At 66.4% G+C, this 53,731-nt stretch overlaps 3 protein-coding genes across 4 annotated transcripts in view; 1 reads left to right on the top strand and 2 right to left on the bottom strand.

Moving 5' to 3' along the window:
- CFAP410 (cilia and flagella associated protein 410) overlaps positions 1–4,693 on the top strand; it is an 8,123-nt gene extending 3,430 nt beyond the window's left edge. Inside the window, exons 4-7 of one of the 2 annotated variants that reach the window (XM_046003928.1) lie at positions 1,485–1,714; positions 1,867–2,038; positions 2,869–2,959; positions 4,250–4,693. In XM_046003928.1, coding sequence (XP_045859884.1) covers positions 1,485–1,714; positions 1,867–2,038; positions 2,869–2,959; positions 4,250–4,345 — 589 coding nt within the window. In that variant the 3' untranslated portion in view covers positions 4,346–4,693. Of the gene's footprint in view, positions 1–1,484; positions 1,715–1,866; positions 2,039–2,868; positions 2,960–4,213 lie in introns of both variants that reach the window. The other variant, XM_046003926.1, reaches the window with a different exon arrangement.
- A 4,855-nt stretch (positions 4,694–9,548) lies between these two features.
- Positions 9,549–32,065, bottom strand: PFKL (phosphofructokinase, liver type). Its single transcript, XM_046002435.1, has 22 exons — positions 31,910–32,065; positions 28,344–28,417; positions 25,685–25,762; positions 23,230–23,419; positions 22,476–22,641; positions 21,926–21,970; positions 21,583–21,691; positions 19,584–19,679; positions 18,656–18,748; positions 17,397–17,522; positions 16,730–16,794; positions 16,191–16,254; positions 14,938–15,084; positions 14,549–14,619; positions 13,952–14,039; positions 13,064–13,216; positions 11,590–11,754; positions 11,282–11,343; positions 10,943–11,054; positions 10,374–10,473; positions 10,175–10,280; positions 9,549–9,961 (listed from the first exon to the last, which is right to left on the bottom strand). Exons 1-22 carry the CDS (start codon positions 31,992–31,994, stop codon positions 9,814–9,816), a joined length of 2,343 nt encoding a protein of 780 aa, XP_045858391.1. The 5' UTR covers positions 31,995–32,065; the 3' UTR covers positions 9,549–9,813.
- A 4,734-nt stretch (positions 32,066–36,799) lies between these two features.
- Positions 36,800–53,513, bottom strand: AIRE (autoimmune regulator). The gene is made up of 16 exons (XM_046003720.1): positions 53,365–53,513; positions 52,820–52,921; positions 50,977–51,265; positions 50,385–50,559; positions 49,989–50,144; positions 49,591–49,665; positions 48,882–48,999; positions 47,920–48,058; positions 47,745–47,825; positions 46,948–47,063; positions 45,889–45,988; positions 45,200–45,382; positions 44,513–44,631; positions 44,324–44,426; positions 42,566–42,634; positions 36,800–41,785 (listed from the first exon to the last, which is right to left on the bottom strand). Exons 1-16 carry the CDS (start codon positions 53,511–53,513, stop codon positions 41,705–41,707), a joined length of 2,055 nt encoding a protein of 684 aa, XP_045859676.1. The 3' UTR covers positions 36,800–41,704.
- Between the last annotated feature and the right edge of the window lie 218 nt (positions 53,514–53,731).

The following is a 53,731-nucleotide window of genomic DNA, read 5'->3' as shown; positions in this document are numbered from 1 at the left end:
CTGTCGTGCTCACGGCCCAGAGAAAGGACGGGAGGCCCAGGGTCGTGGACTGAGCTCAGGTGCCCAGGGCCTGCGTGGCCAGCTGCGTTGGAACCGGAGCGTGAATCGCAGTGTGAACACAGGGCGCCAAGTCCTTTCCTGGGGTGCGGTCACTTCCCTTTGGTCTCAGAGCCTCGCGCAGGCGGGCCGTCTGTCCGGGCTGCTGTAAGAGTCCCGTAGACCAGGCGGCTTGCGGACGGTAGACAGCGTGTCTCGTGCCTCTGGAGCTGCGAGTCCAAGGTGAAGGTGTTGGCGTTTCAGTGTCTGGGGAGGCCCCTTCTCCCTGGGTCCCCGTGTTGGGGAGGGGCGAGGGAGCTCAGGGGAGCTCTTTCCTGAGGGTGCCCTGACCCCGTCCCCCCGAACCCTGTCACCCTGGGGCTTAGGTTTCAGCATAGGAGTTTGGGGGGACACAACACCGTGCAGCCACAGCCAGCCCGGTGCTCTGCAGGAGGACGGCGGGCAGGTGTGGCTCGGATCTCAGACTGGGAGATGGCGGAGCCTCGCCCTGCTCTGGGCGCAGTGGCGTCTGCTGCCTATGGGCTGTCGCGTGCCGCTCGCCTGTGCTAAGCACAGGCCTCCACACCAACAGCCCCAGCAGTAACCGGCCCCCGCTGTGGTGCTGTCCCTGCCCTTGCAGCCTCCGGCAGAGAATGTTCTAGATCATCTGGCCCTTCCGGCGGGGTCGCTCCGAGTGGCCCCACCCATGCCCCCCCAGCTGTGCAGGGAGCGGCAGCGTCCCCAGGACTGCGGTGGGGGGTGACTGTCCTGGCCCGCACAGTGCTCTCACTGGGCATCCGTCCGGCCGCCTGCCCGCCCGCTGAGCACGCCTTTGCAGTCCGTCTGGCTTTGCGGAGGTGGGAAGCTTTCTGCTTGCGTCCCCGTGAGCCTGTAGGCTCTCTGCCTAGAGGTCTGACGATTCTCTGTCTGGTGCGTTCACAAGTCTGAGGGACAGAACGTAAGCCTACTCTGTTTCTTCCCGCAGCAGGGATTTGGGAGGTCGGTGCTCCGTCCTGCGGAAGGCTGAGCTCGCTTGCGCTTGCTGTGTTGCTGCGGGGTTTTCCGGCCGCTGCCCTCTTAGGGGCACAGGGGCGTTCTTTGGTGGCCTGTTCCCTGTCCTGTGAGGGAAAGTGAGACCTCCGACCTCCCAGCTGCGCCCCCTCCCAGAGGCCTGACCAAGCCAGAGGCCAGGGCATGGCTCCCTGCTCCTCCGGGTTCCAGCCTGAGGGACTTTCCGTCCTTACACCTGCGGTCTTTGTTGAACTTGACTCACAGGTCCAGTGTCCACGTCCTTCCACGGAGAGGGCAGATGGGCCTGACCCCGCGGGGGTCTTTTCTGGTGTTTGCAGCGGACCCGAGAGGGGTGCTGTGGAGGGGGGCTGCCCTCCGCAAGCGGGCGGGGTGCTCACCGTCCTGATCCCCTGCTGTCCCCGTGCTGTCCCCTGCAGCGTCAACAGCGTCTCCACCCTGGAGCCTGTGAGCCGGTGCCCGCAGCTGAGAGAGCTCTACCTGCGGAAGAACCGCATCCCCAGCCTGGCCGAGCTCTTCCACCTGAAGGGCCTGCCGCGCCTGCGCGTGCTCTGGCTGGCGGAGAACCCGTGCTGCGGCCCCGACCCGCACCTCTACCGCATGACCGTCCTGCGCAACCTGCCGCACCTGCAGAAGCTGGACAACCAGCGTACGTGCCTGCCCCGGCGGCGCCCCGCACAGCCCTGACCCCTCCAGATGGGCAGCTGCCCCTCCCGGGGCTCTCCTGGCGGGGGTCGGGGGGGTGGCTCCTGTGGGGGCCAGTCCGCTCTGATGCCGTTGCTCCCCGCCCCCGCTCTGAAGCCGTGACCGAGGAGGAGCTGTCCCGTGCGCTGGTGGAGGGAGAGGAGGTCACGGCCCCGGGCATTGAGGGCACAGGGAACGGCGGGTCTGAGCTGTCCTACGCCCTGAGCGCCATGGACACCAGCGCAGAGACCCGGCAGGACGCACTGAGTTGTGGCGAGGAGGAGACGAGGTGAGCCTGGCGGGGGCCGCGGGCCTGCCTCTAGGGTCCTCCTGGGGACTCAGTGGGCCCTTCTGGGAAGGAGGGGAGCAGCTGCCCGGCGCGGTTCCTGCCATCTGCCGCTCAGCGACCCCCAGCCTGCTTCCGGCTGTGTGTCCGGAAGGCTCTGGGTCCAGGCGTGTGTGGGTGTGGAACCACGCCGGCAGCAGGAGTGGCCTGGAGTTGGGGCAGGTGACATGGGCCGGCGGGGCCTGGGTGGCGGGGCCTGAGGGCACCCCTGGGCCCAGCCCTGCAGCCTCCCGAGGACAGGCCATGAGGCTGTGACCGTGGCCAGCTGAGCTGCTGGTGGTGGGGGGGATATGCGGCCCCAAGGAGGGGGGACCTCTGACCACAGTGCTGCCGATGTGGCTGAAGCAGTCTCTGGGGACAGGCTGCAGACTGTCACGGGCATTTATGAGCAGCCACAGAGCACGGGAAACGTGGTAGCAACAGCCGAGCCCAGTAAGGTGGTCGGGCTGCGGCCACTCGGCAGCCAAGCCGGCCGTTCTGTTGGCCGCCGGTGCGGGAAGACGTCTGGGTGCCGCCCCCGCCCACGGCTCTGCATTCCCATTTGTGTTCCGTGTCCCCCACGCTGGTGCGAGGGGGCCCCCCAGGGGGCCAGAGAGATACGTGCTTGCCCGTCAATCCTTTGTGCCCCTGCCCGTGCCGGGCTCCGTCCCTCCAGAAGCAGTGTCACCAAGCGGCGAGTCGCCTTCCTCACTGTGATCGGCGGCTCCGGGGTTGGAAATGGGGCCCCAAGCAGGTCAGGCCTCACGCACCCCGTGCTCCCCTCCTCCCTGCAGCGTCCGGAGCCAGCTGGGCCTGAAGTCACCTTCCCGGAAGCGGTTTCCTTCCTTCTTGCAGAGGGACACCACGAGTGGTCACAAGAACAGGGTGAGTGTGACCTGGGGACGGCCTGGGCTGGAGGCGGCCACCACTCCTGCTGCCCGGCATGTGGAGGGCGGGGCTGGACAGGCTGCAGACACCCAGGGACCCAGGGCTGGAAGCTGGCTCTGAGCTGGACCAGAGCGGGTGTCCAGGCCAGTAGAGAAGGAGCAGCCCCGGAGCGAGAGGGGATCCCCGAAGCAGCGTGCGGGCCACTCGGTGCCACACACGAGCCCCGGGTCCGCCCTGCGTCTGGGGCTCAAGGCGGCTCGAGCAGCGCTGACGCTGCAGGGGGGCTGCTTATGGGGTGGCCTCCGTGTCCCTGCAGGGCGGCTTCTATGGCATCGTGGCTCCTGGTGGTCTGTAAGGAGTAACAGGTTCAAGGAGTGGGTTATGTGGGCAGCTCCGTCCAACATGCCGGACCTTTCCAAGCATCTGCCTCCTCGTTATTCTGGCGGGTCCTGGGGCGTGTTCCCCTCCTGGTCACCGGGCTGGCCGTCTGATCCCAGTGCACACCCAAGAGGAGAGGGGCCCTGTCTTCCCACGCGTGTCCTGATGGGACGGAAAGGGCAGCTTCCCTGTGGGCCCGCAGCCAGCAGGACCGGCGTCATCGGCCGGAATGGCTCACGTCCTGAGTGTGGCCAGCAGAATGGGGTCACCACCATCAGCTTGGCCCAGTGGGGACGTTGCCTCTGTCACGTGGGAGGAGGGCTGCCTGAGCAGAGCCGGGGCCTGAGGGAGGCCCGTGACCCTCAGGGTCTGCTCCTGGCTCCCGGCGGCAGGGTCTGCCCAGAGCTGTGGGACCATAGCACACACGGGAAGGGCTCCACGGTCGGGGCTGGGGGCTGCCAGCACCCCCTCGAGGAACTTAAAAAGCTTGTGGGTGGTGCAGAGGGTGATGGGCAGAGGCCCTGTCCTTGGGAGGGGCCAGGCCACCCTCGGGGAAAAGCGTCCCCCAGAGCCACTGACAAAATTGACTGTGGGCTGCAGGCCAGTATAGGCGGCTGTCCCTGGGCCTGAGGCCCAAGGACAGGTCACTGTCCTTGACCCTGCACAGGTCACCGTCCTCCACAAGGTCCTGTTCCCCCTGCACTGATCCCTACTGTGTGGCCGAGGGCCAGTGGCTTAACCTCTCTGGGCAGTCCCCCCAGGCTCCATCCGCCTGAGTCTCTGTCCGTGTCTGTCCCGGGTTGCCTGGAAGGCCAGTTGCCCGCGGTGTCCGTGTCAGGGTCGGGCCCTCAACCGGTGACCCTGTGCCCCCAGGACAATGTGCTGAGCGCCATCCTGCTGCTGCTGCGGGAGCTGGACGCCGAGGGGCTGGAGGCCGTGCGGCAGACCGTGGTCGGCCGGCTCCAGGCCCTGCACAAGCTGGAGCTGCAGGAGGACGTGGAGTGACGGTCAGCCGGGAGCCCGAGCTGCCAAGCCTTTCCTCCCACGACCCTGTGCCCAAGCGCCTGGGAGATGTGGGGTCCCTGCCACAGCCACGGCCTCCACGGGACCCCGGCTGAGTCCCAGCACGCGGGCCGTGTCCCAGGAAGCTCTGGCCCGCCTGCGGGAGCCAGGCCCTTGGTGCAGACGGTGCCCCAGTGAGAGCAGGCAGGGCGTCGGGCACTGTGCTGGGTGCCCTCCCTGCGCAGGGCCCAGTGCACACCGGCCTGCACGGGGTCCGGGTCCCCCTGGACTTCTCTCTTCCTGAGGCGGGCAGGGCCCCCCGTCCCTAATAAATATCTTACCAAAGTCCGATCTGGAAGCAGGCGTTTCCTAGGGGACAGACATGACCTTGACATTGTTTTGAAGGTGAGGGCCATCGCTCACACACGTTTCCCTGTTGGTTCTCTGACCCAGTTGTGGGATGGACTCTGTCCACTGCGGCCAGCTTCCAGAATGCTACCGTCCTCACGCCAGCAGACCCACACCACCACCGGCCGCAACCGGGGCATTGCGTGTGACCGGCAGGGCTGGGAGAGGGCTGGAGAACCCACCTTCCCCTTTTCTATGCCTTCTTAAGAGCCCGCAGGGTGCAGAGGTTTGTGCGGGACAGGCAGGACCCGGGTGCTGCATGGGAGAGGCCGCTGGTGGGGAGGACACCATGGGGAGAGCCGTGGGCCTTGCTCTGAGGCGCAGGCGCTACGTGGTCATGCTGCAGGCCGGGGGCCGGTCCCTTCCTAGTCCCCCCGACCCCCAGCAGCTGAGGATGCCTCCCCGGGCTGGGCAGCGACATGCTTTCTGAGCTGGTAGCCAGCCTACGGGTGCTGCTGCGGCCGGGACGGGAGCAGGGGTGCCCTCCGCCCCCACTCCGGCTGGGGGACCCAGATCTCTGTAATGTGTCCGTCGCCGTGCGAGCAGAGGGTGACCTGTGCACCATGTGCGAGAATCCCGATGGGGCGACGGTGCCCGGGAGACGCCGCTCCCTTAAAGGGGAGGCTGCTCTCAGGCCAGTGGGTTTCAAAGTGCCGGGGGCCCAGGGCTGCCGCTGGGCACTGGGTGCCGGGCGGGGGGTTTCTCTCCAGGGCGTCTGTGGTCCTCCAGGAGCTGAGCCGCAGAAGCACGGCATCGCTGCGGGGGGGTCTGGGGAGGCGGCTGCAGGGACACGCGTGTGCCCTCTGCTGGACGGTGGGCGGACTCTCAATAAAGCGTCGTCTCGGAGCAAGTCGGGGTGTTTGTGTTAAATTGAGGACGGCCTCCCTTCCCCACCCACCTGGCCGGGCTCACACCAACCTCTCGCCCACGCCATCTGGTGCGCCCCGTGTGGGGACCTAGGATTGGCCGCCGGGCTGGTCCTCTGCTCCCCGAGGGCGGCCGGGGAGGTCTGAGTTTGGGGGAAGACGCCCTGCGAGGTGCTGTTTGATCTTGGCTAGGGGTGCTGTGCGGGAGGACCAGGCGGGGGAAGGGGTCCCCTAGATGGCGGGGCACTTGCTCACCTTGTTCCCGAGCGCGGGGCTGCCCATGTGGAGGCAGGACACACCTCCAGGGATGGTGCTCAGGTGGTTGTGCTCCCGGGAGGCCTCCATTCCCCCGGCAGGGCACTGAGAAATGCTCACGGTCCCCGTGTTGGTTCTGGAGTCAGATCAGTTGCGGAAATTCGAGAAGAACCCGGGGGTCTTTGCTGCCCATGTTCTCCGCGAGGACACATGGGCTCCAGGGCTTCCCTGGGGGCCTGGAGCTCTGGGGGGACCCGCCGGGGCCTGGGGGCCACCCGGGCTCGCCTAGGGGGCTGCCAGCACACATTCGGGGAGTTCTGTCCAGCCAAGGGAGCGCTGGCCCCGCTGGGAGTGGACGCCCACGGTGGGCTCGCGGAGTGCGGGCGGAGCTGGGCATCCATGTCCTGCGATGGAGCCGGTTTGCTGGCCCGCGACGCCGCACCCCTGCATTCCTAGTGTGCATTCAGGCTATGACCAGCGTGGACCCATGGGACCCCACGCTTGCTGGGTGCTGTGCCCCCACATCCCGTAGCAAGATCGTAGACGTCTCCTGGGAATTGAGCTGTTCGAGTCCCGCAGCCCCGTCTGGTCTCATGTGAGGAGGAAATGCTGCTCGTGCGTCAAGGGCCGAGCTGCCCATCACGGTGCCACGCTCCGGAGGCTGGTGGCCGCGGCCTTCACCCAGGGAGCCCCACCTGCACCCTCCCCTCCGCAGGGGCTGGCGGGAGGTGTGGGGGTGGGGCAGTGGTGGGAGAAACCTGGGAACGCGTCCACCTCACCCCTGCCTTCAAGATGTCAGGTAAAACCAGGACACCTGCCCCCGTGCCCAGCAGCTGGGGTCCCTGTGGTGAGCGTCCTCACTGCTCCTGCAGACCAAGCGTGCCGGGCGGGGGGCCTTGTTAGGGGGCTGGGACAGCGCCCCAATGCCTGTTGCTGCGCGCCCCCACCCCACGCGCAGGCCCTGGGGAGATGTTTCCTTGCGGTCGCGCCGTGAGCGTGAGCACACCTGTGTGCACGAGCCTCTGGGCGATTTCCCAGCAATGCCCCCGGCGCTCCCCCGAGCCTTGCCCACAGCAGAATTGTCAAAACACGTGCAAGCCGCCGGACACGAGGCCTTCTGCTTCAGAAGATGCTTCTCAGGGTCTGGGAACCCCGGTAAGATTTACTCGTGGGCTTCGTTCCCTGCAAAGCTCGCAGAAGCACCCGTGTCCCCGGGGCCTGAGACAGTCTTTGCAGAGCGGCAGGACAAGCAGGGATGAAGGGCCACCTGTGTCCCAGAGCCTCTGGCAGCCAGCTTGCCCCAGGGACACAGCCTCCTCCACACAAGGGACAGTGGCTTCGGGGTAGCTGCCCTCCAGGACCACCCTGCGCTGTGGGGACAGCCCTCTGGGCGGAGAGCAGGCCAGCCTCAGCCCTGGGGGCTGAACGGGGGCTGGGGGGCCTGGGGGCGGGGCTGCCTCACGAGGCAGGTGGACTGCGAGCTCCGGGCTCCGGGCTGTGTAGACACCTCCCCCGTGCCCCACCCTGCAGCAGACCCCCCCAGCCTCTCCCAGGACCCTGCCCCAGTCTCGGGCCACAGGCGGGCGATGCCTGCTACCTAGTTCACCACATTCCCGGGGCCTCCAGCACCCGTTCCCCAGCCACGCTCCCGAGGCCTGACTCTGGCCTCCTACCCCAGCTCAGCACATGCTTTCCTGCACATGAGGGCGGGGCTTGCTGTCTGTGGGCTGCTCAGGTGGCCCCAAGGTCCCCGACCCCCTGTGACCTCCACCCCCAAGGAGGGGGGTGCTGTGAACATGCTGGATAGTCTGCACATGCGGCCGAAGCGAAGGAGCTTCACGGACGTTCACAGGTGTCACTCAGAGTCCCTAACCAGCCGCCTCAGTGAGTCAGAAGGGAGATTCGCCTGGGTGGGCCTGGTCTAATCAGGGAGCACCTGCAGCCGCAGCCCCCTCCTGGCCCAGCTGGCCCACCCCCGCCCCCGCCCCCAGGCATCTCCACACAGCAGGGACCCACCGTGGGCGCCCTCCCTTCCACATTGTGTGTGTTTGAGTTCACAGGCGGACTCGTCAAGGCCTTGGCCATGTCTTTGGGCCACTGGCCCCAGAGCAGACTCCGCACGGCGTCCATACGGTGGAACAGAGAAGCCTCCGGAGTCTGCCCAGAGCCTCCCCGGGTCCTGTCCAGAGGCCCACGTGCACACACTCTGGGAACATGGAAGCCACTTCCTGGGATCTCGCATCCGCCAGAGCGGCCCTGCCCTGGGCTGAGGCCTCCCACGTGGCAAGCCCCGACCCTTGGGCGCAGTGCACAGGGCACACTTGTCGGCGCTCTGTGGCCAGGCGACTGGTGCCACCCCACCCTTCTGGCATCTTCGGGGGCCCCATACAGTGTCCTCGAAGACCAGCTGGAAGGCAGAGCCCACTGAGCCTGGGGTCCAGGGCCTGCTCCACAATCCGGGATTGCCCCAGGACAGCCAGGCCTTTGGGGCCTCCTCCAGGACGGGGAGCCCCTCCTTTGCTTAGGGAGCAGGGCCTGGCTGCAGGGAGGGGTGTCGGGACAGTGGGGGCCCAGCCCAGGTGCACAGCTCAGAGCTACAGCCTCCCCACGCACACGCACAGGCACGCACGTGTCCACACACACACGGGCAGGCAGGCACGTGCACACCCGCGGGCCTACGTCTGCACGCAGACGCACACACACTCACAGGCACACGCGTGCAGCCAGAGATGCACACACTCATGCAGAAGCACACTCCAGTTTCTGGGACCCGGGAACTGGTCCCTGGTCTCTCGAGGGTCAGACACTTGGGACCCTTCCTTGGGGAACTGTCCCCTCCTCGGCCTGCCCCAGGAGTGCGCCCACTCATCAGAGGCAGAGCAGACCTGAAGGCTTTCAGGCTCCGGGACCCCCACAGTGAGGAGGGCGTGGTCCCCTGGCCTGGCCCCCACCAAGCCTGCTGCTCCCGGAGTGACCAAGACACCCTGCCAAGGTCTTGGGAACGTGAAGACAGCTGGAGGGCCAGAGGGCCCCAGTCTGGTCTCTAGGCCCAACCATGAGAAACCCCCCCGCCAGGAGTCCCCAATATGGCCTGTGAGCCCCTAAGGCCAAGGGCTCCCCAACAAAACCTCGTGGGTACCAGCCCCCCTCCCCGAGCCTCTGCAGGTACTGAGGCAGGAGCGCGGACCAGGAGCAGCCCGGCACCGAGCGTCCCCGTCACCGCGGTGGAACAGAAGTGGGCCGTGCGGCCAGCTCAGGAGGGACGGGAGTGCCCCCGAGGGAGCAGTGCTGGGGTTCGGCTCACCCTCCCGGGTACCCTGGTGCCGGCACCACACCGGACAGCAGGACTCCGTGCTGCTCCGAGCTCGTGGTGGATGGGCCCTCGGCTCCCCACGACATGTCTGACGGCCTCCCCCGTCACCCAGGCCCCAGGGTCTCCCCGCGGGGCTCTCTCAGATCAGACGCTCACCCCAGGACCTTGGGCTCTGTTTCTGAGACCCCAGTCCAGGCAGTGGGGGCGACTGTCCCAGGTCAGACTCAGGGCCTGGACGCAGGCTCAGAAACCCTTCCAGGACCGGGGAAGGCCAGGCCTGTGTGCGCAGGCTGGGGGCTCCCACCAGACGCCCGCCCTCCTGGAAGGTTCCACGGGGCCCGCTCCCCAGAGACCGGCCGCACTCCACAGTCAGGGGGATTTTATTTCTAGAAAAAGCAGCAAGCTCCGCGCTACACAGTGCCCAGCGCACACAGCTGGCCCGGCGAGGCCCACGGGGAGCGGTGACCCCGCACGGGTGCCCCCACGTCCCCCAGGCCAGAAGGTGGGCATCCAGGGGGCTCAGTGCTGTCAAAGAGAGCCTGGCGGGCAGCGGGGGCACAGCCAGGGCCGAGAAGGCCGCAGCCCCCGCCCGCCCGCCCGCGGGCTCCCGGGAGGGACGACAGGCGGCCTCAGAAGCCCTTGTCGATGCTGAGGCTGCGGCGGGTGAGGTGCTCCAGCTCCCCGGACACGTAGTCGGCCATGCTGATGCGGTAGTTGGCCAGCATCTTCAGCATCAGCCGCAGAGTCAGCCACCAGTGCTCCCGGGGCACGCGGTGCCTGCGGGGGGGACGGGGGGACGGGGCTCAGGGGCCGCGGCTGGGACGGCAGCCCCCACGGGGACCCGGCCCCACGGCACGGCCGCCCCCGTCCCTCCCGCATCTGCTCCCGACAGGCCGGCTGGGCGAGGGGGGCACAGGGGTGGCCCCGGGCACGGGGGACGGGGCCACCTGCGGGGTCAGGGCCGCCCCCCGCTCTCTCCGAGGCGCTCACTCGAAGTCCGTGTCCTTCTTGAGCTCGGTGACGGGGCTGAAGGCCACCGCCTTCTTCCGCAGGCCGATGACGCAGGCCGAATCCGGGGCATTGGCAAACACCCGCCCTGGGGACACAGGCTCTGGTTGGCAGCCCCGAACCCCGGGTCCCGGCAGAGGGCAGGGTCGGGCCCAGGGCCACCACCCGTCCCACCACGCACCATTGCGGTAGACCGCCCGCAGCTTCTCCGACATCCAGAGCATGGCCTTCACCCCGAGCTTGGTCCCATAGTTCCGGTCAAAGGGGGTCGGAGCCCCGCCCTGGAAACGCCGCGGGGACGAGGCAGGTGGGCATTGCCTGCAGCCCGGCCCCACTGTGACCCCGGGGGCCCCCCACACTCCACCCCAATTCCCATCTGCTTCCTCGCTCTCCACCCCGAATCTGGCCTGAGAACCGCCTCCAGAGGCTGGCGGGCTCCTCCGGCTGGGCGGCCTGCGGGGGTTCACCCCGGCGAGTGCGTCCTCCCTCAGAGAGGGGAGCCCCTCCGTGGGCTGGGAACCACACAGCTCGGGCTTCTGGCAGGCCCCCAGAAGGCCTAGAAGGGAGGGGACCGGGCCTGCCCCTTCCTGGCAGCGAGGACTCATGGGACGGAGTCTCGCCCTCCTCGTGGCACTGAGGGGAAGCGGCCGGTGGCCGGTGACCAGGGCACCGCATGAGGCCGTGAACAAGGAAAGGCCCCCATCCTGCCATGCCTCTGGGCGGAGGCCGAGCCCCGCCCCCAGCCCGTACCTGCTGCAGGTGCCCCAGGACGTTGGTCCTACAGTCAAACACGCCCTTGCCCTCGGAGGAGTACAGGTTGTACAGGAACTCCGTGGTGTAGTGTTCGTGGCACTTCTCATTCCTGGAAGGAGGGGCCGGGCCGGGTTACACGGGAGGCGGCCGGGGTCTGGTCCCAGACGCTGACCCCCTGCCAGGCCACAGACTGGTTCTGGGAGAGGGCACGGCGCAACCCGGCCAGGCCCGTCCGGCTCGGCTCTGGCCAGCCGCCCCTCCGCAGCCCCGTCGCGAGGCCCACCGTGGCTCGGGCAGACCCCCTCCCGCCCGGACCCCCGCCGGCAGCGGCCTCACCGCAGCACGAGGCCCCGCTGGATATCCGTCTTCATCTTCTCCGTCATGTGCTCCACGTTGGCCTGAGGGGACGGGGGACGTGAAGGGTGAGCGGGGGGTCAGCCGCCGTGTGGCAGGAGATCCCAGCCCGGCCCGCCCTGGAAACTGTGTGATGGGGGCCGTGGGGAGGCCTGCAGCTGCCGGCAAGACCCCAGGGACAGGGCTGGGCCCGGAGGCCACGGCGGCCACAGAGGAGACCCAGGCTGGGGGACCTCACCCAGCCCCACTGCGGGGTGCGTGGCGGGAGACGGGCTGGGGACTCAGCTCACTTTCAAGTCTTGGATGTTGAAAGGGTCCTCGAAGACGTAAGCAGCATCGGCCCCCACGGCGATGCCGGTCACCGTGGCCAGGTAGCCGCAGTAGCCGCCCATGGTCTCCACTATGAACACGCGGCGCTTGGTCCCTGAGGCCGACTGCTTGATGCGGTCACAGCTCTGGGGAACGGGGGTGGTCAGGGTCTTCCCCGGGGCCCCAGGAGGCTCCCCAGAGCACACTGTGGAGGGGCGGAGGCCAGGATGGCCCCATGCCCCGCCGTGTCCAGGGGGTCACAGCCCTCCCATGCACTCTCCACAGGGTGGGTGTCCTATGGAGCAGGGTCCTCAGCCGGGGCCACTGTGCCCCCAGGGAGACAGGACGTGTCAACAGCACCTGCTGGATGCAGCCAGGGGTGCGGCTAAAAGACTCCGACGCTGGGCCTGGGAAACACCCGGCCTTCGCTTTCTTCGTGGTCAGTGGGGAGGTGGGGTCACGGGAGCAGGGGACCCGCACCCCAGCCGCCACAGGGGACCAGGTGACCCGATACCCACATTCTGTAGGTGCCAACAACGATGTGACATAGAATAATTCTTACCCAAAAGTTTCAGTTTGAAAAGGAAACTGTAACATTAAAAAACTGAGAAAAGAGAAACGAGACCAGTAGGTTACTGGGGTCTGAACCATGAGTTTAAACCCCAAGTAAGAGACAACCAGCAAAGTGCAGGAAAATGCTCTCATGTTTGCCAAAGGATCAATAGCCTACATATGTAAAGAGCATTTACAAATAAAAAACTCACCAAGAGAAAAACAAGCAAAAAAATAGGAAAAGGTAATTTTTCCATAAAATCTTCAAACAGGCAATAAACAGAGAAAAAAGTTCACCTTCACCCAAAATCAGAGCTATCAGTTACACAGAATGCCATTCTTGCCGCCGTAGAGGCAAAGAAAACAGGACCATGTCTGGTGCTGGTGAGGAGCCGCGGGCGGCCCACAGCAGTGAGATGGCAGGGGTGGGGTGTAAGCTGGTGGGGTCCCTGGGTCAGCGGACCCTGTAGTCTCGTTTGTTCTCTTTTCTCCTTTCTGTAGTATCACACAGGAGCTGCTCAGCTCAGCCCGAGACCCCCCCAACACAGGTGCTGACCCCAGCGGGCTCGTGGGGGGTCACGGGGAGGGTGAGTCACAGGGAGGCCCCCACGGAGTCCCAGGTGGTCACCCACCCTCCCACATTCCAACCAGGGGCCTGGGCTCTCCCACAGCCACGTGTGGCTGTTCACCAGACAGGGCCACGGCCCCCTCCACACCGGCATGAGCCCCGCCCAGCAGGGTCTGGCCCTGACCCCCTAGGGCCTCGTGCCACAGTGACCCCAGAGCCACAGCCCCGCGGGCCACCCACGAGGGCTCACTTCCCGCCGCCCCTCCCTCCCAGGGCCACACAGTGTCCTCCCGTGTCCTGCCCACGCGGGGGCTGGCGGGGGCGGTGGCGCCTACCTCCATGGCAGCGTTGACCGCGGTGTCGGAGCCCAGGCTGAAGTCAGTGCCGGGGACGTTGTTGCTGATGGTGGCGGGGACCACGCACATGACGATGCACAGCTCCTCGTAGCGTCCGCGGGCCTCCACCAGCTGCAGCACGCCCTCGTAGGCCTGGGGGTGCACGGGCCGGTGCCGGGGGCTCAGGGATGCCCGAGAGGCTGGGCTGCGGCCGCGAGGGGCAGGCGGGTGCCCAGCCTGGGCGTCCCTGGCTCTCCCACCCAGCTGACCCACCGTGTGCCTGGGATGGGGGCCCGGGACCCACCTGCTCCCACCCCCGGGCCACGACCAGGGGGACCCCACCCAGCCGGCCGTGGGGCTGTCAGCCGGAGAAGCTGGACTCCAGGGACAGGAAGGAGGCCTGCCCACCCTGCTGTGGCCCCATCCACCCGGTGCCGGCGTCAGGGGCCTGGGGCCGCTCCGGGAAAGGGCAGGAATGGGCAGGCGTCATTTACGGGGCTGCCTGAGCACCGGGGTACCCCCCGCAGGCAGCTGAGATGCTCAGAACCCCGCCCGGGAGCTGCACAAGGGACCCCAGCTCACAGGCGGGTGAAGGCCAGAGTGGGGAGAGGGAACGGGCGAGGGGGCCATGGGGCTCGCAACCCCGGGCCGCCCCCCAACCCAGGAGCGGCTGCGCCTCCCCCTGCCGCTCCCCTCCGTCCCCCATCCGCCCCCCCCAACCAGCACCCGGGTGCCCGCATCCATCTGCACGTCGCGAAGCCGACATTGAACCCGTGCCCGTGGCCCCTGGAGTGCGGCTGGCCCGGGGACGTCCCCGCACGCGGGGGTTCCAGCAGGGACGACGCTCCGGCGTCCCCGCCCCGACTTGGAGCCCCGGCCGACCCTCACCTCGAAGCCGCCGATGACCAGCAGGGCTTGGATGTTGTGAGTGCGGATGTTATCCACGATCTTCTCCAGGTAGCTCTTGGGCAGCGTCCTGCGGCGCGCAAAAACCAGACGAACGTGGCAGGGCACGCGGGCTGCGGGGACCTGCCAGCGCGGCCGCCGATCGCGGGCGACCGCAGGCCCTGGACATGCTGAGTCCCCACTTAGAGGTGGAAGAGGCTTGGCGCCGGGGGACGTGTGGGGCCCACAGTGGGACAAAGAGGCCTCAGCACCTGCTGGGGGGGAGGGGGCGGCGCTCGTCTCCCGCCACCCGGGAGCCCACTTGCTGCCCGACGGGATGCCCTCCATAGGCGCAGGGCCACCCGGGCGGCTCTCCCTGCGCAGATGACCTCGGTCAGCTCTCAGCCATGGAGGGGCAGGTGGGAGGGCTGCAGCCCGCTCTGGATAGGCCACCGGCCAGAAGTCGGGACTCAGTCCCCGGCCACGGGGCAAGTGTCCCCTTGCAGCCACCCCTCCCCCGAGCCGAGCCTGCTGTCTGCGTTTCCCTCCCCCAGCTGCCCACAGTGGTCAGGGAGCCTGGGCCCTCGGCCAGCAGCTCACCTCTTGGTCCCCAGCATGGAGCCGCCCCGGCCCAGCCAGCCAGCCACGTCGTGCCAACCCACTTCTTGCACCTGTGGGGAAGGGGGGACGTGTGGCCTCAGAACACAGGCCGGGGCGCCCTTCCTCCTCAGGCAACAGGCCCATGCTCAGTGCGAGCCCATCCGTGCAGGACCAGCGGGCTGTGCCGGGCACTGAGTGGGGTCTGGGGCCCCACCGGGGGAGCTAACCCTCTCCTGAGGGCCTGTCCGCCACCTTCCTCGGGGACCCAACCCGGGCTATCGCCCTGACTTTGTACCGTGAGCCCCTAGTCCTTGTTCCCTGTGAGCAAGCTGAGGGCAGGTCACAGGACTCACACACATATGGCCCCGCGCCCGCACGGCCACACCTACCTGACCCTTGGCCAGTCCCTCGAAGCCATCGTGCACGACGTACACCGTGTGGCCCTGGGAGATGCCGGACCGCACGGCCGAGCGCACCGCCGCGTTCATGCCGGCCGCCGGGGCGCCCACGTTCAGGATGGCCAGGGAGAAGTTGGTCTTCGAGAAGGAGAGGGGACAAGAAGGTGAGCACAGGGCTGGGGAGGAACCGGCGGAGCCAGACGGAGGTCAGGGAGAGCGCGGCTCCCGGCACCGGGCCCAGGTCCCACAAGCATCAGGGCCAGACCCAGCGTGGTGAGGGGATGTGCCGGGCCGCAGCCGCAGGCCTCCGCGGGACTGTGGGGGCCCCCAACCAAGCGCGGCGGTGGGGGACAGCGGTGCAGGCGCCGGCCGGCATCAGAGCCTATCTGGAAGCTTCCAGCCATCACCCGCACTCTGGGCTGAGGGCAGCCGGCGCCCCATGTGCGGGGCGAGCAGCACAAACGCGCAGCAGAGCGGGCCGCGGATGTCACGGAAGTTTTCCAGGAGCCGCGTGGAAAGTGCAAAGCAGCACGTGACCCCGACTTTAGGAGCAGGGCTGGCTTACCCCGGCGGACCGGCGCCGCCGCAACCAGCTCCCAGCGGTCAGATTCCTGACCGAGTGTCCGGAGCCTGGCGCGTGCTGGGCACACACAGCCCACCCCACCCGGCAGCGCGTCCCGAGCGCTCCGTGGCCACGTGTGGCCGGCCAGCGGCTCTCCAGGCAGCGTGGCTCTCGTGGGTCCCAGGAACACAGCCCTGCCACCCAGACACGGTCCCCCTGCCGCAGTTCCAGGCGGGGAGTCCACTCGGCTGGAGCGCAGGTGCGGCCGATCCCTGACCAGGCCCGGGACCCCATGGTCTAGGACGGTCTCCACGGGACCCCTTCCTGGTCCCCGGGGCATCAGAACAGGTTTTGAAGAAAGCCCATGTCATGAGGCTATTAGCTCCTTTAGAACGTAAGTGCTGGATCCCTCCTGCCCTGACTTAAACCCGCGGAGCTGACTTAACTTCCTTCAGCTGCTGGCTAAGCAAGCGGCCGAGGTCACCTCCGGGCCCAGACACCGGCTGTCTGGGTCCTGCTGGTCAAGCCTCTCGGCTCACAGCTCAGAACCCAGACAGGAGTGGGTACACGGGCCCCCAGGGTGGACCCGACCCGCAGGCAGAGCCGGGGCAGACCCCGGCAGTGGGCCAGGCTCGCGGAAGCGGCGGCGGTGAGTGACCTAGGGGTGGCCGAACCACCTCACCTTCTCTTTGGAGAGCTTCTGGTGCGCAAGCAGCTTGTAAATGTTCCAGTTGTTCTCAAAGCTCCTGCAAAGGAAGCCAGTCTGCACCATGCAGCCCGCAGCCCTCGGCCATGCCTCTCAGCCAAGCAAGTGCCCTACATCCAGCGGGGAGGGGTGGGCGGCTCGGAGCGGGCAGGAGGCACAGCCGGGAAGTCAGAGCTGCAGGTCCGGTCCCCGGGGCCCCTCCAGGCCTGCCCCCACCGCCTCCTCCTATGGACAGCCCCTGCCAGACCCCCCACCGGGCCGCCCTCTCTCCTCCACCCTGCGGGCAGCTCCTGTCCACCCCATGGCCAGCCTGCTTCCCAGTCACAGGGACCGCTGAGCCTCCGTTCCTGCTGTTCCACTCCACACTGCTTGGCCACACGCTCAGCAGGAAGAGACTCAGGAGAGACGTGCAGCTTCACCTCTGCAGGCACAGCCGTGTGCGACCCACGCAGGGGTGTGCAATGGGCCCGGCGACCAGACAGCCACTCCGGCTCCAGGCCCCGTGAGGCCCTCACCTGCCACGGAGCTGGATGGCCTCGTCGAACCTCTTCTCGTCCATGGCCTTCTGCACCTCCTTTGTCTGAACGGAGACGAGAAACACAGGCTGGAGAACACTGGCACCCGCGCACACGCACGCGCACACGCACGGCGCCCGCCCCGCCCGGTGGGCCTGTCCTGCACCTGCCGGGCAGCGGCCACTGCCAAGACCAGCAGTCGGGAGGGCTGGCTGAGACCAGGTGGTCCCAGCTCTTCCCCATCCTCCTCAGCAACGTGGGGCCCCGCCAGGCCCCCGGGATTCTGCCGCCACCTGCAGACCAGGGCCAGCGTCCCCACTCCCTCTGCTCCCCCGAGCCTCGCCGAGTGTCCCCCCACGTCTGCAGAGTTTACACAGTGGCTCTGGCCACTGCTCTCTCCGGGCCTGTCCCACCTTGGGGACACGCTCCCGCCCCCCTCTCCAACCCGAGGACTGATGCCAGGACAGGAGTGGCCGCAGGTAACAGACAAGCAGCAGGACCCTGAGGCGACCGGGTGGGGAGGGCCTGGGCAGGGAGCTGCTGGGTGGGGCCCCTCAGAGGCCCTGGGGAGGGCCAGGGGGGCTGTGGGCAAGGGGGCGGGCAGCGCAGAGCAGGGCATCTCCCTGGGTCCCCCCGCCTGGCCCGCCCCGGGCAGACCAGCACCTACCACCTGCACACACTCCATGAGGGGCAGCCGTACGGACTGGTTCCCCGACAGGGTGACCACGCAGGCCTGCGTGTCCGGCGTGGCCTCCAGCAGCGCCATGACGGCCTCCATGCCCATCTTGCTGCTCTGAGCGGGGACAGGGGCAGGCGGCTCTCAAGCAGGGGCACCCCCCTCTGCCGAGCCCCATGCACACGACCCTTCTCGGCTCTGGGCCCACACCATGCACCGCGGGTCCCCGCGGCCTCCGCCTCAGGCCCCGCCCCCGACACGCACACACCGGTTGAAGCTTCTAGAACAGGTGGTACCGGAATGACCTCACGCGACCACCACTGAACAAGAGCCCTTGCGGGACTCGGACAGCCCTGCGAGGAAGGCTCGGCCCCACCACAGGCACAGCCTGACGGGAGCCGGGGCAGCTCACTAGGGGGAATTGGGGTCCCCGAGCTCGGGCTCCTCGCCGCCAGGGCTGCCCGCTGTGTGCAGGGGTGGCCCTGGGGGCCCGGGGCAGGACCAGCACAAAATGCTGCTGCTTGCCCTGCCCCCGGGCTGACCCCGGCATCTCGGGTCTTCCACCGGCCCTACACAGCGGCAGCCCAGTCCGTTCTCCTGCGGGGTGGAGGGCAGGCCCGGAGCCGTCCCTGCATCTCTGCCCCCCAGGCTCGGTGGAAGGACAGCCCTGCGGTCCTGAGACCCTCAGGAGGCTCTCCTGACCTCACCCCTGCAGTCTCACAGGGACCCAGCACCCAGCCGGGTGGGTCAGAGTCCCTGCTGCTCCGTGTGGGACTGGGGGGGGGGGGGGGGACACCACACCAGGGCCTCCCGGGAAGGCAGGTGCAGCTCGCCGCGGGCCCCAGGCCCAGTCCCCATTTGGTGGCACAGGATTCCCACTTGGCAGAGGACCGGGGGAAGCCAGCAGGATCAGGACGGATATGGCACTCGGGCCACAGTCCAGGCCTCTGCACCCCAGGGCCTCCCCCAGACCCTAGGAGCTGTGCTGCCGGGCTCAGACCACCCGATGTCAGACCCCAGCAGGGCTGAGGTGTGCGCCTTGCCCTGTGCACCGCCCCTTCCTAGAGACCTGCCAAGCGCCACCGCTGGGGGCCGGCGCCAAGGTGGCTGAGGTGTGGGGTGGCCCCACGTTTCTCACCACACAGAGAAACGGAAGGGCCACGCCTCAGTCCCCGGGAGCAGCGGCAGCGAGGACGGCCCTGCACACTCACCCACCGTGCGCACCGAGGGCCAGAGCCAGCCCCACCTACCAGGATGCGGTCGAACGCCGAAGGGGTCCCTCCCCGCTGCACGTGGCCCAGCACCGTCACGCGCGTGTCGAAGCCCAGCCTCTGGACCACCAGCTGCTCGTTGGGAAAGAGTCGGGGGTCCTTGGGGTCCGTGCCCGCCCCACAGGCCCCCAGCCCCGGTCCTCACTGCTCCCCATCCTTAGGGACGTCGGGGTGTCCATGCCCCCAGGGTCCCCGCAGGGCCAGCTCCGCGCCCACAGTGTGCGTGTGTGCGTGTAGCTGCCGTGTGAGCATCGGCGCTTCCCTCGTGGGTGCGCGTGGCCGTGTCCCCGCGGCCTGTGGCCATGGTCTAGCCCCTCGGGTCAGGCTCCCTCAGGCCTGTGGCTCTGGGCCCCGAGCGCAGACTTGGTGGGGACACAGAAGCTGGACGGCCCATGAAAGGGGGCACAGAGGCTCCTGGGGGCTGTGCCCGCTCCAGAGGCCGCGGGGCCCTGGGGCGGAGTGTAGCAGGCCGCTGGCGGTCATACGGAAGCAGCCCCTCCCCCCTCAAGAGTCAGTTATTTGGCTGTGAGTCCTGCACTGGGTGGGGGTCACCGTCACCAAGGGGCCAGCAGGGGCAAGGGCCCCGTCACGGGGATGTTGCTGGGGGCCTGGACTTAGCCTCCGGGAAGGGGGTGGGTCTGCCCTGCAGGGAACACGTTCTGAACGGAGAGGAGAAGCCGGGGGATGGGTGGCTCCCAGCAGACGCGGGGCCCCGCTCGGCCTTTGGGCCAGCCAACTCGGGGAGCCCCCGGCGTGCCCGCCCCACATCTTGCTATCGTCGGGAACGAGGAAGCACCCTCTGTCCGCGGGCCCCAGCTAGAGCCCTTGGGGACTGGAGATAAAGGGGGGGTCCGCCCCCACCGAGCCCCGCCCATCCCACGTCACCCAACCCCCTCCCCAAACTCACGTCCTTCACGTAGCGGGAGGAGATGGGCTTCCCGTGGCGGTCGATGGCGCCCTCGGCGATGATGATGATGTTGAGTCGGGACCCCCGGCTCCGTGTCTACGGCAGAGAGGCCCCCCGCCGGACCATCAGCCTGCAGACGCCGGCCCCGGCCCGCAGCCACCCACACCTTCCCTGGGGTCCACGCCCCCGGGCCCGCCGTCCACACCAGCAGGGGTGGGGGGGCCTCCTGGGGGTGGGGAGAGGCTGGGGTGCAGGGGGGCGGCAGGGGAGGGCGGCGCCCTCAGAGCCGGGAGCCGGGCAGACGTCGCGGCGGGGACGTGGTACCCGGCTCCAGAGAAAGCGGTCACGACAGGAAGCCGTATGGCACAGCAGCCTCCCCAGGACGCGGGCTGCCAGCGGGGACGGGGGGCGTCTCCAAGCCAACCCTGCCAGCGGCTCACTGGGACCCTGAGGTCACCTCCGAGCCTCAGTTTCCTTATCCTCAGGACGGTGGGACCTCACGGTGCTGGCCACCAGCCAGGGCTTCCTGGAGCGAGACCCTGTCCCCTCCCCCGGCCGTGGAGGGTCACCGGTGGCAGCGAAGGGACCCACAGCTGCCTGCGCCAGCCCTGCGTGGGACGAAGCATCGCAAACCCGGAACCCACCCCCCCCAGGAAAGGCCCCTTCCCAATCGTTCATCTCTTCAACTACGTTCCAAACGTTCGCTCTGGCCCATGAGCCCCTGCTCGCCCCACGGCATCCGAAGAGACTCAGAGAGGAAGAGGGCCAGAGCAGCTCCTATGAGCCCCAGGGTAGTGGGAGGGAGAGGTGGGCGTGGAGGACTGCCCGGAGGAGGTGACCCGGTGCAGGTGAGCTAAGACAGGCCGAGACGGGGCTCCAGGCGGAGCGGAAGTGCCGGGGGCAGGGCGGGGGGGGGTGCCCCTAGCACCTCACAGGTGCGGAATCGGAGGCTCAGGGAAGCCAGGGAGGGCCCAAGGGTCTGACACGGAGCAGGAGACACCTGAGTGCGGGCCACTCCGGAAAGGCCGGCCCCGTGTTCGCCGCGAGGGAGCCGAGCGAGGCCAAGGTCAGCCAGGGACCATGCTACTGAGCCCTGCTCCACAGATCAAGGCCACGGGCCCCGCTGAAGGAAAGGACTCCACACACGGACAGAACATGGCCCTCTGGCCAGGCCCACTCACTGGGCTCCACGTCGCCCTGCCCTTGGCCTCGCTGGGTCTGGGCAGAGATGCGGCACAGGGGCCAGGGGGCAGCGTGAGCAGTGGAAGGGACTGACCCCGCCCCCATCCCGTGGGGAAGGGGACACAGAGCACCACCCCAGGCCCACCCACCTGTCTCCTGAGGGCGACGGAACTGAAGACAGGGCCACGCCCGCAGGCAGCCTCAGTGCTCACCGCAGGGCGCCCCGAGTGTGAACTTCACGGCTCTACCTCAGGGGTCCCCGCACCTCAAGTCCAGACCCCAGCCCCTTGATCTGCAGGTGCCCTCCCCGCCTCAGGGCGCTCCTGGGCACCACGGAGCCCCGGGCTGGCCGAGGGGCCACCCTATGCTCGACCCCTTTGAGGTCCCCAGGGCAAGTGTCTGCCCGCTCTGCGTCAGCACCCTGACTCCACCCCAGGGGCCCAGATACTCCCGGATACTCCGCTTGTTCCCCAGACAAGGGCTCGGCCCCCGGCCACCTCACCTCTCCACCCTCTCCCGCCCCCGCAGCCTGCTTGAGGCCTCACCCGCTGGGGTCACTGCCCATGTCCCGTCCACCCATCTTCAGAAGGCCACCTCCCCCCGCCCAGGCTCAGGGGCCACGGCCCCCAGGAAGCCAGCATGACCGTGACCCGCTCCCGCCCCCTCCCCATGTCAGCGCTGACCCCAAGGAGCTGAGCCTGGGGCAGTGTCCCAAGCTTTATCCTCCTCTGCCTTCTCCGCAGGGGACGCGCCCTGGGGGACACCTGCCCCTGTGCTGACGCCGCGGCTCGAGGCAGGACAAGGCAGCCCCACTCACCTCACCCAGCCGCTCACACATGAAGTTCTCCCAGCCGTCCTCGGGCGGAGCCTCCGGGATGAACAGCCAGTCGGCCCCCGAGGCCAGGGCGGACACCAGAGCCAGGTACCTGGGAGAGCGGAGGGTTGGGTGCTACCGTGGGTGGCGGGGTGTAGCCCAGCACCACGGTCCAAACCCCCGGGCCGGGGAGGTACGGCTCTGAGCCTCGTCCAGCCCCCAGACCGGGACTCACCGCGCCGAGAACTCTCAGCCCTCGGGCAGGAAGCCAGCACCTGCTAACGCCCCTCACCCCGACTCCTGCCCCCCAGCAGCCCGCCCCCCGCTAACCGGGCAGCCCCCTTACCCGCAGTGCCGTCCCATCACCTCCAGCACAAAGGTCCTCTGGTGGCTGTGGACACGGAACAGGGTGGACGGCGTCAGGACGCGCCACGGCGAGCAGTGTGCACGGCCCAGCCCCGCAGAACCAGCCGCGGGGCACGGGAGCAGGGCCGCACTGCCCACGGCCAAGCTGCCCACCGCCCAGCCCTCCCCTGGAAATGCCCCAGAGCCCCAGCAGGCTCAGGAGCCGCCCAAGGACAGATGGCCCGTCCCACACCCAGGGCGGCCGGGTCTCTACCTAAAGCCACCCACGCCTGGGTTCACCTGCCTCTGGGCCGGTTTCCACAGATCTGCCCTCACCGCGCCGGGCCACTCACCGTCCCTGGGCCTGGCCGTCACCATCCCTGGCCAGGAGTCTGCACGTCCCCTGAGGGGTGCACCCCGTCCTGGTGTCGCCAGGCAGCCTGACCAAGGCTGCGTGCAAAGCTGGGCCCTCGCGGACCCCGCAGAGCTGCGGCCTCAGCCCCGGGAGCCGCCTGCCCATTGGGGCGGGGGGGGTGCGCAGCCTCACTCACCTCTGGGCCGTGGTGGTGATGGCGTCGATGACCTCCATGATGCGGTGCAGGGCCGAGTCCGTGCCGATGGTCATGTCGGTGCCGCAGAAGTCGTTGTCGATGGAACCCACCAGCCCCGCGATGCTCAGGTGCGAGTACGTGTGCGCCGTGCTCTCCGAGATCTTGCCTGTGCCCGCAGCCAGCATGAGGCCCCGGCCCCGTGGCACCCACACCAGCCGCCCAGCCGCGGGGCCCCCCGACCCGCGCAGGTCCCCCCCCCCAGTCCCCGGCTCCTGCAGCAGGGGTGTGGCGGTGAACCGCAGAGGCAGGGCCTGGGAGGCCTCCCGGGGAGGCTAGGAAAGGGCACCCTGCTCTCCAGGTCCCGGAAGGGCTGAACACGACCCCAAGCAGTCGGCGTCGGACTGGCAATCTTGGGACTCCACGTCCTCAAGCTGACAAGTCCGGAACCCACGTCCGGGCATCAGTTACGGACAGGCCGCGCACACACAGCCCAGGGTGTCACCCGAGAACGGGGTCCACACCCGGTCGCACAGACGCTGCCTGTGGATCCCCAGCGCCGCGTCCCAGAGGCCTTGGGCTCACACACGGACGTCCTCACGAGTGGCCGGAAGGCCTGCAACGCCGCGACCTTGGGCTGCGCCGGGCCCACTGCTCCCCGCCAGCGGCCGGACGCCTCCCGCACCCTCACGGCCCCGTGGCCTCGTCCCGCCTGCGCCCACCGCCCCCGCCGCTCCGTGCCGGGCCCCAGACCCACCCGCTGCCACCAGCTCCTCCAGCAGGCTGCCCCACTCGCTGCGGAAGATGTTGGCGCCCGTGAGGCTGCCGTCACCGCCGATGACGCACAGGTTGGTGATGCCACGCTGCACCAGGTTGTAGGCCGCCGCCCGCCGGCCCTCCCGAGTGGTGAAGGCCTTGCAGCGCGCGCTGCCGATGACGGTGCCGCCCTGCACAGACGACACGGGCCCTTGGGGTGCGTGGGGACACCGGGGGAGCCCAGGACAGGCAGGTGTGCAGAGATGCGGGTGTGCGGACACACGCGTGCTCACAGAGACGCAGACACACAGACGCGCACAGAGACACACACAGATGTGCACACACAACCACGCACACGTGCAGACACGCAGAGATGCGGGTGTGCACACAGACACACGCACAGAGACACACAGACACACACAACCACGCACACACGTGCACACAGACACGCAGAGATGTGGGTGTGTGCACAGACACGCACAGAGACACACAGACACACGCACAGAGACACACAGACACACACAACCACGCACACGTGCACACAGACACGCAGAGATGCGGGTGTGTACAGACACACGCACAGAGACACACAGACGTGCACAACCACGCACACGTGCACACAGACACGCAGAGATGCGGGTGTGTGCACAGACACGCACAGAGACACACAGACACACGCACAGAGACACACAGACACACACAACCACGCACACGTGCACACAGACACGCAGAGATGCGGGTGTGTGCACAGACACGCACAGAGACACACAGACAGACGCACAGAGACACACAGACACACACAACCACGCACACGTGCACACAGACACGCAGACACATAGACATGCACAACCACACACACGTGCACACAGACACGCAGAGATGCGGGTGTGTACAGACACACGCACAGAGACACACAGACGTGCACAACCACGCACACGTGCACACAGACACGCAGAGAGGCCGGTGTGCGGACACACGCGTGCACACGCAGAGACGCACACACAGACGCGCACATGCACGTGCACACGCACAGCGGCCACGAGCGCAAGGAGCTCCGTCAGCCACAAAAGCATGTCTTCGTCGGTGCGGCCCCGGCCGGCTTGGGTCAGGGGCACCCCCGGGACGTGGCTCAGGGCACCTGCAAGCCCACTGGGTTCCAGCCGGACCCGGAGGGCAGGATGCCCCGTGTCCTACCACGCGGCTCTTGAGACTCGCCAGGCCGGCCCCGGGCCCCAGACTTACGGGGCTGGCGGAGCGGCACCGCCCTGGAGGCAAAGACCAAATCCTTCCTTTGCCCCCCTCGGTGCCTCCGGCGGAGACGGGGATGGCAGAGCACCCCCAGCGGCCTCTGCAAACGCTCAGCTCTCCTCCCAGGAGTGCCTCCGGCCCCCTCTGCCCATCTGTGCCCTCCCGTTCCTCCTTCTCTGTCCTGCCCTCTGTCCCCTCCTCCCTCGACCCCCCTGCTCCCCGCCTCTGTGCTCTGGGCTCCCCTCCACCTGCCTTACCTTTCACGCTGTTCCCATAGCCCAGCTTAGTATGCGGCCTAAAGCCCCGTCCCTAGGGCCGCTCGCTCAGAACAGAGAGGCCACGGGGTCCTCACACACAGGGTTAGGGCAGAGTAAATGGTCCGATCGGGGTCAAAGGCCTAAGGGACGCCCTCCCTAGACCCCTGCGGTGGAGGACAAGGTCTGACCAAGCCACAGCCCCACCCCAGGACATAGCCAGGTTGGCGGCGGCTGGTGGGGGGATGCTCTGGTGAAGCCCAAGAAGGAGGCTCAATCCCGTCCCCGCAGACTGACCACAACAGGGACGGCAAAGTGGCCCCCACAGGCGCCTGGGGGAGCGGGCTCCATCCGGAACGCCCGCCCTGGGCAGGAGGGTGGGCCGTGCCCACCACACTCTTGACCCCCCACCACCCTCACTGACCCCCTGGTGGCTTACAGTGATGACCAGCCACCTGCCACCTGAACACACAGGATCTGCAGCCAGAGGGATGAACAGGTAACGAGTGCCCATACAACCCAGCTCTGGGGGCAGACGAGGTCCCAAGACCTCCTCCGCTCAGGACCCCGGACCATGCGAGGCGCTCTGTCCGCGTCATCTGGAGACACCGGCTTGCCCACTGCCTCGGTGCCCGGGAAAGCCTGGCATGATGACCAAGGGGAGGAGCCGGAACTGGAGGGTGGCAAAGGCCACTCGGGGGCCGTGGCACACCTTTCCCAGCGGGGCCTGTCCTCCCTACCCACCCTTCGCTGAAGACCGAGAGCGACCTCGGAGCAGGGACATCCCAGAGCCATCGTGTCCCCAGGACCCCGTAGCAGCCGCCGGCCAGGTCAGCCTGGAGCCTGCCCGCGGCGGGACAGAGTTTGTGTGCGTTTCTGCCTGTGTGCACGTGTGTGGGTGTGTACACAGCACACGCCCTTGGCCACGACGGGGCCGCCGCGCGCAGGCCTTACCAGCTGGATGATGTTGGAGACGCTGAGCCAGTTGGCCTGCTTGATGTTCTCGCCACCTTCCACGAGGCCCTCATAGCCCTGGAACCAGGGGGACAGGCATGAGCCCAGCACGCACAGCACCACCGGCAGGGAGCAGGGCCCCGGAACATCCTCCCCAGACCCCATCTGACTGGAAGGGTCCTGGCCGCCGAGGCTCCCCAAGCCCAGGGCCCCCCACTGGCCCTTCCAGAAGACCTTCTGCAGGGTTGGCGAGCCTATTTCCTACAGAGCTGACACGCGGCAGAGGCCGGCAGGTGGCCTGCTTGAGGAGCTCCGGAGCCACGTGCGCCAAGTCACCGAGACCAGAAATGTAACCGGCCCAGTGCCCAGCGTCCCTCTGCCCAGGAGCCTCCCACCGAGGAAGCTGCTGTCCTGCCTCCTAGGGGTACCGACGGGCCGCACAAAAGACAGCGCAAGGGTCTGAGAGGCCCACAAGCCACGTGCAAGGGTGTGTGGCCGCTGCTGTGCGCTGGTCAGCCCGCGGCCCCATGGGCTTGTGATCTGTCCATGCGGGGGCCATCTGGGCGGTCTCCAGCTCGAGGTTTACAAACGCTGCTGCTAGAACACACACGTGTCCTGGCTGTGTCCCAGTGGCGCTCTGGGTCTCTAACACCACCCTGTGTGCTCGCGGCCACCGCCCCGCCAAGCGGCAAAGTGGCCGGAGGTTGGGCGCTTGCCCCCGCAGCGCTGGGCCACACTGGTCTCCTTCCCGACGGTGTGGCACTACCCGCAGGTGGCTGTAAGTGAAATTCCCTGCGACGTCAGCTTCCTGGAGGGCCTCTGGGAGGAGGCGGGTTCCAGCTTCTTGCCCATTTCCCCATCACACGGCCTAGCCCCTTCTGAACTGCAGGGTTTCTTCGCAGGGTCTGGACACAGGTCGTGTGCGTTTATAAACCATGGAAAGACACGGCACCACCACGCTGAGAGGAGCAAGGCTGCCTCTTCCCTGCAGTCCTCCGGGTCCCACCAGTGACACAGGGAAGGAGCCACTGTCCTGCCTGGGGCGGGAGCCCAGCTTGGCTCTGCATATCTGCTCCCCCCTCTGCCTCCTCCCCTGGGGCCAGTTCACCCTTCCTGGGCCTGCAGGGGCCTCCCACTCCTGGCGGTGGGGGTGGGGTCAGGAGCCCCCCCCCCGCCCCCGCCAAGAACCAGATGGACAAGGGGGACCCGAGGGACCACCAGGCTGCTTTCTTCCACTTAGGTCAGGTCAGAACCCTCCCCCCGTCCCTCCCCTCCCTCTCCACATCTCCCTCAGGAATTTTCTGCCACTAGGACAGAAGTCAGCCCCTCCCCCCAACCCAGGTACCCAAAAAAGCAAGAAAATGACCTGAAACCCCACAGCTAGCACTGCCCGGGGCAAGCAGCTGCAAACAGGCAGCTCTCGGCCGCGGAAGCCCAGAACCGGGCGCAGAGCCCAAGCTCGGTGCCGGCCCCTGCCCCACTGTGCACCCTGCGTCCCCGGAGACACGGCTGTGGCCAGGCCGCTCAGCTGAAGGCAGTCTAGCCTCGGAAACTTCTAGAATGTCTCTGCATACCTCTACCACTGTGTGCCAACCTGACCCTCCGCCCCGACCCTGCCCCTCTCCAGCCGTCACGCAGCTCCCTGCGTCACCTCCGAGCCCCGAGGTCCGGTGTTGGCTCCTGGGCCAATTCCGACCATCGGGTTTCGGGGCCGTGAAACGTGCCGTCACTCACCATGTGGCAACAGCTTAGGTGCCCTAACACCCGCGCTAGGCCAGAGAAACAGAGGTCACACTCACGGAAGGGAAGGACGTACCTGTCACACGTACACAGGCTCGGGGAGCCCGGGCAGGACCTGCCCTCCCTGTCCATGGAACCCGCCAGCCCCTAGAGACTCTTCCCTGTCCCCTAGAAGGTTCTAGACCATCACCGGTATGCCCCCCCCCCCGCCCAGCTCCTGAGACTGCCAGCCTGGTCTGCAGAGGGAGGCCTGCCCACCTGCTCGCTGGTTCTCGTACTCAGACACCCCCAGACATCCGCACCCGCAGCCCGAAGGCAGGGGAGGGAGGCGGGAAACTCGTTACCGTTTATGTAAAAAGTGAAAACAACGTAACACAACAGCTAAAAAACCGCACAGCAACATGCCGCAAAGGTGTGCGAGCCCGTGCCACGTGTGGGTGTGGACACCCGCAGGCTGGAGGGTGAGCCTCAGACCGAAACAGGGATGGGGGCAAGGCCAAGGGGCAGCGCTCAGCCCAAACAGGACAGAGCGGGAGCGCCGGAGCGCTCCTGTCATTATGGGTACTCGGGACACCGTTTGCCCCGTGCGTGCTGAAGGGTGCAGGAGGGCCGGGGCCCGAGGAGGCAATGAGGACAACGGTGGGACTGGAAAGATGAGTGGGGATGAGGTCCCAGGCCTCCGAGGGCCTCAGCCTCCCTCGATCCTGCTCCTCAAGGGCCACGGCCCCCCCCACCTGCACCCCAGAGCCGGGGCCCAGCCCCTCCCCACCCATCACGTCGTGGCCGGCCTCCACGGCCCCATCCCTGCTCTCTGAACCGTGAGCCACGGTCAGGGGTCCGTCCTCCCCCCCACACGCTGGCCCCGGCGCACAGCTGGCCTAGACCCTCGTGGGGTCCGAGACCCCACCCCATGCCTTACCTCGTAGATGAGGAAGACTTTGGCTCCCACGTAAATGCCCATGCGCGTCACAGCTCTGACAGCCGCGTTCATGCCTGCGAGGGGTCGGGGCAACACGCATCAGCAGAGGTGCACAGGTCGGGAGCCGGGACCCCCTGCGTCTCGGGGGGGCACCGAGCTGGGGGTTCGGGGTCCCACCCCGGGGGGCCTGGCCAGCCGCAGGCGAACCACCGGCGGGCTCTGAGCTCCCGAGCATCAGAAAGAAGGGGCCTCTGGGGTTAAAGCAGGAGAACCAAGCTGGGGACCAGGTGAGTGCGAACATTCTGGACCCTTCATGGCCGCATCCACTCCCACACAGGCCGCAGGGCAGACTGTCCCCACCCCTGAGCCCCGAGCCCCTGCTTCTGGTCCCGGTGAGCTGGGGTAGGCAGGCAGGGCCTCTCGGCTCCAGCGACCTGCAGGAGCACGTGGCTTCCAGGGTCCCTCACCGCATGTGGGCTCCACCTGGGGACCCCGGCGTGAGGACTTCAGGCCCCTGCCCTGGCTACACAAGTCTCTCAGGTCTGCAGCCTGGAAGACAGGGCCCAGGGGGACAGGGCAGGTCACAGGGCTGCACGGAGCACCTGAGCAGGAGCCCAGCACGCAGCCCCGCCCACGTGCAGGCTCAAGGCACGGGGCTCCCAGGAGAGCAGATGGTGCGCTGCCCACTATCCCCATTCTACAGATGAGAAGCCCGAGTCCCAGGGCGAGGGCCGGGGGCCTGCTGGAGCCCCCTCAGAGAAGGCAATGGCAGGATGGAGCCCGACCCCTCCTCGTCCCCACCCAGCAGCCGAGAGTCCTACAGCTGAGGTCCAATGCCAGGGGTTCCAGGGGCAGGGGCACCCAAGACATCGCGGGGGACAGAGCACAGAGGCCACCCGGGACCTGAGCTGGCCACACTCGCCGCTTATGCTCTTGACTTCAGCAAGAGAATCTTACTTCTACAGGAATCATAATGTCTCACGATCCTCCGGGGGGAGAAGCAGAGAAAGACATTGAGGCAGAAGCCCAGCTCCCAGCCTGAGGTAGGGGTGGCGAGGGAGAGGAGATGGCAGGAAATCTCCCCCTGCCCCGCAGCAGCCCCCAGACCCACGCCAGCCCAGGCCTTCCACTCTCTCCTAACTCAGGGCGAGGTCCCTTTGGACCCACGGCGAGCTCAAGGTCCAAGCCCCAGCTCTGGCCCGGGAGGTGAGGACAGAGGGCGCAGGTGGGGACTGTGCGGCGGGAGGGCAGTGGCCAGGGACCCAGGCCCACCGTGGGACTGGAGGGCTCTCTGGTCGCCCCCAGCCGTGTGTGCCACAGGACGGGCCACCCCTGCGGTCGTGATCATCTCCCGAGCCTGCGAGGGGCTTGTCTGGGGCCCCGGAGAGCGGAGGCCCCCGAGCTCCTGCTACCAGCTCAGACCGTGTTCCGGGCGGTGTGATTTTCAGAGCAGGACTGAACACGACCCGGCCAGCTGCCGGGAACGCGGCCCGAGGCCCGGCTTCCCTCGCACACCTCACCGTAAGCTGCTTCTTAAAAGCGCCTTTTGACTTCCCTTTAATCTGCTTTTCTTTCTCAAAATAAACCCTGGCGGCAACCACAAGCCCCAGGCCCCGGGCGGGGTCAGGAGAGCAAGCGGGAAAGCGACAGCGGCCAGACCACCCCAGGACCCAGGACCCGGGACCCTCGACCCTGCGATGGGCGCAGAGACGGCAACCAGACCTCTGTCTGGAGTCCACGTCCTCACGGGATCTTTCCTCCTCCGCTCCCAGAAAACGAATGTGTGAGAAAGTGGCGGCCACACGGGGACACTGGGCTCAGGGAACAACTTTAATTGTGGGCTGGGAAGACGCGCGGTAGGGGGCAGTGGGGTGGGGACCTGGGGGGGACGTGAGGGGCAGGTCCTACTCTTTCTTAGTCTTCTCGTTACTTTCACACCAAGGCCTCCCCTGCCGCCTTCCCTCCACCGGCCAAGGATGCTCTCGTCCCCTCCCCTGTTTCCAGAAGGGGAAACCACGGCCCCTGGGGACGCACTTGGGTCAAGTCAGCACGAAGGTCACGGCCCAACCGTGACCAGGTCTGGCCCTCCACGGCACGAGGCGGGTGCTTTTCCCGTACTCCAACAAATGCAGAATTTAGCATCCGGGGGAAGTGTACCCCAAGGTCCCCACTCCCTGTAGCTTCTGTCAACCCAGCACGCGTCACCAGGTCCCTAACAGCTCGGCCTTTGGGACCCCTAAACCGAGAACCCACCGTCTGGGCCAGATCATGGGGGCAGAGGTGGCAAGAGGGTGAGCCAGCCCAGGGCCTGCCCCCAAGGACTGGGTTCAGCAATTACACTCCGCAAGGCTCTGCTGTGCCCCGAACCAGCCAGCCCCCGCATCTCCCTCGAAGGCCACAGGCAACCCTGGGTCCCTGCCAGACAGAGCACCCGCAGCTCACGCAGGCACCTGTCCCGGCTGGCCGCACCCTCGCGGGCCAGAGCCCTTCCTCCCAGACGCTTCGGCCACCCGCCAGCCATGCCAGGCCCAGAGGGCTGGGGGCAAATTGCAAAAGGGCCCTGTGCAGGGCAGCTCCGGGCAGGGTAGCGGCTAACTCCGCCCTTCTGGGCTCCTGAAGGCCTCCTCTCCCACCTCTTCCCTACTTCCCCAGGAGGAATGGGGAGCCGGGGGCCTGAGAGAGAAGCAGAGAGATGTGTGTCTGCACTGCCTGATCTGGAAGGAGGCAGGCCCGGCCCATCCCCGCGGGGGTCTCCCTTCTGGTCACCCGGGGTCAGGCTGTGCAGTGGGGCTGTGCGGGCTGAGCAAGGCAGGTGCCGCAGCGGCCCCCCAGGCCAGAGGCTGGAGAGCAGCCGTCAGGACCAGACCAGGCCCTGCGGCGGGACCCCTCCCCCCAGCGGAGCAGGCCCCCAGGACGCTGGCTTCCCCCGTGAGGGAGTGAGCACTCGTCTGAGCACGGGAAAGTTCCCCAAGCCCCAGCCAGCGCACCTCCCCCATGCAGCCCGCGTCCCCACCGAGGCCCCAGACAGAAGGGCTGTTCTGGGTCCGCCTGCCAGTCCCAGCCCTGCCAGCCGCAGCCCTGCCGGCCGGGGTGGAGGAGAGGGAAGGGGAGCAGCGTCGGGGGTTCGGGGAAGCCCGGCGGCCCCGGGTAGCGTGTGCGAACCAGGAAGAGCGGGAGCCCGGGCCTGCGGGTGGGGGACCTGCCCCGCCCGGGCACCTCCGCGCATGGTGAGCTCCAGGAAACGGGGTCCTGGCACGTGCGGCCCGGAAAGAGGGGCGGGGGCGCCGATGTGACGCCGCGGCCGCGCAGACACACCCCCGGCGGCCGGGGGCGGGGCGCGGAGGTCGTGGCGCGCGGCACGTCCGCCGGCGGGGAGGGCGCGTCCGGCGGGGAGCGGGGAGGGCGCCGGCGCGGGCAGGGGGACCCGCACGGGGCCGGGGCCGCGGCACCGGGGGCGCAGGCTGGAGCGCAGGGCCGGCGGCCGCGCGCCCCCCGGATCGGGCCGAGGGACAGGCAGACCCCCCCCCCCCGCAGTGTCCCCCGCCCGGCCACGCGCCCGCGCCCACCTTGCGCATCTCCGCCGCTGGTGAGCACGCCGATGGCCTTGCCGGCCCCGGACATTCGCAGCTTCTCCAGGTCCACGGTGGCCATGGCGGCGCCGAGACGGGCCGCGCGCGCTCCTGCCGGGGCCGCGCACTGTCGCCGGGCCCGCCCCGCGCCGCTGTCCCCGCCCCGCGCCACGTGTGAGGTCACCGGCCGGGGGCGCGGGCAGGGGCGGAGAGGGCGGCCGCGAGGCGGTTCCGGGCCCGCTTGGACGACACCGGGCGGCACCGCCACCGCGAGGGATTCTGCGACCTCGGACCGACCCGGCCACGTTGCTTCAATTTAGCAAACGCGGCGCGTGGACGGACAGTCGGCGCGAGAGTCCGGGGGCTAAACCCCCCCTGCCGCCAGGCTTTCCAAGCGCGAACAGACCGTGCGGCCCCTGCCAAGCCCTGCCAAGTACTTGCAGGTCTAGGCCGGGTCTGTGTTAACTTTGCTTTTCAAGAAGTTGGTGGCAGGAGCCCAAGTTGCCCGCGTCCTGTTGAGGCAGCCAGGAAGGGCCTTCAGGCTTCAGCCGGGGCCACGGAGAGTGCATGCTGCTCGGTTAGGGTGCCGGCAGGAAGCCCACAACCAGGCTTCACCCGTTCATTCCTGCTTCAGTAAACATCCGTTGGACCCTTGGAAAACTTGCACACCGTCCCGTGGGGTCAGGACAATGGTCTCTACCTTACGTGGCCCCTGGGTCAATCAGGTGCCGGGTGGAGCCTGTCTTGTGAGTCGGGCCCCCCAAAGGGGGGACCCAGCCTGCAGGAGCCCTGACCCAGGACTGGCAATTGGGAAGGCCCAGACAGCCACCAGGAGTCTTGGGATGCAGGAAACATTGCATTTCCTGAGCGGAGTGGTGACAAGGGGTGTTTGCTTTGTGAAAATACAACGCAGGGATCACCTACACTTTGTGCGTGTTCCTTATCTGTGTTACGTTCTGATAAAGGGTTGGCCAGTAAAGGTTCCGTTGTTGCAGTAGGAGAAACAGGGAGGTATTGGTCAAAGGGCGGGCAGGTGTCCGATCCGCAGGATGAATGAGTCTTGGAGCGCTGCTCACAATTCTGCACCGTACCTTCGAAGCCCACGCCCGGGTCCCTCGTGGCATAGTGGGCCCAGCATCCAGCTCTTGGTTTTAGCTCAGGTGGGGATCTCAGCGGTGTGGGGCTGAGCCCCATGGCAGGCTCCGGGCTCAGCTCGAGTCTGCTTGGGAGGCTTTCCCTCTACCTCCCCCTCCGCGCCTCCCCCCACCCCTGTGCATGCTTCCTCCCAGTGAACAAATAAAATCTTAAAAAACAAACCTCATGTTAAATCTTTTTATCACAAATGATAATGATAATAACGAATAAAGAGGGTAACTAACAACATTTAAAATGGCCTTTTACCCAAAAACAAAACAAAACAAAACAAATCATTCCATTGTGTGGAATATTGAAAAAGAACAGGGGTCTGGGGACTGGCAAGGGGCAGGGGGCCGGGGAGTGGTCAGCGTGGACAGACCGCACATCTCGTTTACCCGCAGAAAGGTCGAACGCAGCAGGCACGGTGTCCGGGGTAGAGAGTGTGAGCCGGACACCGATGTGCCCTCCAGGATAACCAATATGCTGATGTTTTCACTCACCATTTTCTTGCTTTTCTTCTAGCTTTACGTGAGTGTTTGTGGACCTGTGTGTGCGCTTAAAACTGCACGGTCTCGCGGTGCAAAGCTGAAAGTGGCAAACACAAGGTCACTGGGCAAGAAAAGGCCACTGGAGCCACTATTGGATCGAGGCTCTCGCAGAGCTGGAATGGTCCCTGGGTCACAGTCCGCCTGTCCCCCCGACAGCTGCCAGCTCTCAGGGAGACCTCTGTGACCAAGTACCCTGAAACTCGGAGGCCTGTAAAGTGATACCCCTTCACGATCTCACGGTTTCCGAGAGCCAGGGCTTGGAGAGCAGATCCACGGGGTGGTTCCGGTTCAGGATCTCCCGTGAGGGGCTGCTCCTGCGACGGCACGTGGCTGTGGCCGCCTCCGTGTCCTCAAACATGGTGCTGGCTTCCCCCAGAGAACGCCTTCCGAGGGGCAAGCCACAGTGCTTTTGATGTCCTAACCTCAGGAATCACCCATGGCTCTTCTGGCTCATTCTGCTCACTAGAAACAAGATGCTGGGTTCGGCCTGCACTCGAGGGGAGAGGAATGAAGCCCCCCTTCTTGAACAAATGGGTATCAAAGAATGTGTTGACATGTTTTAAAGCCACCACTGTCCCTTCCCGGGAAGCAAGCCAGCCAGGCTCTGGCGTGGGCAGGTCCTAGACATTAGGCAGGCATATAATTGGGGACTGGGCTGGTTTGTCCTGCTGCCAAGCAAACCGAGGGCCCCCTCTGGCTCTCAGATGATCAAACTCATGTCCCGACTACAGAGAAAATGTTGAATGTTTTCTGACATCAAGAGCCCGATGTGTTCCCCACACCAACCGATTCTCCAACACCAGCTGGGTGTGCAATGATTTAATTCAGTTCTGACTCTAATTACCCAGTCAGGGTCAGACTCCAGGTTAAGGGCTCAGCCCCACAGGATCGCCTTGACCTCAGCTGCCAGTCACAGCAGTGGGGCCGCAGGTCCCCCACACTTCTGTCCGACTTGGCCACTTCTGGGGCGTTCCCAGCACTCCCCCTCTCAGGATTGATAACGTGCTAGGACAGCTCACAGAACTCAGGGAAACACTTTCCTTACTGATTTATTATAGAGGGTATGATAAAGGCTGCAGATGGACAGCCAGGTGAAGAGGTCCAGAGGGCAAGGTCCGGAAGGGTCCCAAGTGCAGAAGCTTTCTGTCCTCGTGGTGGCAGGTGGGTGTGTTCACCAACCCGGCAGCACGCCAAACCTCTGTGCTTAGGATTCTTATGGGGGTTCCGTCCTGTTAGAACGATGGATTACATTGCCAGTCGTTGGTAACCAGCTCAACCTCAATCCCTTGACTCTCTCTGAGGTCGGGGGGGCTCAGAGCCCCCACTCTCTGATCACTGGTTGGTTCTGGTGACCAGTCCCCAGTCCCCCAAGAGTCACCTCGCTGACACACCCTCAGGCGTGGTTGAAAGCGGCTGGTTTTGAATAACACAAGGTGCTCCTCTCAGCCCCACACATCGGGAAACCCCCAGGCTTTTAGAAGCTCTCGTGTCAGGAGTCTGGGAGACACCGGACAGATATACACGTCCTGTTATCACAGAGAAAAAGGAGGCTCATCGGTCACAGTGAAGCCAAGTCGGGCCAGATAACAATCGGGGTCACACTATGAAGACGGAACGATGGCGGGGACCACATTGTTCTGGGGGAGGACAGCCCTCAAACGGCGCCCTGAGCCCTGCTGCCCCAGTGTGGATCCTGCCATCACCATCAGGTGCGCACCTGTCATCCTGGGACCTCTGTCCCCACCAGCGTCCTTTGTGCATCTCACATCCACCAGGTCCCGAATCTGGGTGGGGCACGTGCTCTGGGATGTTCCTGACGAAGCACTCATGGAGCCATTTTGGGAGGCTCTGCGTGCGTTTGAAGTGGCATTGCTCTATCCTGATGCCCGACGGAGGTCTGCTGCATACAGAATTTCAGTTAGAAAGCATCTTGCTACAGAATCGCGAGGGACGTTCATTCCATTGTTCGATGGCTTCCAATGTTGCTACTGAGATGTCAAAGTCACTCCCAGTTCCTCACCATTTGCACACCACACAATATCCTCTCTCCGGAAGCTTGTAGAACTTCCTTTCCCGGCTGTTGTGGAATTCCACCAGGAGGTGCATCAGCGGGTCTGCTTCCCGCAGCTGTGCTGGACACACGTTGCACCCTCCCAGTGCCGTGGTGTGTGTTTTCCGCCTGGGGCAAGTTCTTAAATTTTTTCCCCAAAGACTTCTTCCGCTCTGCTGTCCCCTTCCCTCTTCTGGGGGCACCTGTCCTTTACAGCTTGGATCCTGGGCCGACCACCTCCGTGTATGGTCCGTACTTCCCTATTTTCCAGCTCATTTCTGCTCTACTTTCAGAGAGATTTCCTTCCCTTGATATCCCAACCTTGTGTGAAGTTCTCTCTGCAGACAAGTTTTTGATTCTCTGGATGTTCCTTTTGACAGAGTCCTGTTCTTGTTTCTTGGAGAGAGGACCCGTCTTCCCAAGGATCTCGACAGTTTCATTTAATATCTAACATTCTCTCCTCTGTTCCAAGTCTCTTCTTTCATCCACTCGTCTTTACTTCTTTCTATTTGTCTGGCTCTTGGTCATGTTGGAGGGATGTCTGGGGAATGTTGGCTGTCGTGGTTAAGCAGTGAAACCTCTGTGACAGGTGACAGGTCATTGAGACTTGCAGAGTGACCTTGCCGGGCCACTTGCTGGGGAAGTCCCCAGGACCGTTGTCCTTTTAGGCTGGTCAGACTCAAGGGAAGAGTCTTCCCATCTTTTGTCTGGAGCTAAACAAAGAGGGGGTGCCTGTGGTGACTTGGACACGTGCATTCAGGGAGAAGCCCCTGTCTCAACTGTTGGTGGCATTCTCAGGTCCAGACACACTGCCTGTCCCCTCCAGAGAACAGACCTCCTGACCTTTGCTGGGGTGGGGAAGGGACTGTGGGTCTCCACCTGCTTCTCAGCTGGCTTGCCCCCTCCTCTCCAGCAAGGTCGGGTCCCCACCAGGTACATCTACCAAGGCCTCAGAACCACCCAACACTTGCCTGGGAATCTTCTGGAAGGCTGTGGCATGGAGGTTGGCTTGCAGACATCTTGGGAGACCCCTGCCTGCCTACACTGGCCCAGAACTTGCCCAATCTGGTTGTCTGCACCAGCTGCAGAAACATCCCAAACACCTGCACTTCAACTCTAAAGAAGACCCCTTCTAGGGCTCCCACCACAAGCCCCGTCTGCCTGTCCCCAGCTCGTGGTCTCTGGGCCACAGGGAGACACAGGTGCTACAAATGCAGTCCAGGGTCAGACAGAGGAGCAGGGCGGGGACCTGCCTGGGGAGGTTGCCCAGGTCAACAGGGAGTGCTGGGATGTCACCTCTGGGAAGGTGTGCAGCTGGCTTGGCCGCAGGCTTAGGGACTGTAATCACCTTCTGGCAGCTTGGAAAGGACCCAAGTGTCTGTTGTGGGGGTTTTGTCCTTGCTCATGGGCCTGCTTTTCCATTTTGCCGTGTTGGGTTTCAAGCACACACTTGAGTAGAAAGAGCAGTACAATGGTCAGGTATGCCCCTGACCCCATCCGCTCCTCTGAAGGGTCTTCAGGAAGACCTCTCTGGGTGGTGGACAGAGGGGACGGATAGTTCCGGGGGCAGAGGCAGTGGGGGCAGGTGGCTATCTCTGGGGTCCAAGCAGTGCCAGCTGGCTCTACAGTGGGACGACAGAGAAGGGGACAGATCTGTGGGGTGTTTAGGACACCCAACCAGAAAGCCTGGGGACACAGGGTGGGACAGCGTTTGTGCCAACCAGGGCTGGACACTGCCTTCATGGAGTCCACTTGGGAGGCCCCCCCACCCTCCCATGCGGCCCTACGGCTATGGCAGCGTGGCTGCTCGGTCTCGGCCTGGGGCTGCCCCTCATCTCTGTGTAAGAGCCGCTCCTGGGGGCATCATGAGGGCTGTTCAGAGAACAAGCAGCGGGAGCCCCGCCTCCATGATAGGAAGCACCGCGCTGAAATGGGGAGGGCAAGGCAGTGCTCATTCATTCTCACTCACACTCACACACAGGCTCTGTCAAGACTGGCAGGCGCAGGCTCGGGGCAGCAGGGGGTGACCACCCACACACAGGGGCTCCCAGCCCTAGGCACGCATGTCCAGCAAGAAGTAGACGTGCCCTTCAGAAATCATACTTTTACAGTTATTTACAAACAATCTGAATGACAACTTGCAGAGGAAAATCATGCATAAACCCTGCTGTAACAACCTGTACTCATTGTTCCGTGTTTCCTCCCAGTACTTCCCTCCGCCCATGCGTGAACACACACTATTACACACACACACACACACACACACGTGCATGTATCTACATATGTATATTCTCTTTTTACATTTATCCTGTACATGTACACTCTATATACCTTCTTTTTTATAGATACGCGTACTCTACATCCACGTGTGTGCATAGATATATGTAAATAGAAATATATAAACAGGTAAGTAAATACACTTAATTTAAATTAATACTCATCTGTTTCCCCCCCCAGGCTTGTACTCAGCATTTCTATTGTCTGGATAATACTCCGCTCTGGGGCTCTAACCCAACTTCTCAAGATATGCCTTGAACACAGAATGTTTGATGCATTTTCGAAGTCGTAGTCACTAATTCTGCCAGTATTTGCCAACCAGCTCTGCGCTGGTCCTCGTCAGCCTGGTCTCTGCATGGTCTGTAACACAGACTGCCCCCAGCACACACCATCAGGAGGGGACAGGCAGCAAGTAACTAGACAAAAGACGGTCACAAAGGGAGTGGGGGTGGAGGGACAGAGACATGACACCAGGCTCTTCGCCCACTAGTGAGCGATGTCCCTGACCCTGAACCAGCCCAGCCCACTCGGTCTGTCAAACAGGAGTGGGTACCTCAGGACAGGAGTGGCCGCAGGGCCTGGCCTCAGATGAAACTCACAGCCGTTGCTCATTACCAGTGACAAGAGGTCTTCCAAGCAAGTGCTGGCCTGTCCACAGGCCTTGGCTGCCTCTTTGGACGGACAGAGCTGATGCTGGGATTCTGGCCCAGTCACGGCCCCGCTAAAGAAAAAGGTCTTCAAGGCGCTTACTGCCAACAGCAAGGGACTTAGCGAGGGGACCACCGCTGCAGGGCAGAGAGCTCGGGTTCACGTCTGAACGCAGCCCCCAGACGTGGGGTCCACGGCCAGGGAGCTGGTGCGGCACCTGAGCGTGGACGGAGGACTGGGAAGAAACACCAAGGTGGGGGCACCAGGGCTGAGCCCCGCTGGGACTCTTAAAGGACACCTGGGTGACCGGCCAGCACCGGTGGCCCTCAGCATCTCGGAATGTGACGGTGCTCAGACACGGTCTCTTCCTGAGGTGCTTCCGGTAAAAGCAGGTCACGAGCACAGGTCCGAACCCCGTCTGCCCAGGGTCCCTTTGAGACGAGGCGACGAGGACACATGCCGCCGAGGGAGCGGCAGCTCAGGACGCGGAGTCCCTGGGAAGGGACGGCCTTGGCCGTGCCCGCACCCCCAGCACTGAGCGTTTGTGGCAGGAGCCGCGCTGCGGGAAGCCAGGGTGGTGGGCGCCGGGTGTAAGGACCGGCTCGGCCCAGCGCACACCCACCACTCGGGCCGTTACAAAGGCAGACATTGTTCTCAGGCTAGACGAGCCAGACAAACTTCCACCCCCACGGAAAGACAGACGAGAGCAAGCGGACGTGTGACAGCTGGCAGGGCGTCCGTTCTCGGTGCACGGAACTCGGCCGGGCCAGCTGCAGGGCTGCAGGGCCCCCCGGGAAGGCAGTCGCTCTGCTCATTTCTGTCGTCCTGTCTGAGACGCTGGAGACACCCGACGGCCACGGGAAGGCAGGCTCATGGCCAGCAGAGAGCGACTGAAAATGTGGACACACGGGCCCCGTCCAGGCCACCGCTGTCCCTGGCCTGGGGCTGGAGACTGGGGCTAGGGATCCTTCTGCACCTCCAGCCACGCACACCAGACGGTTCTCGCGGTTTCTCAAGGATGGAAGTGCCGCCCGATAGAGGCACCCATGAAGCCTCGTGGCTCACAGTGTGGCCGGATGAGGGGAGCTCAGGGCCTCAGACCCCCCAGAGGAGGAGCCTGAGCTTAAGGAGATGAGCCAGGGTGGCCACCAGTGGGAGCCCTGAGCCCCCGGGGGGGCCTCCATGGGCCGGTCTGTAGAGGGATTCGGAGGGAGCTGGGGTCCATAGGCCCCGGAACCCCCAGGGGAGACCCAGTGGGCAGGCCAGCCCACGTCTGCGCACAGCGGCCGAAGGATTCCTGCTCAGGGTGCATTCCAGAAGGGGGGATGTGGACGCCGATGGGCAGGAGGGTTCCAGCATGTGGGTTCTCCTCGTCAGCTCCCTAGCACAGTCCCTCCCCCACCTCAGGCCCCCCAGCAGCTGCTCAAGGTCCAGTTCCACTGCATCCCGTCAGCGTCAGCGAGGGGGTCGGGACAGGCTGGGCTCAGGGCCCCACGGCACGCCTCCATCAGGGAAGCGGGACGCTGTGAGCTGGGAGTGCCCCGCCCCCCGTGCCCCTACCCTGCTCTGGGCCACCGAGCCTGGGCCTGCTCGTGGGCACCGCCTCCCCATGCCCGTCTCTGTCTATCCCAGTCCAGATATGTGATCACCCTCCTACACATTGGGGACGCCCCTCCCAGCCTTGCTGTCCCACTGTCCGTCTGTCCCACCACTGCCCACACGGCCTGGCTGGGCCAGCTGCCTGTTTGCTCTCAAAACGCCAATGTCCACCCAGGGGGCATCCTCGTTTGAACAAGCAACTCAACTAAGGGTCACGGGGCGCTTACCCCCGGCCGCTGGGGGTTGGTCTGGCCTCCCAGCCCTGACCCGACCCTAAAGCACAGCTGTCCTGGGGGACCAGCCCCTCCTGCCCCATTCCCAAGGGGCTACCTAAGAAGCCCATGTGGGGACCGAGGTGCCCAGAGGAGCAGGGTGAGCCAGCCAGACCCCCGGGGGGCCGAGGGCCATGAGTCCTATCCCTGATGTCACTCCCTGGCTGGGCTGCCCGGGGGTGGGGGGAGCAAGCTGCCGTCCCAAGTCAGCACACGGGTCCCAGCTCAGCTGTCCACACAGGGCAAGGCTGGCGGCCACTCCCTCCCTCCCCATCAGGGCGATCCACCACGGGGTCCCTACGGGTGGGGAGCTCTGATGGCCCCGACGTCTTCTTCCACCACGACCAGCCCAGGAGCTGTGTCCTAGGCGGGTCGGACCCCGGCCGTGGGCCAGCATCTGACCACATCATGCGCCGCGAGGAACAGAAGGGGAGGTGCTGGCCCTGTGGCCCCTTCACCGCGACCCGCCGGCCCGGCATTTGTCCCCCGACCTGCCCCCTCAGCCTCCTCCCCCAGCATCCTCCTGCCCCGGCCCGGGCCTGCTTCATGCCTCACGGAGGTCACCTGCCTCCTACACGTGATCTGTCCCTCCAGCCAGAATAGCCCCCTCGGACCCATGTGCCTGGACAGATACGGACGATCCGCCACCAAGGTCTCCTGGGTAAATGTCTGATGGAACAAGGAGGCGGCGCTGGGGCAGACAAGAAGCCAGACGGGGAGCCCCGAGGGAAGGAGGCGGTCAGCCCCCAAGGCTCTGAGGGACGCAGGAGCTGGGGGGCCGTGGGGGCAGCAGACGATGGGGGGGCCTGGACCTCACCGCAGGTGAATGGCGGGGACAGAAGCCAGCAGAGAAAGGAGCGCGTTGTCCGCTTCTCGGGCCGTCCCTTCCCGCCAGCGCGGCCTACGCCTGGGGCACGGGAAAGGCAGGGGCCCTCCCCCCACCGGACAGCCTGTCACCGCCCCCCCAGTGGTTTTTATCTGAGTCTGTGCGATGTTGGCCTGCGCACAAAGATGAGTCGCGGCTGCAAGCCCAGTGTAGACGACACCCGGACCTTTCTGTTTTTCTTGGTCTTAACCCGGCCCCCAGGGCTGGGACGTGTGTCCTGCTGCCTGCTCAGGGCAGGCCACCGTGAGCACGAGCGGGGACTCACGGGCATGTTGACTCGGAGCGGGGGGCAGGGGTCCGCTCCCAGCAGAGGCTGCTTCGGCGGGGGGGCCTCCCCTCCCCCAGGGCTGCCCCACAGACCCCGGCCGTCCTGGATCAGGAGGGGAAGCTGGGCGCCTCGGCCAGCGGGCGGGCCATGCTCTGGATGGCCCACTGCAGGATACCGTCGAAGGAGTGCTGCAAAACAGCAGAGCGGGGACTCGGGGACCGAGCACAGCCCCCAGACAGGTGTGCACAGCCTGGCCTGCAGGGTCACCAGGCATTCTGCGCACCCTGACCCTCCCGTTCAGAGGTAGGGAAACTGAGGCCCAAGGCACCACAAGACGTGCGGGGGGGTGGGGAGGACTCCTCATCCAGTGCTCCGTCATAGCACCCTGTAAGCATGGGGCGTGGCCACCGCGGCTGTTCTGCCCCTTCTTCCCCGGGCTCTCTCCCTCCCTGCACTCAGGGGCCCGGTCTCCAGCAGCTGCCCCTGCCTGAGCTACAAGGTCTGGGGTCCCCCCCAAGACACCTGCACTGTGTGGGGCCCCCATGCTCCCAGCCCACTGCACAGAGCAGGGTCCCATGGCCCGAGGAGGACACATGTCGGCGCACTGGCTCTGGGGATGGCTGGAGGAGTCTGACCTCTGGCCCAGTGACTGAAGCTGCTCGTCCTTGGATGAGGATGATGGGGCCGTGAGAGGTCCACTGAGGGGTTCCGGGCCGCCCGACCCACCCGTGGCGGACGCCGGATTCAGCAGTGCTGATGTGAGGTTCTGCAGTCCCCGGACCCCAGGTCTAGGACCCCCGGACAGGGCTGGAGGCGGGAAGGGCTCAGGGCCCCCTGTGGGCTCCTGCATGCGTGGGGAGGGGCCTGCACGGGCCTGTGGTGTTGGGAGCCCCAGAGAAGGGAGGCGTCCCAGCCGCTTGGGAGACTTGGGTGCCGGCTGCTTTGGGGACCAGTGGGTGACGTGTTACCTCGCTTAGGAGGGATTCCAGGTCGTCCCTGTGCAGAACCGGCTCGTGACCAGCAGAACCGTCCCCTGCCTGCAGCCCAGGAAAGGAAGGTCAGCCCAGCTTCTGCACCCCTGCTAGGGACTGCCAAAAAGCAGCAGGACTTCCTGCCGAGGCAACGGGGGCAGGGGCGGGGAGAGGGCCTGGGGGCAGAGGCTCATGCCAGGGCAGTGGGGGGACGCTGCCCCAGGCAGGGCCCCGGCATCCGAATTCTAGCACCTGGCTCCTCCCAGGCTGCTGGGCACGGGCAGGGTGGGCATGAGGGAGTTCCCGGCTGCCGGCCAGCCCCCTGGCCCCACTGGAAGCTGGTTCCCCAAGGCCCCCAGGGCCTGCCTGCCTCCACCTGCTACGCGCAGCCTTCTGGGGAAAGCCAGGCAACTTAGAGAACTAGAAGGGAACCTGTTATGGATGGGGAAACTGAGGCCCAGAGAGGAACGTGCCTGGTCCTATGCCAGCCATCCAACCGTCCAACAAACACTGCCAGAGCCCGCGGTGCCCCTGGGTAGGGCCAGGCCGGGGAACGAACCACAGGACACGGCCAGATTCTGGCTCAAGATCGCCAAGTCCCAGCTCATCATCGTGGGTCCTGGCAGGCAGCACCAGCCCCAGGGCGGGAAGGGGCAGCACAGCCTCCAGGGCGTGTCTGGCGAGGGGGCGGGGCCGGGGAAAGAGGTCGGGGCCACACCCACATTCTCGGGACTGCACCTGGGGGAGGTGGGGCCGGGGAGGGGCCAAGGGGGCGGGGACGGCTACTCTCCAAGGTCATTACTTGTTACATCTCAAGGACGAGGTCTTTTAAAAGCAAAGATCCCAGGTGTCTAAGAGGAAGCATCTTCTTTCCGGAAGGACCCCCCGGGGTGGGGCGGGCACAGGGCTCCCCGCCCGCCCCCCTCCTCCGGGCCGCGCGCTTGCGCATGCGCGGTGCAGATGGGCGGGAACAAGCCTTCCAGGCCCACCTGCGAAGTGCGCGCAGGCAGGTGCGGGCCAGGCTGTGGGACTGTGCGGGAGTCCCCTCGTGGGCACGGCCTTGGCCCCCCAGTTCCTGGGCTGGCCTGTTACCCACACAGCGTGTCCGGGGAGTACGTGGTACTGTTGGGAAGGAGGATGGGCCACAGATGGGGGTGGGACTTCTCGCCTCCCCCAGGGCCCTCAGAGGTTGTGCGGGGGTCGGGGACACGTCAGGAAGCCCTGCACACGGGACTCCCAGGCCTCGGGCTCCCGGGCCCAGTGCGGCTCAGCAGGAAGGCAGACTAATGATCACGGAGAGCTCTCCTGGCTGGCGGCAGGAAGGGGCTGCAGGGCCCGGGGCGGGGTGCCCAGCGGGGCGGGAGGACGAGGAGCCCCGCACAGCCGGGCCACACTGGGCAGCCCAGCGGGCTTGCTCTTGCCGGGTGTGTGACCTCCGTGCTGCTCCTGCCTCGCCCCCACCCACCGGGGCTACGTGCGCCCCAGGGACCGGGAGAGGGGGACTCGGGGCTGGGCCCGGACACCGGGAAACGGGGCATCCAACTGCCAACTCATACCACTGTTGCTTAGTGGGTGTCCCTTTCAAACCGATGCTAAGTTACCCAAAAGGGGCCCGTCTGAACAAACTGTGCCTCGTGAAAACAACCAACGAGGGGTTCGCTGGTGCACACCCGGGAAGCGGGCACCTGGGCGGTCCCTGGAGGTGTCCCGGCCACCCCAACCCCGCGGGGTCAGGCCTCCCCGGCTAGCACTGACCTTGGCAGGCCCTAGCGCAGCGCGGGCGGGGTTCGGGGCGGTCGCCCCCTCCACGGGGGCCGGGGCTGCGTCTCCGGAGCAGGATCGGCAGCGCGGGACGGCCCTGCGCACAGCGGACGAGGGTGTTGGGGGTGCCGCGGCCAGCGGTGTCCCTCCCCGGCGCGGCGCCCCAGCCGTCGTCGCACTCACCCTGGCCGCGCGACGGTCCCGGGGAAGTGGCAGCGCCAGTGGAAGGCGGCGGCGCAGTGCGCACACCGCAGCGCGTCCGTGCCGTCCCCGCACACGCCGCACCGCGCGCCCGCGGGGCCCTGGAGCGGAACAGCGCGGTGACCGGGGGTGTGTGTGGGGGGGGGGGGGTGCGCACGGCCACGCCCTCTGCCCCGCCCCTGGGAGCTCAGGGACTCGGGACAGATCGGACTGCAGCCAGGAGAGACCTCCTGTGCCTTGGTGGGCCCAGACCCCCTTTTTAGGGCTGGTCAAGGGGACCCCAGGACCGCACCCCCAGAAGAAGCGGGAGGAGGTGGGGGACTGGGACTCCCCAACATGAGGGGCCACCCCCTTATCGTGGTGCCTGGGGGTAGGGGTCTCAGGATGGGGTACAGAAAATCACTCCCGCTGGGGTCCCTCAGGAAGCTTCCTTCCCACCGCTCTTCCCAGCTCCCTGTCCCCCCAGCCCCCCGCCCTGGTTCTGGGGTGCTCCTCCATCACCCAGCCCCCAGGCTGCCCTCTCCAGTCCTTGGCAAAGGCCTCCCTCAACCCTGACCCCGACCCCCATCTGACGACGACCCCCTCCCCCCTGCGTGTCAGAGCTCCATGTGGGGGCCTCCAGGCCCTGAGTGCCCCGCAGACAGCCGCCGGACCCCAGCACCCCCTCACCTGCTGCCCCTCAGGGCCCACACACAGTAGGGGGCGCAGGGCAGAGGGGTCCAGCGCCGGCAAGGGGGCTGCCGAAGGTGGGGCTGGCAGGTGCTTGTAGGGGGCCGTGGTGTCCATCTCGACCAGGGTCTCCCTGGACAGTCCCTTCCCCTCTTCTCCCGTCAGCCTCAGTCCCAGAAGAACCTGGAACCGGAGGGTCAGTGCTTGGAGAGGCCACGGGGGGACTGGCACAGGGCCACCCAGGGTGTCAGTGATCCCCGGACCCTGGGAGCCCAGGGGAGCTGGTGTCGGGGGGACCCCACACTGGGTCAGAAAGGTTTGGGTCCAGTGGCTCAGCAAGGTCCTTGCGCCCGCATCTGAGGCGGGTGTCCGTGGCCCTCGAGAGGTGTCGGTGAGCTCAGTCTGGACCGGGGCCTGTGTCCTATCACTCGCGTCCCGCTGCAACCGGATGCTCAAAACACTCTGAGAGAACGTTCTCAGTAGCGAGGGGCATCCCTGTGCTGGACCGACAGAGCTGAGGCCAGCGCCGAGAAACGGGGCCACCGAAAGGGCCACTTCCCAGTGCGGAAAGCCGAGCTGGTGAGGCCAGGCCCGGGCAGGGAGGCGCACAGCTGCGTGGCTGGGGCTGGCCCGGCCTGCAGGAGCCGCCAGGAGGCTGGACAGAGGGCCTGGAAGGGGCCTGCGCGTACCGGGGGCTCCGCGGGCGGCTCCGGGGGCGGGGGCTCCTCGGCCCGGGGCAGGTCCGGTGGGGCTTTTGCCTGCAGGCATCTGGAGCACCTCCAGGTCCCGCTGCTCCCGTGGCCACCAGCCAGGGGCGTGCAAGGCAAGCAGAAGGGACAGTTGACTCCCAGTGCGCAGGGCAGGGGAGGCCTGAAGTTCCCCCCAAGTCACCCCTTTCCCTTTTCAGGTGGGGAAACGGAGGCCCGGGCAGGCCAGTCTGCAGGAGAGCCCAGGACACTGGGGAGGTCATGCCCGGTGGGGTGGCCCTCGCTAGCCTTGTCGGTATCCCGTCTGAGAGCGTCTCTGCCGGGCCCTGAGAATCCGGGACTCCCGCTAACCTGCAGCAGCCTGGGCGTGACTCTCATGGGCCCCGCCGCGTCAGCGGGACCTCTCTGAGCCGGGGTGTTCATACCCCCCGGACCCACGTTTCCACAAGCGGGTGGTGCCCAGCAGAAGGGGACGTGGTCAAGGGCAGGAAGGAGGACGGCTGCCCCGCCCGAGCCCTCTCATTCCAGTGACAAGCATCTGGGGCTCAGAGACAAGCCACCTGGTCAAGGTCACTCAGGGGCTGGGCCAGGGTAGAATGGGGGCCACTTGTCCCACCCAGGCTCCTCCCCTCCTGCTGTGGGAGCTGGTGGGAGAGGCTGGGGCTGGGAGGTCCGGGGAAGGGAGAGCCAGGAGGCAGATGGGAGGACAGGTTGACCTTGCTTGGAGAGGGGGGACCTGCGGCTCGGGGAAGTTTGGGCTGGGGGGTGTGCGGTGAGACGGGACAGGACAGCTGTTTGTCACCGGGAGCCTTCCTTCTTCTCTGCCCTCTGGGCCCCCCTCCTGGCCAGGCTTGAGGACTGATGGGGGAGACGTGTGGCCACAGGGGGAGGTCACTGTCCAGTGATGTGAACGAAGGCCTCCCTCCCAGCCTCGGAACAGAGAGACTTCTGGCAGCCTCCTGCCCAGGGTCAGGGTCCACTGGGGAGAAGAGGCCACGGAGGCAGGCGGGGGCGGCCTGGGGGCCAGCGTACCGGGCTCACCTGGGGATGTCCCGGAGCGGCGGGGACAGGCAGGCCAGGTGGAAGGCGCGGGGGCAGCCGTCGCAGCAGATGAGCTCCCCCCCGTCCCGGCACACGGCACACTCGTCCTCGTTCTTCTGACGCGGGCAAGACACACGCAGCCTCTGGAAGACCTGCCCGTGCCGTCCCCTGCCTGCTCCCTGCTGGCCCGCGCCCCAGATTCTGCCCCTGCTCCCTGCCCTCCCCCAACGTCCCCGCCTCTGAGATGTCCACACCTCACAGCCCTACCCAAATGGTGCCCTAGTCTCCTCCGCGTGGTCACCTCCTCCAGAAGTCCACCAGACCAGGCAGCCTGGCACAGCGACGAGTACACTCGTTGTCATACCAGCCCCCGCCCCTGGCCACTGCCTTCCCGGGCGCCCTTGGAGGCAGGCAGGGATCCCGCCCTTCCTGAGTGCCTGGGGCCCAGCACCCCGCCTGGTGTGGGAGGGGGGCTGTCAGAGCCGTGACCTTGCGCTGGGAGCCCAAGGACAGGAACGGATGCTCCACTTCCTGACTCCCAGCAGGGGCCACCCCCACCCACTGGCCGGCTGGGAGACAAGGGACAGCGGGTGCCTAGACCAGACCGTGGTGGCCAAAGCCCGGTAGGACTCGCTTTCCTTGACTTACTTGAAATTTTACAGTTGTGTGTTACCAGGAAAAGCAGTGCTAAGGGAAAACTAGGCCTCTGGCCTCACCCCCAGGGGAGCGCCCCAGGCATGGGGCAGAAGGCGGTGGAAGCGTGTCCCACCCCCCACCCCCCACGGGCGGGGCATTACCTGGTGGGGCTGGGGCTCACTGGGGAGGGCAGGAGCCGCCTGTGCCCTACCCTGCAGGCCGGCTCTCAGCTCCCCTCCGCCCTGCTGGGGGGAAGGGGAGGGTCAGCACCGGAGGAGCCCCTCCTCCGGCAGGCCCTGTCCCCGCTGAGCTCCGGGTGCAGAGGGCAGTGCTTACAGGGGCAGAAACCTGGGGCCCCTTGGCCCGGACCAGCGTCTTCAGGCTGCTGCTCCTGGTCTTGCTCTTGCCCCCGCTGGGGTCTTCGAACTTGCTGGGCGTGTAGAACTCCCCCCCGACCTGGATGCACTTCTTGGCACTGCCTAGGAGGAGAGGCCAGCTGAGTCCCGCTCAGCGGCCCCGGGGCCAGGTGCCCTGGACAGGCTCTCAGCAGCTGCCTCCCGCCGTGCCCCCGCCCCGCTGAGCCCTGCTCTGCTGGGGACCAGGCTCCCAAGGGACACTGGGGACACTGGGTCCGATGACGGGTGCCCCCAAGAAGAGCGGAGAGGACACAGACACAGGGAGGAGACCCTGTGGCTTGGCGGCAGTGACCGCAGGGTGGAGGCCTGCCAGCATCCCCGGGAGGGAGCTGTGAGGCGGGAAAGTATCCTCCGGAGCCGGAGCCGTCGGAGGGAGCAGGGCCCTGCGACACCCTGATCTGGGGAGTCTGTTGTTCGAAGCTGCCCAGTTTGTGGCCGTTGGTCACAACTGACGTGGGGAGCTCCTGCAGGGTCCTCGGGACCCTCCCTGGGGCGTGAGACCAGGGCCGGCGTTGGCTCGCAGGAGCCAGCTGGCCCTCACTGTCCTCAGCATCCCCACGGGCAGCTGCCAGCTGCGCAGCTCCGAGGGAGGGAAGGGAGGTGGGGCGCGCAGGTGTTCAGGCTGTCCTGCGGGAGAACCTGCTGGGTGAGTCCAAGACCCTGAGGGGCCCGTCTGAGTGCGCAGAGCTGACCCAGGCTGTGGCCCTGGACCGCTGGCCCCCCAGAAGTCCAGAAGCCCCGCAAGCCCGAGGGGAGGCCTCCGTGCCCATCCCCCTCAAGAGGTCGCAGACTCATGGTCCCAGTGGCGCTGGGGCCGCCAGGCGCTCGGGGTGGACAGGGGTCTGGGGGGCCTGCGTCCTTCCGGCAGCCCCTGTGAGCCGCCCACCTGACTCAAACACCTGCTGGATGAGGATCCCCTCCACCGCCCCACAGGCTCCTGGGACGTCCCCCGACGACACCGTCACGGCCCTCTGGACCGAAGTGGACATGGTCTGAATTCCTGAGGAGGGGAGCCGCAGATGGGGGGTCACCCATCGGAAGGAGAGCCCCTGAACCCCTCCCTGCAGGCGACGGGGGGCAAGAGGTGCCTGGGCTTTGGAACCCTTCTTTCCTCCTGCCCAGGGTGAGCCTTGGAGGGGGTCCAGCCCCTGGACGCAGACAGACAGGCAGCCCATGAGTAACTGTAGAGAGAACCCGTGTGTGTGCCTGCGTGCTGGGTGTGTGTGTGAACTCACTCCACACGACAGGTGGGGATGAACACGGACCCCAGCACCTGGCCCTGGGCTGCTGGGAGGGAGGCCAAGTTCCGGGGCGGCCTGCAGGTCAGGTGACCACAGGAGGTCTCTGAGGTCCCCCCGGCTGGGGCAAGGAGGGGACAGAGAGGGGCCAGGCTTCGTCCAGCAGACGGACAAGCGGGACACTCTGAAGGAAGCGTGGTCTGGGCTGACCCTGAAGGATGGGGACACGGGGCCGGCCACACGTGGGGCGATCTGAGACGCCAGGACAGGCCCTCTGAGGGCAGCACCCCATCTCGGCCCTTGATCCCCTGACCGCGGCCGCCGCGGACCGGTCGACAGGATGCTTGGCTCACCGGTTCCCGGCGGGAGGCGCTGTGGCTCCGCGCTGTTCTCGGGCTTCTTGGACGGCTTGGCCTTCGCCTGCAAGCCTGCAGGGGGAGCGCACCAGCCCGGCCCTGTCTCCCTGCTGGGGCCAAGGCCAGAGGCCCAGGGCCGGGGCTGGAGAGCATTGGGTGGGGCCTCCCCAACTCGCTGGGGTCCCCTTGCTTTACTGAGCTCTGGTGTCCACATCCTGCCTACCTCCCAGGGTCCTGGGACAAGGGACGGCTGGGCTCACCCTCTAGGTATCCAGAGGGAACCTCTTCAGCCCCTGCCGGGCAGGCCCCAGGCCAGGCGGTGGGGAAGGGAGTGTGGTCGGGGGTGAGGCGCTCCCCAGGGCAGTCTGTGGCCCACTAGCTCCTCAACTAGGCACCTGGGCTGGAGGTCCCCCGCGGAGACGATGCCACGGGCAGGGCGACCCTTGGCTCCTCCAGGGCCTTCCTCTTGGTGGGGGGTCTGGGCAGCAGCGCTGGGGCCTTGGGGCCCGTCGGGGGCTTCCTCCCCTTCCGGGACTGGCTGAGGTCCACATCTGCAGGGTGCGAGGGGGCCGAGCCTCAAGACCGGAGCCCCCACCGTGGCAAGGAGGGCAAGACCTTGGCCCTTCGGCACGCAGAGGCCAGGAGGGTCCTAGGTGATGTCTGGGGGCTCCCTGACCACGCCCCGACCCTCCCTCTTCAGTCCAGCTGGGGTGATTCCAGCCGCCGCAGGCCCCCAGCGAGGGGGGCCCGAGCACTGTGGGACCCCCGTCCCCCCACAGTACCCTCCCCACCTTTGGGGAAGCCGTCTAAGATGGGCTGTAGCCGGGCGTATCTCTCCAGGTTGTAGTCCTTAAAGAGAACCCTCCAGAAGTCCAGGATGGCCGCCGCGTCCTGGGTCAGCAGCCACGAGAGGAGCGCGTGGAAGGCCTGTGGGCAGCCTTCCTTCTCCTTCAGACGCAGAGTCTCCTGCAGCAGGGGCGGGAGTGGGCCGCCTGACTCCCCAATACCGCCACTTCCTGCCACCCCCCCCCCGGAGGGTGCTGCAGCAGAAGTGGGTGCCGCGTCCATGCCCCGGGGTCGAGGTGGGCGTGGCATGCCCGAGGGTGCTGGGAGCGAGGGGGCCGGCCTGGGACTCGGGGACCGCACCCCTGGCTTGGAGGGCGGCTTCGGGAGGGATGGGAGGGCATCGGGAGGACAGGAACTTGTCCTGCAGGCCAGGCCCCCGACCCGTGATCACACCAGCAGCCCCATCCCAACCTTCTGACCCCCACTCGTGGGGGGCCGGTAAGGCCCATCTGAAGCTTGCCCTCCAGACATTGGCCCTGGCTCGACGGCAGGGCTTGGGGACACTGGGGGGTGCCGGGAGTCCGGGTTGGGGCCCACCTGGAACTTGTCCTCGGGGACCACGTCGTGGTCGGCCAGCGCGTGCAGCAGCGGGAAGGCGCTGTCCACGGCCACGGCGATCTCTGTGCGGTGCAGCCTCAGGAGACGGCGCAGCACGGTGTCCCCACCTGCCCGGGCCTCGCCCACCGTCACGGGTTCTGGGGGCCTGGGGCTCGGGGCCCCCTCTCCCCGCCTGGGGTCCCGCGGCCTTGGGGCGCCACTGGACTTGGGGAGTGTCTGGGCCATCTCGGCCTCCTGGGCCCGGCGCGGCCCCTGCCCTGCCGGGCACCTGCGCGGGGGCACAGCTGGGCGGGCACCTGTGGAGGGCTGAGCCCAGCCAGCACCCCGTCTCTATTATAGCAGACTCCCCCGAAAAGAGCAAAGGCTGTGTTTCCCCAGAGCCAATCACGGCCAGAGGGAGGGGCCGGGTGCAAACTTCATGTAATCCATGAGGACAAGGCCCCAGGCCCCCCGGTTCCGCACCCGCCAGAAGGCTGTTGGCATCTCTCCCCTGTGTAAAGGAGGCTTCTGGGCTGGGGCCGACCCAGGAGAGGGCTGGGAGGCAGCCGGCCCAGGCACTCTCCACCTCACCCAAGGGACGGGACACTCAGCCCAGGACCACGGGGCTGACTAGGCAGGGTCCCCGGTGGGGAGTGGGCATTACCACCCATTGCTCAGGGCCCTGGGCCCGGGCTGTAGGAGGGTCAGATGGAGGAGTGCCCGTCTAATGGAGGACGGAGTGCATGCCAGTGGGTACAGCACCGGGCGCTGCCTACAGGCTGTGATGCTGGCCCAGCCGCTGTCCCTCTCTGAGACCCATCTTCGACAGGAGCCCACGACCCGGGGGATCCAGCGGCAATCTACCGCCCCTCCCTGCAGGTGTCTTCCGAAAAAGCTTGGAGAAGGCAGCTGGCGCGGCGGACGGATGCCCCTGAGCATGGGCCCCTGTCCTTGTCCTGCTCACAGCCCTGGGGAGGGACGCCCCAGGAGCCTTTCCGGGGCTGGCGACAGAGGCTGGAGGATGGTGCAGGGAAGCGGGGAGGCCTCCTGGGGGGCTGTAGCAGATGGGGGCCCGCATCCCAGGCTATGATGGGTGAGTGTGGGGGGCCGGGTGCTGCCAGATCGTGGGACCCAGCGTGGCCTAGGGCGGACGCACCAGGGCCACAGACGAAAGGCGCGTCCAGGCGGCCGGCTTCAGAGCCACGGGAGTCTTTTGGAAGAAGAACCTGGACAGTCTTGGGTGGACTGGTGGTGAGTGTGGGGCGGGAGGACCCAGGAAGCCCGGGGTCAGGCCAGTGCTGGGCTGGGAGGAGGGGTCGCCTGGGCAAGGGGAGGGGCAAGACAGATTCCCTTAGGGTGTCACCAAGATCTCTCACGAGTTTAGGTCCCTACATTCTCTACTGCGGTGGGAGTTCTTGGGGGGGGTCCTGAGGGCCCCCTCCTCTTGCCACGGGAGTCCTGTGTGGGTTTGTCCCCCTCCCTGGGCCTGGGTCCCTCGGATTGCTGCCCGATGGGTGTTCTGGGGTGTTCGGGAACAAGCCTGGGCTCGGGCTGTGGGGGTCGTCACCCAGAGAGCTGGGACCTGTGTGTGGGCCCTCCCTTGGGGGCTGCGAGCCTAGCGGCCGCAGTGCTGTGGGGGAGGTGTGGGGCTTGGGGCGGTCCCCGCCTGTCCTGCCTTGTGCCCTCACAGATGCCCAGAGGGAACACCCCCGGGCCCCCACGGACTCCGGGCCGGCCGCGCTCTCAGAGAAGCACATGCTCGCCCCAGCCCCGGCCAGGCCGCTCTGCACGTGGGACGCACTGTGGCCTCTGAAAGAAAGCGGACGTCAGGGTCACTGCTGACCGTAGCATCTGCTGGGGCAGCCGCGTCCCCGCTCGTGGGGGTCTGGTCTCAGGGAACCGAGCACCTCGTGTCCCATCTGAGGGCACCTGCTGGGCCGGCAAGCTGCAGGGGTCCCACAGAGAGGTTCCAGGGGTGCTGAGGAGCCGTGCTGGTGGCGTTAGGGTGGCTGCGGCCACCCCCTGGCAGCTCGGTGTCCCCCTCCTTCGGGCCAGGCTGCCCTATAACGCCCCTCCACAGCCGGCCGAGCTTTCCCCAGCAGCCGCCTCATCAAGGGACACCTTAACCACAAGACAATGGTCCAGGGGATAAAAATAGCCAAAAGGATTGAGTCTTGGCTTTTCTCCAGCTGTGAAAGCCTTGTGGGTACACCTGGGTCAGCAGCCAGGCCGGCCTGCAGGCGCCGCCCAGCTTCTCGCCAACAATCTGCGAGGCTCCTTGGAGAATTTTGGACTTTCCACCCCGTGGGGGTTTCCCTGGCAGCCCCCTCCTGCAGGGGCTGGGGGCAGCCTGTTAGACCCAGACAGGAGCCACGGCAAGGGGCCTACCCTGCTTTCAGCTGTCCTCTGCCGTCGGAGAGCTGGGCCTCACTCAGGTCTCCCTTGAGGCGCAGGGCACAGAGACCCGTCCGCCGCTTGGCCGGCCATCTCCAAGCCTCTGTCCTCACCTGCGCGGGATCTCTTCCTCCGGCGGTCATTTTACGTACCAGACACATCCCGCCCACCGCGCCCCAGGCCCTGTTCTGAGTATTTTGCAATTATACTCCATCTCGCAGCTGCCCCACTAGGCCAGCATTATTATGATCCCATTCTACTGAGGAGACTGAGGCCCAAGGAGGCTATGAGTAAATGGCCTTGGATGGACGGTGTCTGGGTCCACGCTCTCAGCACACAGAACACTGCTCAAAGGCCCAGG

The sequence above is a fragment of the Meles meles genome, chromosome 4 (assembly GCF_922984935.1).
Source record: "Meles meles chromosome 4, mMelMel3.1 paternal haplotype, whole genome shotgun sequence".
NCBI lineage: Eukaryota > Metazoa > Chordata > Mammalia > Carnivora > Mustelidae > Meles > Meles meles.
This window is presented reverse-complemented; position numbering and strand designations above follow the sequence as displayed.

What these genes read in the sequence shown, in the direction of transcription:
- AIRE (XM_046003720.1), bottom strand. Translation starts at nt 53,513, where the DNA reads ATGACCGCCGGAGGAAGAGATCCCGCGCAGGTGAGGACAGAGGCTTGG. An exon ending in CTGCCCCAGCAGATGCTACG is followed by an intron (nt 51,266 to 52,819) that starts GTCAGCAGTGAC and finishes GCCCCCGCGCAG; the next exon opens with GTGCCCGGCAGGGCAGGGGC. An exon ending in GCGGGGGACCTCCAGCCCAG is followed by an intron (nt 49,666 to 49,988) that starts GTGCCTAGTTGA and finishes CTCCCCCTGCAG; the next exon opens with GCTTGCAGGCGAAGGCCAAG.
- PFKL (XM_046002435.1), bottom strand. Translation starts at nt 31,994, where the DNA reads ATGGCCACCGTGGACCTGGAGAAGCTGCGAATGTCCGGGGCCGGCAAG. An exon ending in GGAGGAGCTGGTGGCAGCGG is followed by an intron (nt 22,642 to 23,229) that starts GTGGGTCTGGGG and finishes CTGCGGGCACAG; the next exon opens with GCAAGATCTCGGAGAGCACG. An exon ending in TCCTGGGGCACCTGCAGCAG is followed by an intron (nt 10,474 to 10,942) that starts GTACGGGCTGGG and finishes CGGCGTTTCCAG; the next exon opens with GGCGGGGCTCCGACCCCCTT.